Source organism: Cydia pomonella, chromosome 12 (genome assembly GCF_033807575.1).
Source record: "Cydia pomonella isolate Wapato2018A chromosome 12, ilCydPomo1, whole genome shotgun sequence".
NCBI classification, from domain to species: domain Eukaryota; kingdom Metazoa; phylum Arthropoda; class Insecta; order Lepidoptera; family Tortricidae; genus Cydia; species Cydia pomonella.
The window spans coordinates 17,630,387-17,702,475 of NC_084714.1; the positions used below are offsets into that span (position 1 = coordinate 17,630,387).

Below are 72,089 nucleotides of genomic sequence, written 5' to 3' on the forward strand. Positions count from 1 at the left end.
GTAAATAAGATATAAAACCTCCCTACTAATACAAACAGCAACACTATTAACTGTGCATCGGTGGATGTTATGCCTTTTGTAATAAGGTCCACCGATGGACAGTTAACAGTGTGGGCAATGGTTCAGTCCAAAATCTCCCAAGTATGGTCCAAAACTTACAGACCAATTACAACAATATAATGTAATACTGATCTAACATGAATCTGACATCATTCCAATATATGAGATGGTTCCAATCTCCTTTAGAGGACCTGCTGAATTGCGCATTATGTCAACCTTTAACAAAAAACGTCACTTTTGATACTAACAGATCAGTATCAGACCAGTATCATATTGGAATGAGATCTAATTACTAAAATTCAAAACCAAAAACATCATTTTTGATAATGACAGATCAGTATCAGGTGAGTATCATATCAGTATCAGTATAATAACTAAAAGTCCAATTGGCCTGTAGCTCGAATGTCTTCGTAGGTGTGATTATTATTTGAATAACGCAGATTTGGTGCAACATAATTTCATAAATGGTAAAAAAAACCGATAAAAGTAAACAGAACATTGGTATACCTACTAAATTACATATTGAAGATGTGGACATTCGTTGTAGTAACGGACTAGTGTTAGGTGATTTTACGATTCATCCTTTATCGTTCAAAAGGTTGCCGTGACAATCATTAAAACTGAGTCTCGCTGCAAAATTAACTTACTTACTGAAGTTACTTATACTTAATATCGACCTAGGTAGCATATTGAGTCTCCAAACAGGACCTCCTTTTATATTAACCGAAAATTTTAATTTTAAATTTCATCTCATTAAGTGTTACCTCTCATCAAAATGCGCATATTTTTTGAAAGTACAGTCTGTTGCAAAAAGAAAAACTAATATGACGAATAATTATCAAATAATATATATATATACATATATGTTAACATACATACTAACATATTTTTCATGTAATATTCAATAGCGCGTGCTACTAAGCAATGTATTCGAGTTTAATCTGAAGTAAAATGTTTGGATAATATTTTGTTAGATCAACTTAGTATTTTAATATTGTATATTATTGTCTACTTGCGGAGGTATAATACTTTTTAGTTAATTAAAAAATGTTGTATCTTTTGGACTAAAATTTAGAAACTAGTTTGTGAAATTCCTTTGGTACCGATATATTTCCTCAGACTTTACAGTTAGCCAAGAAAGTGGTTTACCACTTTTCGACTCTATTTGTAAAGTAATAGAGTCGAAAAGCGGTAAACCACTTTCTTGGCTGACTGTACCTGTTTTTAGGCATTTTCAATTAAGGAACATCCTTATTCTTATATTTAAAGTTAATTTAGGCAAATTGTCCGGTAGGTGTTGCAAATTTCTCACTGTCGGTGCGAGGTGTCGGTATGGAAATAATAAATAATTAGCAAAATTATGAACTCGCTTGAGGTGGCGAAAAAGGTTTAACCGCTTTAAAAATAGGTGGGCGGTGAATCAATCATTTTAAGAAGAATATGCAATATGAAGTTCGTTATGAAACGGTCAGGGATGTCATTTTACATTATTTTTTCACAGGTCGGTATATTGCAAAATTTGGTTGCACTGTGTCGCAATAACTACCTACGAAATTATGTCACCTGTTTAATTAGATACATTGTAACAGGATTTTATTTCAATAATATTGGAGATATCGGACTTATCTTAAAATATCAGATTTTTAGATCATATCATTTATATCTCTAAGGTTCTAAAAGGCCAGGTCAAGAGCACCTTAAACTAGGGAGCGAGTGATGAGGAATGTTATGAAAATGAAGGAAGCGAAAGAGGTATGTCAGGATCGGAGCAAGTCGAAATCCGTGGTATCGGCCTCCGGGAAATACTCGTAGGCGTGATTATATGTATGTATGTATTTTAAAGGTGACCTTGTATACTTATAAATCTTAAATTAAGCAGTTAAGAAAAAAACACAGTCACTTCAAATGACTTGGTATGATATTAAGGGCATATCTTCCAAAAACGTAACCACATAAATTACATTCAGTCAAAATTATACGTTTCTGATTGCACTATAACGAAATCTTTAAATTGATCACTTATCATGATTTATACAAAACATCAATATAAATAGCACTTACTATTAAGTTTATCATACAACATGGCAGTTGGTGCCATATCCTGCATGACAGATGACTTGCACCTATGGAATTAATAAAAACACTCGTTGAAAGAACAGACAGTTTTAAAATGCAGCCAATTTTAATTACGAATAAAGTAGGTGGCATTCAGTATTGATTAACAAGGAAAATGGTCTTATTTTAATAACCCTTAACTCTTGAATGGTAAGGTTGTAATTTCCCTGTCAAAACGCTATGTCGTCAATTTTAGATGACTATCAGCACTTTTATTTTTAAAGATGGCTCCCGAAATGCCGAGCGTATGACGGATTGCTACAAGATCGCAGATTGTTAACATTAATTTTAATTCATCAAGAGATTCCATAAAGTAGGGTAACGGCGGCTATTAACGCGGGTATCAAAATCGACGTCTAACACCGCGGTGTTTACAAATACGCATTTTGCAAGCAAACAGATCTATTCCCTAAGAAATAAAGCATACACAAAACAAGCTCATTCATTGGTCTATCGTGCCCATTAGTGTGCATTTGTGTGAGTGTAAAAAAAAACTCGCGATTCGTCAGTTTGTGCGACGGCGGCGCAAGAACCGGTTGTTCCATACAGACGCGTGACACCACAGGTAAGTGCACTCCAATCTTACTTAGTGTTTTACGTAATAGTTATGGCAAATAAACTAGTGCAATGCCTTTTAAGAGGTTGTGTATTGTTTTCTACACGATTTTGAATTACTTTTAACTTAGTTTTTGACCCGGAAATACGTTTAAAATTGTAAATAAAATACAGCGGTGATAGGCGCCAATTACTTCTGTGGTAAGTAATTCCGTGGTATGCCACGGTAATAGAAAAAGTGGTAGTTTTGTTATTTACTCTTTAGTTTTGGTACAAATTATCAATTTTATAATTTCTTTTATTTATTCCAATCTTGATCTATTCACGCTATTAAAGAGCTATTTCCGTGGTATGGAAAGTATTTAACTAACCCTTAATTTTTAACAAAAACTTCAGCACCGATTTCCTTGTTTCTATGGGAACCCTTAATCTGTCAACTTTTTTTTATTTTGAGTTAAAACCTAAAATTTACTTGCCAGTTATGTGATTTTGTCTTTACAAGAAGCTTGTAATATACGTGTTTGATTTGATTTGAAAAACCATCTGTGTTTTATTCTTTTTATGGGTCGGAATTAGGTTTAATTAAACTCCAAATTAAGCCTATTACCGATGGTATGATCAGATTACCCTCGGTAATAGAATGTATAGAAATCTATTACCGACCCAGAGAAATATCGAATGGGTCGGTAATAGGCTCTTAAAGAGTTATCTATTACCGAGTGACTATTTGGTATTGTATTGAAATATCGCATTTAGGGTACCGCAAGTACAGATTTCGTTGATAAAATTTAGACTTCAGTTATCATTATCAGATTTAAATTCTTCTGTTTTCTGATTCAGTTATTACTCTGACAAGGAAGGGTACCCAACTGCCGGACATTTCCGATTAGATTTTTTTTTTATATAATTTTATTTATACAGTAGTCCAAAATCTCAGACATGATTTTTTTTAGCTATAAGAATCAGCAATAAGAAAAGTACTGTGATTTGTTAATTATAAACGGGTAAATTATAACACATAATATGTGAGAGACTTTATTTAACTTAATTACCTTACCAAAAATATTAGAATTAAAAATTTTCATGTTTTTATATATAGTCGAAATTTTATAAGGTGGACGTTTACCATTTCACTGTGGTAAACTTTCACTCAGGTGGTAAACGTCCAGCTTATAAAATTTCGACTATAATTTACGCTGTGCCTTATGAGTAAATGTTACTTACTTGTTTTTTTTTGTGCAGCTAATTATGTCAGTAAGACAAATTCTTATCAATCTTTATAGCATTTAAAAATTACTTTATTTAATAACAGGAAGGCCTATTTGTCATATACGTCCGTAGTAAAACTTTACTAATAGTAATTTTTGTTGTTTTACATGTAAAACATTCAACTTATAACTTGTTATACAGGTACTGGTGGGTACTAACCAAAGCCTAACGTGGGAGAACCACATCGAATCCCTGTGCGGAAAACTAGGAAGAGCATGTTTCGCCTTAGGCAGGCTGACAACTGTTCTACCACGTCAGGCAGTCCGCAGCTGCTATTATGCCAGCATACAGTCCATTATACAATATGGACTTGAGCTATGGGGACGCGCGGCCGATTGGCAACGTGTTTTTCGGCTCCAAAAACGAGCCGTAAGATCCATGGCTCGAGTACCATGGCATGAGTCGGCCAAGCCACATTTCATCGCCTTAGGTATTGTCACATTGCCGGGTCTCTTAATACTGCAGACAGCCGTGTACACACGAGAGAACCTGGATAATTATCACAAACGGGGTGAAAAAAGCCACCCTTTGACTCGCTTTGGACACAAATTAGCGGCAGTGCCACGCAGTCTAGCCAAAACGGCTAAATCTATACACGCCATGGGCCCCGCTGTGTACAATAACTTACCAGCGTCCATAACTGATGCGCCTAGCCTGGCGAGTTTCAAGGCTAAACTCAAAAATTGGCTTATTGAGCGGCCGTTTTATAGTGTCGAGGAATACTTGACGTCAAAATATTGTAGTTAAATAAATAATAATAATAATGTCGTAATAATCAACTTGTTAATTGAATTTATTTCTGAAATTTATGAATGTTGTATAATTATCTACCTGTAATTTATACTAGTCATGTAAGCCTGACCTGTAATTTACATTATCAATAAACTATGAGTATGAGTATGAGTACTTGGTAAGTTAACTATTTAATAGTATTTGATTGTGCCAAAGTGTAATTATAATCTCTTCGAATATATCTCTTATTTTTAAACATACTCCTATAGTTTTATTTTTATTTTTGTGTCATTATTAAAGTTAATGACACAAAAATAATATACAGAACCCACGTCGTTATTATTGTTTTAACCCTCGGTATTAGGTTTCGAATTTTGAGTTTGATTTCTATTAACGAGTGCAGAAAAATCATGCCAATAGTACCCTCGGTAATGAAAGCTCAGTTCGCGATAATAGAATCACAGCCTGTCCCTTGCCACGGTAATAGAAGATTTGGTCATTTTGGCTTCAAAAAATATTTTAATACATATAATAACCCAAAATGAATCCAAAAACGTGTGAAACGGAAAGTTCATTAAATGCTCTGATGAAAAAAAAATATTCCTGGCTGTTAGACAGCATTGATACCTTTAATTTTTGGATCTCTTTTGAAAAGTTCCTTAACTACCACGGTAATAGGTGCCTTTACCCTATTCGTGTTATCCTTCAATTGCGAATGATTGAGCTTAAATGGACTATGTTTTATGAAGAATCCTTCGAAAAATAACTGTATCACTATGGTTATTAAGTACAAAATATAGTTTTAATCGTTACCTCCTTAAAGATTCATGATATGACTCATGAAGAAATCGAAGAATAGGAGCAGTAGTTTGTACTCCCTATAGCTGTTTTGGTAGTAAGCTATATTCGGTCCAACTTTACCTACTGTCATTGTACAACCGGCTATATGATACAAACCTTTATGATGATGTTTTCTTTTTTCCCCTAAGAGATAAAAATTTAGTTCAAACTGACAACAAACAGTACTGTTAATTTCACATAGACTATATCACGTATGAGTTCTAAAGTCAGATAGCAGTAGACCAGGATCTCTATAAGAGTGTCGTGTGCGTAATTATTAGACCGCAGTTTGGCTTCTTATCCTTGTAGTAGGTCTCCTAGACTTCAAGAAACCTGACGTTGCCGGGCTAAAAAGTGGTGACGTTTGCCCTACCACCCCCATGAAAATCTTCTATAAAATGTTCATATAGTCTTCAAAGTTGTAATGGTTTTAATATTATTGTTATTATTAATTCATACATATCTACGATCAAAATAAAGAACTATAACATAGACCGTAACATATAGAGTAGTTTGATGGAGCTTTTTTAGATGGCCGAAGTTTAGCGAGGTCGTCAAGTAATAAGTTTGTGGAGCTGTTCATACCAGATGGCCAGGTCAAACATGTGGCCAATTTTAATGGGATTAGTTGTTAATTATTGTAAAATATAGCTACACGTGAGAAACCACTAAGAGAATGACAATAAGGTCTTGTAAATATATTTTCACCACACCAGCTGGTAAAGGTTCTGTTGATTGTTCGAAAACTGATGAGAAAGTTGCATTTCATCCACATATGGGGCAAAGTTATCAGATTCAAATTTTGAATTGTTTCTTTATGCTAGCTGGTAGAATTGACTTTTATATGATTATTTTAAATGACAAATAATTAATGACGTTAATTTGGATTTCCTTTGAATTGATTTTGTTTGATATCTTACAGTTAATATTTTTTTCGGGTTGGTGTGCGAAAACCGTTGTGTTTCACCTGAGAGCGAAATTTGTTTAAACATCGTGCTTTGGAATCCTCACAACGCTCAAGATTCCATTTTCCAAACCACTCGCTCGTGGTTCGATTTTGGAATCTTTCGCTAGCTCGGGTATCAATATTAGCACGAGCAGCGGTTAAACAACAACGTTGCCCCCTTGTAAAACAAATACCCATTTTGGAACGTTGACTTGTATAGTTCCTGTCATCCACGATGACGCGCAGATTAGTCCAATCTAACCTTTAATAATATGACAATATGAGTCAAAGCACGTGTCGTCGTGAATGACACGGTCTATAAAGATGTTGGTAAACTCGACTTCGTACTACCTATTGTAGATACAATGCCTAGAGGTTTCCTAGTACCTAATACATATGATAGGTAATAACAAAATTATTCATCTTTTCGGTCTGATATAAATAGTGTTTAAGAGCAAAGATATTTTTCAGACGACTGTTTTATAATAAATGGATCTCATTATATTTTTTGCATTTCGGTATTTGAAGACACGCGATCCGTGCAATGAACCTGAAAAATCAATTACCTAAAGAAAGGCGGTCGACCCAAATTTGTACCAACCATTCATCTTCGGACCATATCGAGACGAGAAAAAAGGGCCTAAGAGACCATATCCAAATTTAGTGTACATGAAAGAATGATGAGCGTTGATAAACTTTTTCTTTTCGCAAATTTCAAACACGCCTTCGTGAACAATATGAAAAACAATAATGTGTAAGTATTTAAATATGATAATAATCAAAGCTATCATAGTAATAATAAATAACTACATTAGAATCTCGTGAAAGCCGAGAAGAACAAGTCCAGTAAGCACCTAGACTTGGCTTATGAGATAACCGCCATGTGGGATGTTGATTCGACGATCATTGTCCCGATAGTCGTTTAAACGAACGGTCTTATAGCGAAGAGTCTTGACCAACATCTTGAGAGACTCTCGCTTGGCGGTTGGAACAAGGGTCAGATGCAGAAGGTCGGTGGTCTTGGACACCGGTGCCGGTAGTCCGGCAGGTCTTCTCTCTGCGGCCCTGGCCACCGGCAGCTTGAGCCCTGCCCCGCTCCTGGCGGCAATCTAGGTTATGTTTTTTAAATGTGTTTTTATATTTTACTTTTATATCCATATTGTAAAAAAAACCTCACCTATGAAGAAAGATGAATAAAGAGATAATAACTATATTATATGGCCAATAGTATTTATATGAATTGAAATCAGTACCTAATAAAGGAAAATCTAAAGTACATTTATTAAGTACTACCTTTTATTTTTTACCCCAACCTTTTCAGCGTGTAGTTTCCGAAGAACACATCAATTAACTAGGTGTTCGCTATTTTGCACTGGTTAGGATGAAGTTGTAGCGTCGCAGGCTACTTGTTGCGCGCGCGCATCCTGCACCCAATTAATTCCTGCGCGTACGACGACTTCGTAACGCACGCGATGGCGCCGGCTCACAGGGGTTGGTTTTTAGCAGATTTGATTCATTATTTAGGCAGCGACCGATCTCATGGTCACAATAAATAATCGGACAGACAGACGGACATGACGAATCTATAAGGGTTCCGTTTTTTGCCATTTGGCTACGGAACCCAAAAAAGGATTTCAACAAAAGCCCCATTCTGATTTCAGAAATTGTTTTGACTTTGGGTATGAAATGCACTGTCCGTTGTGTTATTGGGTACTGCGTTTGCACTTGTGTGTGCAAGTCATATCCGCCGGCCTAGCCAAGGTGACAATCGCTGTCGCTACGACAACGAAACGCTTTGTGTCTCTCTATAAGGATAAAAAGCGCTCGCAATCCACACTAGAAATAAAACAAAAGTGGCAAAAAAAAAAACGAAACTCTCATATATGTTTTAATTATTTTCTCTTGTTAGAGGACAAACCCGGTATAACTATATTATTATAGTTATTCGCAAAGTCGTTCCGATACATATAAATATATTAGTTACTCGCTAGACTTGAATTCAGCCTCGTGTGAGTCAGCTCGCGTTAGACTAAAATCTAGAACTAAACTAGGCTATCTGCGGATCGCCTACTGCACCTCATTAATTAGACGCTTCTTACAGTTTTATCACGCGCTTTGTTAGCTTAACGAGGTATTCAACGTTTATTATTATTATATGTTAACATCTTTAAAGTTTGGATAATGTATGATACATTTTAATTTTTATTTGCATTTTGTTTTCAAATCGTAATTTTTAACATCATAATGCCGCGTCCTAATTCTACAAGGGAAACCTTGTTGAGATTGTACCGAAAGGCTAGTATTCTTGTTAGGAAATGGTTATGGATCTGATCTGTCATCTATCAACAACAGTGACATTTCTGGTTGAGGAATTATCACCGTTGACAGATGACAGGTTATATCCATAACCGTTTCATAACAAGATTATAAAGTTCGAATCGCCTTCCCGATAATCTTACAATTAGTTTTCTTTACTGAACATTTGGCTCAGGATTATTTCCACCATTGTAGACGTGACCTATTTCGTCACCTTTTTAAATTGTCCACAGTGTCATGTCGTCAGCATACAATTCCTAAATCGCCACCTTCCAAACTCGCCCACTTGTATCGTCCATATTCATATGGTCCACAGTGCTAACTCGTCACCTTTTGTGTGCTTCGAATATGACAGAGCTATTTAATGCAAATAGCATTGGCCACTGCATAATATCCAGTGGCCACTGCACATTATTCTCCGATTGTCAAAAGTTGATGTTTGACAAAAAAGTTACCACAAAACACATGGCGCCGAATAGTGCTATCTTAGTTTCTACAGCTGTAAATGAAGTAGATATGATTTTCCCTTAGACATTAGGTACACAAATATTAGCAACGTTGAAAATAACTTATACCTACGATAAATATACCCTAGTTACACTCTCTCAAACCTTAATCGGCCAATATTCGACAAAATTATGCTTCAGCTTTATCGTAGCAAAACTAATGTCATTATTACTGCCAACTGTCAACCCACCACTTTTCAAGAAAATCCAGTCGCAATCTCAAAAATGCCCTCTTTATACTAAAAGTAGTTATCATATTTTCAACATATGAGCACTTACAACCTCTTGTATTGTGCTACTCGGTTAAAAAGAGTATTTGTAAATAGGATTATCTAATAGGGAATTTAAAGGCGCTTACCACTTTTTGGATTGAACAGTTGAGGTAAAAAACACCGGTTGCTGCGCGTGAGCCGCAATTAGTACTTTCTGTCGATCGGCCATCTTCGGACCTTATTTGGGATGTGGGAGAGATTGGGGTCTCGGGACTCGTCTTGGAATTTTTAAATGAAATTTGCACTAGCTAGACTAGAAGAATTATTTGAATTAAAATAAGTTCATTAAAACATCATTGATAATGTCATGAAATTTGATATTTCACCCAGCTTACTCCTAAGCTACCAGAGCTATTAGGTGCAAGCTATTTATTTTTAGTAATTTCAGGAAAGATTTATAAACATTGAGTCGTTTACAAAAAATGTTTTTTTTTTCAACCTATATTTTTAAATAAAAGAAATCCTAAAGTTTATTAAATCGAATGGAAATCATAGCTTGAAAAAAAAAATATGACAGTCCTAAGATAAATCTTAAGATTTCAATATCCTGTATATCAGCACAAGTACAATAAATCAATGTGGGAGCGGCGTCTGACGCAACGAAGAAAGCGCAGCGTTTTTATTGTGACACTAGCGGTATTAACCGTGGACGCGCGTATTTCAGACATTTTAGGGTTCCGTTACTTTGCTATAGGAATATATAAAAACCAAACTCATTTTTGACTTCTAAAAACGATCCACATGACTTCTCTAACACATATCACTGACAGTTATCCTTTCTTCGTGAATATAGCGACTGTGTAAATCCAATAAGGGCAATAAATCAAAGCAGACAAAGAATTTACCTGTGTTATCATCAATTAATAAGTTTTTTTATGTAGCAATTAACAAGTTTCAACAAGCGTTGACAGTTACTATAAAAAGCTGGTGTCTCGTAACTTGTTGTGCTATATTAAAGGTTTGCCCGTACTGAATTTGCACACTGTATACCGGTCCGCCTGCGGCTTTGAACATTACCTACCCAATATATACTACTATAAAAAAGTGGTAATGATCACTAAAAGTTTTGATTAGCTAAAATATAATTTCTATATGTCATACATCTTGCGCGTTATTAAAATATTCGACATTGTCTAGCTGCGCGCAGTACAGTTGAGTCGCTCGCGGCACAATACACGTGGGATCATTTTTGAGCTTTTATAGTTATTCCAATGCGTTGGTTATTTACAGTCACGGACTTTAATTGATGAGCCATTTACTTTCATTGGACAGTTCATATCCGTATTATGACATCCGACTTTCAATCGGGAGGGTTTAAATCCTGGCTCGTACCAATGAGTTTTTCGGAACTTATGTATGAAAGATATTTAAATTATTTTATTGACAATAACAATATACATAATGGATATATACAGATGATTACTATAACTAGCTTATATCTAAAATAGGCCCTTGAGGCATTGTACCAAGGATGCTGGCGGCATTTCCTCGTTGTATCGCAATACTGATACGTTGTGCGAGGAAGCCGCCAGCTCTTCGGTCACCAGTTACGTCAACCAGACGTTTCGCGATTTCTCCAAAAAACTTGTGCGCGCTGGGATCCCATGGACCTAGGGTTTCAACGCCATGGTGGTCAATATTATTTCAATGTATGAAATAATATTGACCACTTGCTTTTCGGTGAAAGAAAAAATCGTGAGGAAACATCTGCGAAGAAATTCAAAGGTGAATGTAAAGTCCCCAATCCGCATTGTACTAGCATGGAGACTTCCCTCTCGCGCATGGGAGGAGGCGTGACCCCGCAGTGGGACGGTATATTTTAGACTGATTTTTTTTTCTTTTTCATACCGCTTACGGTATACTAATATTGACAACCAAATTAGCTTAACTAAGCGTTCATATGAAATAAATATTATAACTCTACGGAATTCTACACGTGCCAATCTCTTTCTTAACTAGTATTAACACTTTGTCACTGATATTAATCTGACACAGTCGCAATATAGCAGAAGATACGATTATGTATTCGATGTTTGTTTAACAGAGGCCTCATCAACTGTGTCAAAGATTAGCCAACACTATTTAAGGTCTGTTCGAGTAGTCAAATGGGTTTGTGTGACATGACGATGGTATGCTACACAAAAGTCATAATATTTATTCATTTTCTGCTCTGAAAGTGGGTCATTGTGCAAAAATTGATGTTTCTGATCTAGTGCGTGTTACTGCCCAAGTACATTTTCTCTCTTTTTAAGATAGGCAATTAAATTTTGGCGTTAAAAATGGATTTATTGTCCCCATTCCATGAATAACGATAATTTTACCTAAATTGTTAATCAGGTGAAAGGCACCATTTTAGTCTCGGACTATTGGACTCGGACTAACTACCTCGACAGGAATGCGTACCTTTTATTCCTTGGTTAACAATTAGTAACAATTATTTGTTTGAATAATTTGTAGTCTCACTAATCAAAAATGTTCCGCTGTCTACTGAGAAATTACATTATTGTTATATTGACGACCAGTCCATTGATATTTCCGTGACGTCATTCAACACAATGTGTTCTCAAAAAGTGTATGTTAGAAGCGACTTATTTTGTAGTTGGAAAAAATACTTCTACAGATGTATCTTGATCGCGACAACAATAGATGCTGAACTTTTTTGTTAGGTACATATATGGATATATAAATTGACGACCGGTCTGGCTTAGTGGGTAAGTGACCCTGCCTATGAAGCCGATGGTCCCGGGTTCAACTCTTGGTAAGGGCATTTAATCGTGTGATGATCACGAATATTTTTTGCTGAGTCATGGGTATTTTCTATGTATCAAAAAAAGAGTAATAGTATCCTATAATATTTATTTGTTTCATTATAAAATTTATTGGAAGTGGGTATTCGTTACTTAGTAAATGTCTTCAGTGATTTGTGAGGCAGGTACTCTAGGTACTTAGTGTATGGTCGGTTGCCAACCAGAGACACAGGCATAAGTTTAAAGCTTAAAAATTAAGTGTTAATAAAATAAAAAGGGCAAACTCAGATTAACCCTATCTCTTCCGTGTTAAATTAGTCACTTTAAAATTTAAATTTAACTTTGTTATCTTTGCTACATTTTTTAATCGGGCTTGTTAAGCGGGCCCTCGTTAAGTTGGTTATGGTCTTATCTTAATGTGGACGCTTTATTTGTAAACCCGTAAACTCAGGCAATAAAGTAAGCAAGACGTAATTTGCATGCTCTTAAGAGGCAGTTGTTTAATTTGATTATGATTTAATTTAAAGATCAAAGAAAAATATATATTTAACAGTTGTGTAATGCAGCGGCAGCATCGTGTTTCGTACAATATTACTGAATATTTTTTTCTTTTTGTTTTCTGACAATACCAGTTGTAATTCTACAGATTTGAATCAGAATCAGAATGCTTTATTTGTAAAGCATAGGTAAAAATAGGTCTTATTTGTATAATTTTAAATTTCATTTCTCATAACAGTTTTATAACAGTAATAAATAAATTTTAGAGCCCTATTTCTAGTTAAAATTAAACGCACAATAAAACACTACTGAACGTGGCCTCCCCGCGCAACCCCGGCTCAAAGATGCCCAACCCAACAGGACAAGCGAGGCTGAATTTTTGTATTTTTAAGGTACAGTCAGCATCAATAATCGCGAATGAAACAACGCGCCAAAATTATCTGATATTCCGGATAACTTTTCCAAATAAAGATAATTCTCTAAAATTTACTTTCAAGAGTATATCTTTTACAGTCTAAATTGTTCTACATATAGAACCATCAACTTTTGTTAAGCTGTTACAGAATGGCAGATACTTTTGAAACCTTGTTTGATCCGCTACTTTTTATGCTGACTGTACATCAAATATTACGATACGATATGGATTGGATATGTCAGTGTCATATGTGACATTTTCTTTGAAGAAACGTCACTTTTGAGACTGACATATCAAATCCATATCGTATCTAGACCTTTCCACCAATGGAAACTTGTCTCACTATTTCTATGTCGTTACGTTTCTCGTTACTCTAGCTGACTGAGCGTAGGTGTTCCTATGAACTAAAATAAAGAAATAAAGTATTGAAGTTATAAAAAAACCGCACCTTAAACGCCGTCGCCTCATGATCTGAGAGCGATACGCGAAACTTACAACGCCGTAAAGCCTTCCCTGATTTTGATAATGAAGTGTAAATATGCATTTACACGTGCGTATTGTAAACAGGGGTATATAAAAACGATGTAAAATGTCGTAAACCCGGTGCTTACTTTGACGTGAGCTTTGATCAAATCTGCTGCTTGAGATTGTGGGATTGTAAGTTTTAGCGTTTCCTGGCCCGATTCGAAGAATGAAATAGGATAACGATAAGTTTTGCTTTAGATAAGTTCTCATTTAGATATCGGTTTTATGTCGTATAATTGAGAGAAGCAGCTCGATTCGGGCAACCAATGTCACTTTAACGTTAGAAATATCGTAGATAGATCTTATTGGGATCGCAGCGGAATCGAAATAAACGCCCATTTTGACATGTCGTTTAGTTATCGATATTTTAAAGGTCTTAAACGTGTCTTAATCATTCTTCGAATCGGGCCATCCTTCTTATTTTACAATGAAGTTGACGTTGATATTTTTATTGATGCTGAATGAGGTCTTGAGGAGTATTCTGATTGTAATAATGATGTATAAGTCGATGACGATGTGATTCTGATGTATAAGTGTTTAACAAAGTGTTTTTAGGACTAATAAAGAGAATCAATGTTTTTAACATGAAATAAAACTATGTACTTAAACAGATTAAGTATATCACTTATAATATTATAGGACATTATTACACAAATTGACTAAGTCCCACAGTAAGCTCAATAAGGCTTGTGTTGAGGTTACTTAGACAACAATATATGTATATAAATATTTATAAATACTTAAATACATAGAAAACACCCATGACTCAGGAACAAATATCCATGCTCATCACACGAATAAATGCCCTTACCAGGATTTGAACCCGGGACCATCAGCTTCGTAGGCAGGGTCACTACCCACTGTGGGTGTATTAGGAATTGGTATATGTGGGTATGCCTATATATGAATAAAGCAGTCTTTGTCTCGAACTTGTGTTTGACTTACGTGTCCCAATGTATAACATGGCGCAGCCGAAGGATTTCTAAATAAAACTCTGTAAACGAATTAGTAGTATCGGAATATTAATTGCGATTCGGACTTAAGGAGTGATTTGTTTATGTGTCGCGAGTTTACGCCGGGCGTAGATAGTGTGTTACCGTTGAATAATGGAATCGTTGTTGCCTCCACCGCCGCCATTTACTTTTTTGAACAATGAACAGAATGTAACGTCTGGAAATGTTTCAAAAGACTGGGAGAAGTGGAAAAAATCATTTGAAATTTATTCAGTCGCGTGTGAACTAGGGAAAAAGGATCCAAAAGTGCAAATAAACATTTTGTTACATGTCATTGGTGAGCAAGGACGTGAAGTGTATGAACAATTTAGTGACACGTTTGCAGATTTAAATAGCTTGCTTAGCAAGTTTGATTCTTTCTTCTTGTTGCGGAAAAATATCACTGTACAAAGACATTCATTTTTTACACGCGATCAGAAAGATGATGAATCAATTGAACAATACTCGTTTGAACTGAAAAAATTAGCTAACAAATGTGAGTTTAAGGATTTGTGCGACGATTTGGTACGAGACAGGTTAATTTGTGGCATTAAAGACAGTGCAATAAGGGAACGGCTCCTTCGGGAACCTACTTTGACGCTTCAGAAAGCAATTGATATCTCAAATATAGTACAGATGTCACGAGTGCAAGCAGGCACAATAAAAAAGGAGTCGGCAGAACAACACGCTTATTACATCGGTAGTGGAATAGCACAGGAGGAAGTTGCAGATGTACATTTTCTATATCGACGTGGAGGAGCGGCTAGCAGAGGTCGAGGTCGGGGTGGCTGGAGAAGCGGGCGCTTCGCTCGACCACCGCTTGCGCGCCCCCCGCCTGCCGCTCGCCCCGCCGTCACCGGATCAGCTGTACGGCGACCATATGACCAACGAGATAACGGAATAAATTATGGAATGCGCGCTGCCTGTGAGATGTGTGGAGTGTCCCATGATAGTCAGAGATGTCCTGCTTATGGGAAAAGGTGCTTGCGGTGCAATCGGTTAAACCACTTTTCACGTGTTTGTCGCGTATATGAATTGAGCGCCGAAGATAACACCGATCAGGTAATATACTATTTTAATAATAAAAATAGTAGTGATTGGTCAGTGACAGTAAGCATAAATAATATTGAAATATCGTTTAAAATTGATACAGGTGCAGACACTAATGTTTTGCCTTACAGTTACTTTGAAAAAATAGGCTATAAAAAGCAAGATCTTTTGCCTACGCTAGCTAGGTTGTGTGGGTATTCTGGCGGCGAGATCAAATTATTAGGTAGATGTAACTTAAAATTGAGGCACAGGGGTAATGATTATATTTTAAAATTTGTAATAGCCGATACAGATTCACCTCCGATTTTAGGTCGAGATTCTAGCCAGGAGTTGAATCTGGTAAAGTTAATACTTTCAGTAGATACGTGCAAAGACTTTAAAACAATATTTTTAGAAGAATACGCGGACGTGTTTGAAGGTATTGGTTGTATGCCGGGTGAGTACAGGATAGCGATAGACGAGAGTGTACGTCCTGTAGTACATGCACCGCGCAAACTGCCCGTAGCTCTTAGAGAACAAATAAAGCTTAAATTAGATGAAATGGAGAAACAACAAATTATTGCGAAAGTTGAAGGGCCAACTGATTGGGTAAACAGTATGACCGTGGTTAGGAAACCTAATGGGGACTTGCGTATTTGTCTGGATCCGAAAGATCTAAACAAAGCGATCAAGCGGGAACATTATCGATTACCTACAATAGATGAGATAACGGCCAACTTGACAGGTGCGAGATTCTTTAGCACGCTAGATGCAAAAAATGGGTTTTGGCAGTTAAAACTTTGTCAGGAAAGTACTAACTTATGCACATTTAATACAGCCTTTGGTAGGTATAAGTTCCTAAGGCTACCTTATGGTATTACGTCAGCGTCTGAAGTATTTCATAAAAAACTTTTTGAATGTTTTGATGATTTAGGATGTGGAATCTGTTTGTTTATAGATGACTTGTTGATATTCGGGCGCACTAGAGAGGAACACGATACACGGCTTAGAAAGGTACTTGACAGGTGTAGGCAGATTAATCTAAAATTGAACATAAACAAGTGTAAATTTGCATTGTCTGAAATAAAATACCTTGGACATAAAATTACTCAAAGTGGGATTTACCCAGATGAGTCGCACACATCAGCGATAATAAATATGCCGAAACGCGAAAATCACAAAGATCTAGAACGTTTTTTAGGCCTCGTTAACTACATAGGAAAATTTGTAAAAAATATGTCTGAAAAAACGCATCATTTAAGGCAATTATTGAAAAAAGATATTGAATGGCATTGGGACAACTCTCATCAGCAGGCCTTCGATAAAATCAAGAAATGCCTGACAGAGGTACCGGTGTTACAGTACTTTGATGTAGGTAAACCCGTTGTTATATCGGTAGACTCGAGTAAAAACGGACTTGGAGCTTGTCTTCTTCAAAATAATCTTCCCGTAAGCTATACGTCAAGGTCATTGACCAAGGCGGAGCAAAATTACGCGCAAATAGAAAAAGAATTATTGGCATGCGTGTATGCGTGTGAGAAATATTATCCTTATATATATGGTAAACATGATGTGACTATTGAAACGGATCACAAGCCTTTGGTAAACATAATAAGCAAACCAATTGCAGATGCTCCCGCAAGACTCCAAAGAATGTTACTACGATTGCAGTTGTACACATTTAAATTGGTATATAAACCCGGCCGATTCTTGTATATAGCAGATACGTTATCACGAGCTGTGGAACCCGCGAGCGCAAGTATCGAGCCTGCCGCCTCCGCTGCCGATTTCAGCACGCAGGCGCAAGTGTGCGCTGTACTCTCCTGTAATCCGCTCACAGACACTCACTTTTTACAGCTGCAAAGACATACTCAGTGCGACAATGAATTAAAATGTATAATAAAATATATTAAAGAAGGTTGGCCAAACAACAAAAATAATTGTGATGACTGTGTTAAACCCTATTGGTGTTACAAAGATGAGTTGTCAGTTTCGTACGACATTGTGTGGAGAGGTAACCGTGTCGTAGTTCCAAAGGCAATGCGTAGTGAGATACTTCAGAGAGTGCATGTAGGTCATTTAGGACTCGAAAAGTGCAAATTACGAATGCGCGAAACTGTGTTTTGGCCGAATATCAACAGTCAGCTAGAAGATTACATCACCAAGTGTGCAGTTTGCTTGAATTATAAAAATGAGAACAGAAAAGAAACAATGATTCCACATGACATACCTAACCGTGCTTGGTCTAAAGTTGGCACGGATTGTTTTCACTTTGGTAACGACAAATATGTACTAGTGGTCGATTATTATAGCAAGTACATTGAGATCAGTAAATTAAATAATCTTACGTCAGATGAGGTAGTAGATCATTTAAAAACAATTTTTAGCCATCATGGTATACCTGACATTGTCGTTTCTGACAATGGTCCGGAGTTCAGTTCATTCGTGTTTGAGCGTTTTGCCAGCGAGTGGCATTTTAGTCACGTGACTTCTTCACCGAGGTATGCCCAGTCCAACGGTCAGTCCGAAAGGGCTATACAGACAATCAAAAACATGTTAAAGAAAACGAAATTAGCGCAAACGGATTTTAGACTAGCCTTGTTAGAATACCTAAACACACCCGTTAGTAATACATTAGCATCTCCGTCGGAACTGCTTAACAGTAGGAAATTACGTAGCATAGTGCCTTGTGCTCCGCGTTTACTTAAACCTAAAATACCTACCAATGTCCGTAACGAAATCAATAAACGTCAACAAATACAGAAAAAAATCTATGATAAAGGCGCTAAGGATATGGCCACGCTGTTCGTCGGGCAGCGGGTTAAGGTGCGCGTGGATAAACGTTGGGTCAGCGCGAGAGTGAAAAGTTTGGTAGGTATACGATCTTACTCGGTACAGATTGACGGAGGAGGTGTTATAATTAGGAACCGTCGACATTTGATTATTGACCATTCTGAAGATGTAGGCAATGATAGTAACTATCCCTCTAGATACCTTTACGATGATATCGCCGTCCCGAATGCTCCCACTGTAAATCATGCCATTAATACACGCTCGCTGCCAGTAAGATCTGACCCTTATGTTACTTCTTCCGGCAGGGTGGTGATTAGACCTGATCGGTGGGGCTTCGATTCTTCGTGATTGCAATACAATATATAGTAGTAAGTCAATGCATGTTAAATTAAAATTTAAGCATGAAATGTATTTATAATAGTGTCTATAAATGTACTGACTCAAAGATTAAATTATAAAATGCACAAGTGTAATACACTTTCAAATTTATTACTTGTAAATCATTCTCTTATTATGAAATGAACTGTAAATTCATATAAGTGAAATTACATAATTAAATAATTATAATACTTAAGTTCTATAAATGTGAAATCCATAGGTACTTATGCATACATTTAGGTAACTAAATTAGGTACCTACTTTACTTTCTGTTAACAAAACTTTGAATTTGTTACTAAACTTAGTGAATAAGCGAAATAAAAATAAAAAAAAACAAAAATGTAACCATAATATATAAAGCTTGGTTCCTATTAAATAAATAAGTAATAGGTCATTACCATGAGAATGTCAACAAATATAAAATAAAACTATAATTTTGCATGTACCATAGGCATATAACATATGGTAACTTATTGTTTAGATAAAAATCTTATTTTTTTTTAAAAAAAAAAAGGGGAATTGTGGGTGTATTAGGAATTGGTATATGTGGGTATGCCTATATATGAATAAAGCAGTCTTTGTCTCGAACTTGTGTTTGACTTACGTGTCCCAATGTATAACACCCACTAGGCCAAACCGGTCGTCAAAAATAAATATATAAATAATAAATTTAAAGCACATCTCGAAGCTATATTTTTCCGCCTAAATGGATAGGATAGACAATTTAAGGTAGAATATAGAAAACGTCCTATCCTTTTTGTGTTTGATTAACAACAATTGAGCGATCACTAGACATTTTTACCACAGCTAAATGTAGAAACATAATTAGTAAGTAGTAACCTACAGGTTGGCCCAAAAATACTTCACAAACCTTTTAGTGGATTTTTCTCATATTTACACGCCTTTAAAAAAATCTTATTATAAATTAAATCTACAATCATTTAACTCAAACAAAACATATTATTTTCAAAATATTCTCCTTTAGCACATGAATACACACAACACACGCAAATATTCTTTACAATTATCAAAAATAAACAGCAGTAAAAAAATTACAACATATTTTTGGACCCCTGTATTATTACCAACATGTTCGGCTCGCTGTTTATGGCTAGACGTCAATTTACATGTGTGCTTATTTGCTACCATACTATGACAGTCCCTACTTAACTACTTGTTTAAAAATAGTTTTCCATTAAGATAACTCAATAATTGGACCAATCATTTATGTATTATAGTAGTCCTAATGGGCTGTTACCTACTATTAACATTCAAAATTATTAGTCTATTCATTTTTATGTGTTAAGTAGCGTCGGGAAACTGCTGATAAAATTGAGATATCTAAATTGCTTAAATGGGCTGCCCATAACTTAGCACATAGATTATTAAAAATACAGATTAAAAGTGACTTTCAAATGAAGTATATACCCCATTTCATTTAGCATGACGGGATTCCACTTGAGACGGTCATTAGGCGTTAACATTACGAGTAGTTACGACAAAAGATACCCGGCAAACTTTTTTAGTGGCGTCTTGTGAATCGCAGCCAAATAACTCTAGACCCTACTCATAGTGTTGTCTTCCTGCCGGTGAGTAAGGTTGCCAGAGCTCAACGAGGGTGGGAGGCGTACATAGGCTACGGATACTGCTTACCATCAGGCAGGCCGTGTGCTTGTTTGCCACCGACGTAGTATATAAAAAAAAAACATGTAACTGTCCAGTCTTAATCGTTTTGTGTTATTATTTGATCACATGGCTGGCTGGCTGTGGAGAGCAGAGCTCGTAAAGCAATTGTTAAACAATAGATCAACATTATGGTTCTCTTTTTGCAGTTTCAAGTAGAATCCCTCCATGGTAAATTAAATGAGGTATACCATCTTATATAACTTATGAAAGCAATTAATATATAATTTTAAAAAAATAAGCTGACGGTAAAGCCCTTGAGATATTATCGTGTGAACAAGTTCTACAATGTTTAAGGTTAATAATAATATATAATAATTCAGCCTATATACGTCCCACTGCTGGGATGTTTAAGGTTACCGCTAATAATCAATAATAACAAGTAACAAAAAATGCATACATATAGCTACTATCTTCTCTAATTCACAACATAAAGTTGAAATTTCAATATCATAGCACACTTGATAATGACACTTTGTTATTGAAAGCAGTTCTCAGGTACGACATTAAAACAATGTCATTGTTCATAAGATACGACCCAATTCGAACTTTAGGTTACGTCAAAAATTACATAAAGATACGGTATGGATTGGATATGTCCCTGCAGTCGGCAACGAAACAGTTAAAGTAACACTTAAAGGAAGAATTTCATAGCTCAGATATATTTTTTATTAAATTAGGTCTTGGACAGTACAATCATTTTTATCGACAAGTAATTTCAAAAACTTTTAAAATTTCGTTAAATTTGGTAACACACATAGATCGACCGAGCCCCAAACTAATGCTCGTATTAGGTACATAGAAGACATTCAAATCTTAATGATAAACACACAGATAAATAAATACCCTAGCCGGGATTCGAACCTAGGACCTCCACTATCTCCAGCTTCGTAGACACCTTACCGTTTAGGCGGGATGCCGTTATTATACCCTTTAATGTACATGACACAATAAGCTTTCAAATTATTTATATACGCATAGTTTATAACTAAGTACCTACTACTAATACTACTTCACTGGCTCAGTGACCCAAACTCTGTCCTATCCTGCGCCACTTCACGCCAGTTAGGTATTCCGAGGGCGGACAGGTCTTTTATGGCGAGGAGTTGAGTTGGTTTCGGTGCCCAATATTATATCAAAGCCACACGACTCCGCTGGCTCGGTCACCTGGAGAGGATGGAAGAGGATCGTGCTGTGAGAAGAGCGTATGTGGGGCACCCGGGTGGAAAACGTCCGTCTGGGCGTCCCAGATACCGCTGGAGTGACGAAGCCCTAAAAGATCTATAACTAAGTATCTACATCAATAAAAATATTTCCTATAAATAAAATTAACGAAACTAATACATCATGTCCCGGCAAAAATCACAGTATGAGTGACACGTTTGATAGATCAGTCACTGTCTGCGGGTGTCCACAAAAAAGGTAATTTCTAAGACATTTCACCTGATAATTGTGACGCATTAAGGCTTATTAGCTGGACTGCTGTGTTAAAATGCCTCCGCCCCGTTCTCAGTAATCCGAGTCAATCAGAGCGAGGGATTATTCTGGATTTGGTATGATGTATAAAGTTTTATTTCACTTTGAGACACAAGTGAGTAGTTCATACGAAATGATAGTCAACAGTTGCTTAAAGTTTAGCTGAAAGAGATCCCTTAAGGGGATAAGATCGCCTTTGTAGACACTTACTGTATTCTTTCTGTGTTACGTACTTGTTTGGTGCAATAAAGTGTTTACTACTACTACTAAAAGTAAATTATAAGTATAACTAACAATAGTTTCTTGTGGCCTCACAGGTAGCTTGCTCTATTCCTTTGAGCAGCCCCATAATTATAAGAGCAACGAAACGACAACGACATTTAAGGGCATATCGTGTTCTAATTAGGAAATAGTAGCAGAAAAAAATTTGAGGCGAAAAAAAATCTTTTTTATGGGGTAGGTCGTCCAAGTCGGCCAACTTTAAAAATTCTTTCGCGTCAATAAATTTTTTCCTCTACTTTTTCCTAATTAGAACATGACACCGAATATGCCTTTAAAAGGATCCCCCCCATTTATGTTACACCTTGTATACCATGCTTATTACTATAAAGTAGTTTCCTTTTCGTTTATCGGCAACTATCAGTCTATCGCTGGAAGCCATTGTGACTAGGAAAGGGTTGACAATATATACTAACTCTTATCAATGTCTGAATGTATGCTGGTCATTATCACGCTGTCATGTGTCTGTGCGATATACTGTCACAATTGTCTAATTGTGACTATCCATCCATTAATGTACCGCATTGGAACCTTATGTTGCTACGTCCTCCAAATTGCGGACGCATTTCAGAACCTTTTTGCCCCAACAGCCAATGAGTAATGCATCCGGCCTACTTAAACTTAGTCTGTTAAATCTGATCTATGTCAACGCACATGGTTCTCTAGCGTACATATATCTTCATTCACAATTCGATCTCGAAGAAAATCACTTCATAAATAGCATTTAAAACAAATAGCAATTAACTTTGATCGATACATTTGCTCATCAAACTTTCCCTCACAGAATAAGTCGCCCCAACACAATTGGACGACATTGCGCTCCGCGCATCACGTACGATCATAAATAACAAATTTATCGCGAGAACATCGTGCCAGCGTACGCGCAGACCATCTATTCTATTAGTTACGCGAGAAAATGTGGATTGAACCCTCGGGAACCAGTGTAACATGAGCTTGACGAAGTCAGAAAGCAATGATATGATTCACTGGTTTATATCAGCCTTCGAATTATTGGGGTTCGGTATGCGAGTGAAATGTCACCCCCTGCATTTAACGGTCCTACTTCTGATGTCTACAAACGCCCGCGACTCCTCAAGGAGCCAATTCTGTACATTTGTTCCACAGTGGGCATTTACAGGCAGTAATTAAGGACACTTTTGCGGAATCGACTCCTGTTGTTTAAATTCCGATCGCGTGTATAGTTGTTCTGTTAATTTGTGTTAATGTTTGTACATGTTATGCGTGTGGGATAAAAAGGTTGCATAAATGGTCTAGAGTGAAATTCGGTTTCATTTACAATGACAAAAAATAATTTAAATTATTGAATTTCCTTGAACAGGAAGTCAGGATTTTCTGCTCACACATATTTTGTAATAAAGCTATTTTAATTTTTACAGACATATTTCATTTTAAAAACTTAATATATCACACGAACGACACTGTTTTCGTAGTTTCTTTATTTTATTGATAGAAAACCGAAACAACTACAAATATTTAACCTAAATCACGTAAACCAAAGCCAGTTTAAACTTGTTTATTTAAATGACTTTAATAAATAACAAAAGATTAGAATCTGCTCCGGTGTTAATCTGCAATGAAGACATTATAAAATCAAAACAACGATCAAGATATTGCGTCGAATTTCTCATTTAAGCAAAACCAGATACAACAAGAACACATACTGTTCAAATGTCGAATCTCATTTCTATCGGAAAAACAAAGACTGTCAATAAAAAGCATGTTGGACTTGTTAAGATTCTCCATGATAACGGGCGTTTATCTATGAGCGCGCACCACTGTGCGGTCCAAGGAGTTAATTAACAAAATTCTCTTTGTCCGAGACACATAAAATTTTACGAGGATCAAGATCTGTGCACAGTGGTTCGACCGCCACAGATTGTGGATGTAGAGAGCTGGAAGGTGCGAGATCTTGGGACTGGTTTTTGGATAATTTACCACATAAATGAGTGAAAAATGCAAAATGTGTGACGTCAAAGTGATTCGAGACCCGTGCTGATCTAATTTTATGAATATGCGGCTAATTAGCATATGATATCAATCTGAGTTCATGTTTTGCAAATATTTTTATTGTTTCCCATTTGGAAAATATGCAAATTACTGTTACAGTTAAATAATGGCCAACTTATGCATTAATTAATAGATACAAATTATTTCGCATAAAGAGAATGCTTCATGCAGCATTTATTAACATATTGAAATGAATGTTGTTGTCCTAAATAGCAATAACTAATAAATAAATAAATGAATGTCCAGTTTATAAGAAAACCTAAACTGCTACTCTGAAATATGAAAGCAGGAATACAAATGAGTTAAATGATTTACAACTGAGGCCAAAGATAATTGACGACTTGATTATTAAAAATATATATTAAAACACTATAATAATAGTATGTATATACTGTTTCCTATTGTATGTGTATACTGTTTTAATATATATTTTCAGTATGACTCACGATGGTTTTGATTAATATTTGATTGGTATTTTGTATTCAAACCTAAAATATAAGAAATAAACCATAATTACCTTCGTCTACGCAGCAAGATATACTAGTAGGTTCTTCAAAAAAGGATTTTTAAAGGATCGGCAACGCGCATGTATCACCTTTGGAGTTGCAGGCGTCCATAGGCTACGGTGAATGCTTACCATCAGGCTGCCCGTACGCTTGTTTGCCACCGTCGTGGTATAAAATATAAAAAAAAAACAAATGTTTATAAAAATGAACGTAAAATACATCAAGAACTAGGTTAATATGCGCCCACACTGCTTCAACTTCAGGAGTAATCAACATACAAAAAGGTCCCTTCTAGTATCCTATAGCTTTTCCCCGAAACGTACTTTCTTACGTACGAAGACACAAAAAATTGGAGCAAGGCAGGTATGGAAAAGAACCATAAAATTTAATAGGGTTTCCTCCAAAAAGCACTTACGTGAGGCGGTTGCTGATAGCGGCGGGCGCAGGGTTCAGTAAGATATGGTGACAATGGCTGTTGGCAACAAGCGTTGATAGGTTATCAGTTTTATTGTGGCCCATACTGGTGAGAGTGGGTTTGAAAGAAACGGACGTTTTCTGTATTTCTTCTTCTTCCTCGCATTTTGCCACGGCTCATGGGAGCCTGGGGTCCGCTTGACAACTAATCCCAATATTTGGCGTTACGTTACGAAAGCGACTGCCATCTGACCTTCCAACCCAGAGGGTATACTAGGCCTTGTTGGGAGTAGTCCGGTTTCCTTCACCGAAAAGCGACACACACGCGCGGGTTTTAGCGGACGTTTCCTGTATTTAGTGAATGGTAACAATTTACGATGTCATGAGTTTTACGCGGCTTTAAACGCTAGCGACTGCGTCAACTCAAACGCAGTGCACCTCGCTTGTACCAACGCCAACTAGAGGGAGATGCATTGTAAGTTAGTTTAAGAAGTCCCTAGCGAGTATGTGTAAGGCAGTGTCTTACCTGAGCGAATAACTAGCGAACGCGAAGCGGCGCGGGTGAATTCAATCTTTTGATACCTATGGAAGTGTCCTACGTGGGCGATCTCCGAATGCCGTTGGGCCGCCGCGCCGCGCCGCGTCGCATTCGCGAGTCATCGCCCACGTAAGCCGCGCTGTTAGTGTCAAACTCGTGGTGGATATTGAACAATGTAATGGATTTGAAGGAATTTTGACAGACGGTTCATGGCCAGGAGTATATGATACTTTTCCTGGCTATAAACGGAAATATATGTCACATAAGATAAAAAAAGTAAATGATCATAGCCTCCAGTACCTATGTATACCCAAGGCTGGAATCGATTTCGACGAAATCGTGCGAAATGATAAATATTACTTTTTTAAATATAAAACATAACTCCGTACTAAAACGAATTTAATTTGTTTATTCTCTTAATGTATTAACGATATCAGGAATAAAGAAACAGTATTTAGCAGGATACTTAATATTATTTAATGTACGATAATATCCGAGAACGTGAAAACCTACCGAGTCAGTGTTTGTGCTATTCGGCCCGATTCGAAGAATGATGACACGTCTAAGATCTTGGAAAGATTTTTAAAAGATCGATAACTAAACGACATGTCTAAATTTACGTTTATTTCGATGCCGCTTTGGCCCCAATAAGATCTATCTACAATATTTCCAACGTCAAAGTTACACTGGTTGCCCGAATCGAGCTGCTTCTGTCAATTATACGATATACAAACGATAACTAAATGAGAACTCATCTAAACCAGAACTTATCGTTATCGTATCTCATTCTTCGAATCGGGCCGATTATGAACGACATAATTTCATAGATATTTGAAGAATATACTTCCTTTATCTTATCTCATTCTTCGAATCGGGCCGATTATGAACGACATAATTTCATAGACATTTGACGAATATACTTCCTCCTTCCACACTTTCTAAAGTTAAGCCTATGCAGATTTGGCGTGTTCCGAATCTGTCTGTATTTCTAGCTGTTTTTCTTTTGTCTGCAAATTGTAGCTTTTCGCTTCATCATGAACCAGCATCCCATCAAACCCTCTCGCACTTGGCTCACTTAATAACCGCGGTGTAAAATGGCGGATTGTTTCGGGAGCCGCCTGCGCATCGTAAATCATTTTACTTGTTCCGGTTTTTGCCGGTTTTCAATTGAGCACGCTCAACAGGAATTCAATTTGAGCTAAATAACGTGAATTTGCATTTTTTATTTTGCTTCGTATGTCGATCTCGAAAATGTGGGTAAAATCCCAGATTTTCATACGGGCACGTTCTTAAACTACGTCCAAACGAGAGGTATGGGCATTGTGAATGTCATCTCGCTTTGTGTGGTAGCGCACAGCGTAGCGGATGTCATTCCAGATCTAGAGCAGAGCCCAACTGGGTAAGTACTCTCCACCTTTCAGAAAACCGCAGCCAAATAGCACTACCCTGCTCATAGTCTTGTGTTCCTACCGATGAGGAAGGTTGCCAGAGCTCAACGAATGGGAGGGGGCAACGCGCATGTTACTTCTCTGGAGTTGCAAGCGTACGTCAGCTATGGAGTCTGCTTACCATCAGGCGGGGGGCCGTATGCTTGTCTGCCACCGACGTAGTATAAAAAAAGGACTCAAAAATGTTCACTGCAACTTAGCTGGCTTTTTAAAAACGAAACGATTTTTTTCCCATAACCCGCTTTTACAAAGCTAACGTCGCATTTATATTTATAGCAGAGCAGGGTGCGTAGCCAACATGTCAATCGTTTATGCTTCTTAGCGAACGAAACACTAATATGGAAGAGTGATAGAGATAGACTACCGTATCGTCATCATCATTGTCATCTTGGTTACGCACCCTGGCCGGATAGCTACAATCTGTTGACGTTAACTTGAACCGAAAAGTAAAATCATATTATGGAAATGAGACGATTTCATTTTGGTTCGTCTTTTTACTTAACAATTCATTGTCATCTTGGCTATGTCCCCACAACAAAAACTGTTATATCTCCTAACGTATTGGAAAATTCCCATTTTAACTGCCAATGTGTCAAAAATGTATTTCAAATTAACATATAAATCACAAAAAAATATGTAAACTTATTCTTATGCTATTTGATCTGAATAACGCTGGTCAATCTCAAAATGTGAAATTTCTATGCAAAAATGTTAGAGAAACTCGTACGACGAAAAACATAAATGATGAATGTAATTTGATACGGTCGAATAAACTTGAAAAATGTGTGCTCGCAAATATAATTATTATAGACAAAATGGAAAGGGCCCTGGCCCGGGACGCATCTTTTTCTATGACGGGTCATCGGTGATCACGTGGTGATTTCTATAGAAAATGAAGTGTCGGGCGCCCCAGCCTGCCCCGGGCCAGTCTAATGTGACTCATCCTTTAATAATGTGTAAAGCTTTAAGACACCAAAATTTAACCAATATTTGGTTATATTAACAACTCTTGACACGAAGGAAAAGAGTTTTCCGAAAAATGGTGATGTTTAATTGTACATTTCATTGATTCAAGTGTTACTAATTAATAGTATTTAACCGTAAAACACCATGAGCTGTAATTCGATATAATTACAATTTGATATTTGAATATTGATATTTTTCTTTTACACTACATAATAAATAAATTATCAAGATTGATACAAGTAATATTACAATACCTTATATAGGTTTCTTCACGGTCGTCAGTAGATAAATTCATCCAACTTATTTACAAATAAAGTATTAAAAAAACTCATCAAAACACCATGTAAATTAAAATATAACTTATTTTGAGAAATAAGACTGCATTCACACCTAGTCTCCCCCTTACCTTGCATAGAAATTTTTGTTCATATTCCACAACCTATTTTGAATTATTATTGTATAACTAAGGGTTCTAAATTCAAAAACAAAACATTTCCTTCGTGGTCTCAGGAGGCTATGCTAGTCATATTATGAAGTAGTCATAGAATGTTCTTATAGGTATTATGTCGTTATGTTTGTTAGTAGGAAGTGTTTACCTGTTTGGTGTTATATCGATACGACGATATGCAGACACCACCGCGCAAGGGTTACCTCTACAGCAGATGAGCCTACTTTCACTTTTATTTTCTTACAATTCTTTGTATTAAATTAAACCCTATCTTCACTAGATAAAATCTGAAACTGTTAATGGCCTCGATAATTATTTTCAATTATTGAAAACACCAGACACTTGACAGCAGTGATATTAGATATTACACTTTACTAGTACCATTAAGGTGATGTTCCGATGTCAACTACAGCTGCCATTTTCCTTCTTTAAATTAGTGACATTAGCCGCCACATTATTGCCTTTATATAAATAAATTGACAGATACCGCAGCAAGCGGACAACGACGCCGTAAAAGTTATGTAATATTTTGTAATTTAGGAGCAGTATCGATTTATATGTTGTTTTATTTTGCATACCTAATATTTAATATTTTACATAAATTCTAAACAATAAATATATTAATAATAAATCAATAGTTAATATACTGTTTTTCCAAAAAAAAAATTGGATTGTTTACAAGCCAAATATTAACAAGAAGTCTGTACTTTTTTCTTCTCTCTTCGTCTTTCAATATTATCTTGTATAAGGTAAATGTCCGAATGCTTGACATTGTCCAATTTATGCCCACTGAAAGCTTCATTAATTCCAAGAGAAGTAACAAACGGACTATCAATTATTAGAATTTGGATATCGAGTTACAATGTTGCCCGCCGCCACAGAATAGTACTAAAATACAGAAGGTTCTCTGAATACACTATAACGTAAATGGACAAGTTGATACTGTCCCATTATTTGCCACTTTTAAGTCTTATAACATAGCAATAGAAGTGACAAACGGGCTATCAATTATTAGAATTGGGATATCAATATAAATACAATGTTGCCTGCCGCCACAGAATATATACTCGTAATAGTACTATACAAGATACTCTCGCTTCATTTATATGAATAACCTTTATAGTTTAGCTACTAAAATTAGTTGTTTTCTACGCCATTATTGTTGATTATAGTGCCCATAATATTGTTTATACTGCCAATGGTTGACATGTGATGCGAAGGGATGAGTGGGAGAAAGGAATTGCGAATAAATGTGGAGGGAAGTAAGAGGTAAGGAAAATCGAAGAAATGGTGGATGGACTGTGTGAGAGATGATACGAAACGAACGCAAGTGAATGACGAGATGACGGGCGACAGAGAGGTGTGGAAGAAAAAGACATGCTGCGCCAACCCCAAGTGAATGGGATAAGGCCAAGCGAATAATTCCCTCTGTAAGCTCAAGATGGCTTGTGTTGTGGGAGTGCGTACTCAGAAAACGATATATATAATATACAAAAACTTAAATACATAGAAAACATCCATGACTCACGAACAAATATCTGTGCTCGTTACACAAATACATGCCCCTACCGGGATTCGAACCCAGGACCATCGGCTTCATAGGCAGGGCCACTACTCACTAGGTCAGACCGGTCCTCAAAACCGAACCACCGAAGACCGATTGTAATAGTTATAAAAAATAATATCTTCTCTCCCACTTTCGAGACTTTTTATTTCATACTTATTGTTAACTCTAAACGTTTGGGCCTAACTGCTAACGTAATAATTCACTAGGAAATATCGGCACTCGTGTGTAGTAGGAAAATTACTAGGACTATCAAAAATGTATAACAAACAGAAAACAATCCAAGTATTTAATCTTGTCGAATGTGATGGACTAATTTTTATTTACTCATTATATACATACTTAATACATGTATTTGGTTACTTCTTAGCCATAAGCATAAAAAATCCTTACATATTCCTACGCGCATAGCTAACCTTTTCCAAACTCATAAATAACAGAGCAGGCTTTGCAAATAGCTACTATATCGTTAAAAATAATTAATAATTATCCACCCGGCTGCGCAGTAGCACAAATATACGGGACAGCTAATCACTATTGTGTGAAAGCAATTTGAACTGGAATGCGCAATTTAATTTTAAAAGACACTAAGAAAGGAATTTTGCGGGAAAGCACTAAATAATCTACTTTTCCTTGGTTGCACTTCTAATAATTATTTCTTCGTATCCCAAATACTTAACTGAAATGGAAATATATCAACTTCAGTTCTGCGGTTACATTTTTCCATCAAATTACCTTTGGGTGCTGTAACTGTTATTCTAAAAAACGTTCTATCATTTTATATTCTAGGTCGAGTTTCCTATGGTAAATAAACGTTAATAAATCAACTTAGGCATGCCCGTGGTTACAATTTAGCAATTTTCTTGTCACCATGATCTAGCCCTATTAACGCGTGGGTATAATTTATAAGCAGTAGCGGTTATTCGTGATTTATTTCATGATTTATCAATGGCTGTATTCTTTCGAAGGGACAGATTTAAAACATAAAAAACAGGTGCGTCTGCTAGGGATTTAGACGTATGTAAATTGCTCGGTTCTAAAGATATTTTTGTTTCAGTATTGGTAATTACAGTAGTACCTCGATAGCATGTATCTAAAGAAAAACGCCTAAAAGTTCGTGTTAAACAGTTTTCGTCTTACAAAGCAGTATCAAATTAGACTGGTTCTTACTTGTAGATTTTTGTTTGTCTTTAAGAGGTTTTGAGTTACAGAGATAAAACTTATAAAATAGAGAATTTTTATAAAGTTTAAATTTCATATTTTGACTTATGTAGGTAAAAATTGTATTAAATAAGTAACAGGAAGATAATCATTGGTTACTTCGTCTTAACGAGGTTGAATATTTCGAGTTATAAGTTTTTGGCTTTGAAAGGAAGGGAATAGCATTATATTTCGTGTTAACGGGGACGTGTTCTCATTTTAGAGGATCTAGGTATCGTAGAGAACCATTGTAGCCGGCGTTTTGTCACCAAAATAGTTTAGTTTAATTTAGTTTTATGATAATCAAATTATGATTAGTTCCCTTATCTTCTTTCTTGTATCGCCTGAATTTTTCTGTTACAGAAAATCAAACAAAACTAAAGAAATATCGTGGCTTTACCTGTATCTATTAAATAATTACGCTGTTTCCTTCAAAATATTAATCGAACCGATTTCTAGGTAATTGTAGTAACGTCTTATTGTGCAGCAAATATAAAATAATAATTTATATAGATACTTATATTATAATAATAAAATACGAGTAACCACTCGCTTTCTTTACCTAACTGATTTTATTGCATATTAATATTTCCGACTAAACAATAATCCGACGAATCGGGAACTAATCACTATATGTATGTTTGTTTGTAAGTTATGTATCTATAGGTTTTTTGTTGCCTGATAATTCTATGTATAACTTTGATTTTGATTTTTGATAATCTTATCGTCTTTACATCTCGTCACTCGAACCCTCAACGAAATATCGTTTATTTTCTAGAAAAGTAAGTAATTTAATTACATATAAAAAGTGCACAATTTACTTTCTGAGTTTAAATAAGACTGGTTAATTGGGTAACTAAGTGCCAGGTGTTAGTAATGTCTTTGTATGGTAAATGAACATGATGAAGCCAATAATTCTGTTTACATTCCTAATTGAATTGTGTCTTTAATGTAATTATGTATAAAAAGGTTTTTTTTTATATGGTTTGCATTCCAAGATACAATGGAGACTTGGTATTGATCTTGGGGAGATTGGTTCCGTAAACTGGGGTTACATTGATTCGTGGTTTATATTAATCTTCGCTTTTTAAACTATAAGGGATTGTTTCTAAGCGCGTTCATGAAATTGCCATCCTTGTGTGCCGTCTGAAAGTTTCCAAAATTACTAAATTTTTCATTTCCTAAATGAAAGTTTCCTTTGCTCTCTGTGTTTGCATGAAATTTCAGAGAACTTTGCATTTTTTTAACATTCCAGAACTTGCACATCTGTACTCACAAACCAATTTTTATGCCTTAAAAATCGTTGATCAATGAACTTTAAGTAACAGCAAATCTACAAACCGTTTTATAAGTATCAGATAAATTTTTGGGACACCATTAATTTGTACCTAATAGATCTATCGTAGCTATATACCCCTACAGATAAAACGTATAAAGGCTGCTGAGGTGGTGGAGTATGTACACCAGAAGACCGGCTACACGCTGAGGGTGTTCGAGTGCGCCGACTTCTGGCTGAAGGGTGTCGTGTTTCGGAGGTTCCGGGGCAAACTGCCGAATCCGACACAAGAGCAGCCGATTCAACGGAGCCACGCCGTTTTGTTGCCTAAATAGTGTTTAGTTGTCATTTTATAAAATGTATATGTATGTTAGTCTGTAAGGTATTTGTAATATGGGCCTTGTTGCCTGAATCAAATTTTAAATAAATAAATAAATAAAGGGCCCACTGATTACCAGTTCGCCGGAAGATATCGGCCGGAAGTTTTTGCGAAAAACTGACTGACCGATATCGTAAGTAAAAGACTACATAATTCGTTTTATTATTGTAAGAAAAGTCTTTAAACTCTTAACGTAAGAAAGAGTATTAACTGTATCGAGTGTAAATTCTGCCACTAGATATATAGTGCTCAATATATGGCGGGTTTCTCAGATGAAAGTCTAACTCTGCCGTCTTTAGCACATAATAAGAAAAACCGTATATTTTTACAATTAAACACCAACACCACGACTCTCATAAATTTCATCACACCACGACTCCACGTGGTCATTACCTGAGTAAAACAAACCAGGGCCTTATACTTAAGTGCTAAGGTTTATAATCGATTGGCTAGCTTGGTACTTGAAGAGAAGTCCTAGTAAATTACCTTAAACCTAACGCTGACCAATTAATAACGTCGCCTGTAGACAGTAGCCCCTTAACGCGCGCACTTAATGATCAATAGAATTAATTTCTTGTACAACTCATTGAATTCAATAGACTGTTCACACTACCTACTTGATTCAAATGGGTAAGGAAAAAACTGCAAATGGACAAATTTAGATAAAAAGTACTTGGTCACTCAGAGATGGCGTTGGAGGCCAATATTTTATGGTAATTTTGTTCAAGCGAGGCTGTCTCTGATTTTAAAGCGAGGTACGAGTACAGACTGTTTTCTATCGGTTACTTTCATACATTTTATAAGAAGCTATTAGAAGTAGTTAAAAATAAAATCGGTCAAGTACATGTCAGGCCATGCTCAGTGTAGGGTTTCTTAGTTACCATTCTGTCAGAACAGGCCAAACGGGGACTATTATTAAGTATCATGTACAGTCAGATGCAGAGAGAGGTGACCCCCACCCCCTGCATAGATTGATTATATGATTCATTACAAGCATAAGGAACTAAGGGATTACCTACGCAGCGGTTTGTACGTCCTTTTACTAAGAAGAGAAGATTTTTTGCAATAAGTCAAAAACGGCTGTAGCGATCATGTTCTCTATAGTTTTCATTCAAAGTATTTATTAAGCTTTTGTTTCACGATTTTTTTTTTCACATTTTTTGGGCCCATGGTTCAAAAGTTAGAGTACCTATATTTTTCTTCTTTCGGAGCGATTATTTCCGAAAATATTAACTTTATCAAAAATGGTTTTTGGATACCTTTATTATTCATGTATCGCTGCCAAATTGCACTAACAATCACAGAGCAAAGCCGCGGACGGACGAACAAACGGACAAGGCGAAGTTATATAGTTAGGCTATAAGAGTTTCTAGGTAACTACGAAACCCCAAAAAATAGAACTTCTAATATAGTCAAAACTCCTTGAGGTTGATATTCAAAAAAATCCTTTCTTAGTTTAGCCCTAAGAGCAACATATATATCAAACTTTATGGTCGCAGTTTCAACGGTTTACGAGTATGCTACGAGTATCAGCCCGATTCGAACTTTAAGATACGTAAATATTTGATAAAAATACGATATGGATCGGATACATAATTATGTCAGTTTGTTTTACGAAACCTCGCTTTTGACACTAACCACTGATTAATCCGATCCATATTGTATCTGTAGCAATTTTTGGACGTATCTTAAAGTTCGAATTGGGCCGTATGTGTTGTTTGTCAATATCTTTATTAGCATTGTTTTATGATTTTTTTTACGGATACCTGCAACACCAGAGGGGTTGCCAGCCTTTAAGATGGGAGCACGCTCTTTTTTAACTGAATAATATTTAGATACAGATTATAACTAACTATACAATTTAACGTTCTATCTCTTTACAGCAAGCACATGTGTGAATATATAAAATACTTCTTAAACTAGTGCACAAATAGTAAATTGTAGCTTATCTCGACAACAGAAACATAACGTTATAAGCGCTTTTGCAATACATAGGCACTTAAGACTTTATTGTAAATTTTCCAGCCACATGCGATGCTAGCGAGGATCAGTTCAACCCATTCAGTGGTCACTCAACAGACGTCGTTGCTATATGTAGTAGTTTAGGTATAGCCTTGCAGGCATTAGTATCTAGAAATAACCTTAAATCGTTTTATATGTAAGTAGTATACCGTTTACTTTAATTTTTTTTTTATTATGACGATGTTAAAAACCTATTTTACAGAATTCGTAGTTTACGTCTCATTATTGATGCAACGGAAGATAATAATATATTTGAATTGTAATTTTGAATGTAATGGTATGATACCTTAATAAAAAACATTTTTATTGATTTATTCATACAAAAGTTAAGTACAGATAAAAAAAATATCTTGTAGTTTGCCTTTAGTTACTCTTTTAGACAAATAACTAACGTAATAAATTAGTTAGTCACTTTTAAAAGTCATCACTAAACAATACTATTACAACAAATTAAAATGTTTATATTTATAGAAATATTTAGATGCACCTGCCGCGATAGTAGAGGACGCTGGTTCGATTCTAGCCCTGGGTCCTGGAGGCCTTGTTCACTTTTTCTTAGTATGTGACATTAATTTCGGTTTACATCACTTCAACCAAGCATGCGTTTTTGTTAAAACGGCAGGTAATGTAAAAACTCTTGAAATTGTTTATTTAGGCCATATGAATAAATCTGTTAACCAACAGTTTAACAACTCTTTATTACCTTTCCTTAACGCGACACCAACATTCCGCAGACAATACATCGTTGGCAACTTAATCAATCGGTTAAAATTAACGACCGAACAATTACTTACGAGACAATTAAGAAATTCAACAAATTACGCATCAGGTCAGCAATAAAGCAAGCAGGCACGCGGAGCATCCTCGTGTCTCCGGGGTTATGCCGGTGTGATAGTTATCTTCAATGGGAGATGTCTTAAGGAAACGTCCACTGAGTAAAGATCGGTATGCCGCCATTCGAACGCACCGCCGTATTCGGATGTGGCGATGTGAATGTGATATCTTTTAATCTTGTAGCTCTATTCTATTTTGCACGGTTAGAACAAAGGAAAGACTGAGCATGGGCTTACTGAGTTTAACTAAATTTTGTGGTGCGAATGTCCATGCACTTCGTCTCTCCAGCGGTACCTAGGGCGTCCAGACGGTCTTCGGCTATTTGGAACTCCAAAGTACGCTCTCCAAACTGCACGATCTTCACCCACTCTCTCCTTTGGAGAGACGAAGTGCAAAAAGACCTTAGCGAAGTTGGCGCCGTCGACTGGACAGAAACGCTTTAAAACAGAGAAGCATGGCGGTCTTTGGTGTCGGAGGCCAAGATCCACTTCGGGTTGCTGCGCCACAGTAGTAAATAAGTATGTAAGTTAATGTCCATGGGGTTTGAATTAAGTATTTAGAGCTGCTAGGATTGAAAATTCTGAGGCTTATTATGGAACGTAACGACATTAGGTTTTTTTTGACGATATCTGTAGCTGTATCTTCATCATGAATATGAATTCATTAAAAGATGTGAAATGGACAATGGTTCATTAAAAGACAAATGTTTTTCTGTATATTCTGGACAGTCTGGACGAAATATACGTTGTGCATTGAGTGCATGGATTGTTTTAGATGCATATAATGTATGTTACAAATGACACTATCAAACAGCCCGCACGGGAAATATGTATAGGAATAGTCTGTGTTTGTCGTCCCAATACTATGTATAGTTTGTCATCACGATGATGCGCAGATTTGTCAAATCTAACCTTTAATAACATGACAATACGAGTCAAGGCACGCGTCGTCGTGAATGACACGATCTATATACAAGACCGTAACGAGCTATTGATATCTATATGAATTTGGAATTAACCCGTACCCCGCCATTTGCTATGTCTATTGCACGCGCATAATGATATTGCTGTCCCACTCGCACCGTGGTATTGACCGCCGGAATCATGGGCGGGACAGCATTAGGTATAACTTCGCGCGTGCGATAGAGATAGGAAATAGCGGGTCAATGTTGGAAATTATTCGTGCTTTGTGTCCTCACTTTAGACTATTAGTATATCACCAACGGCTTTTACGGCTGTTATGCGCATTACTTGTGAAGTGGTTGACGTGTTGTGAAGTGCGACAGAGAGGCAACACGTCGAACGTGGTTCGCGGTAGGCCCTCAGAATACCGGCGCGGCCGAGTGATATGTCGGTGCGTCACAGCCCGGGATTTAAGGGACGTGTAAGGATGCTATCGGCGCCCGCGGCGGACGGTATTTAGCGGGGAGATCCGGGTTCGATTGCTGGACCCTGCTCGATATGGGCATGGCCTTTTGAAACCTTTACCCCCTTAAAGCCTTAATCCTACAATATACACGTACAGTGCCCTACTTCTAACCAACAAAATCTTTATGGAATATTTTCTGTATTACTTAACTTCACGTTTCTAAATAATGTGACCTGTATGGAGTTTTTATGAGTGCATTTGGTACCAGCATACTCGACTTATATAAGTTAAAAAAAAAACTATTTTTTTAAACAAATTGAAATAAACACTCATAATATATAAAGTTAAATGTGGTAAGACAAACATTAGGGAAAACCAGAGTTTTACTCGAAAGAGTGAAGAGCATCACTGAGCCGTGACCCATTTGTCCTGCTGCAACGCATACAGTATGTAGGTAGGTACATCTATTTTTTTTTTTATTATTAATTATTCCATTTTGTGTGTGCTTATCTATTTTGTTGTCTCAATTTTCTTTTTTGCCATTATTATTTTGTTACTGTCATAATTTGTCTTTTTGTTATGATTATTTAAACTTTATATTGTGTGTTTTTGCAGCTGCCAAATAAATGATTTATCTATCTATCTATCTGGGGTAAGAAAAACACTGGAATGGAATCCTTATATTGTTTTTCTTACCCCGAGCGAAATAAAATATGCCTTAAACCAGGGATCGGAACCGGTTTTTTGGAAAAAATTCGAAATATTTTATATTTCGGTTTATTTTATACTCCAAATGTAGGACTCAGTTGTGTTTTCAGATAAGGACTTCGTATTATTAGATTGCCTAATTAGAAATGAAGTAATTAACGAAGAACGAAAAAATACCGTTTTCGTTCCCATACAAAAAATACCGGTTTCCTATCCCTGCCTTAAACTATATTTTTTAGTGTAGTTTGGTCAAAACGGTCCCAATAAAATGTAGCAAATTAAAAATACGAACAAAGCTAGAAAGCATACTGGAAAACATCACATATTAACCGGAAAACCAAAAATATTTTACTATATCAAGTGTAAACTTAATTTTACTCAATGAGATTTCAACTCATTAAATAAGTAACATGTCGATATTTAATTTATACAAAATACCTTGAGAACATTCAGAAAACATGAACGTGATTCAAATATCTTTGCGTCTCAAATACTTGTGCATTTATGTGCGAGCGAAATACACTGATATCAATATCAAATTCGTATTTCGATATGAATACTCGTATTTTACGTTTCTGGTTATAAGATGTGTGTCTAAAGCTAGAGGCGTATTCTGATTGTAATAACAGGTTACATGTATGATCTGTAAATGTCAAGTGAGGTTTTTGGTTGAAGAAATGTCTTTTGACACTGACGTCACTGATAAATAATATAGCAAAATCTAGATCAAATTCATTGTTATTACATTCAGAATACGCTTCCTAATTCTGTTCTAACAATTTGATATGGTTTCCATCTCATTTTGATACGACCTTGAGTCGTGTCACCAGACATCTCAAGCGCATGAATATGTGGGAGAGATATGCCTTATGAAACGACTCCCGATTGCATTTCATATATCTATGGTCAGGACTGATTGGTGCTGACGGCGAGAAACTACCCTCGTTTTCGGCATTATCCTTTGACGATGGGTTGCACACAATATTTACCACGTTATTCGCTAAGGGTCCATCCACACAGACCACCGACGTCGGTCAGCGGGTTGCTAGTCTGAAATGGGCCTGGGCCGGGCCAAACGTGGAGCAAACGTGTCCTAGCGTGGAGGCCTCGTTCAAAAAGACCAGATCACAGACCTGCAACTAGATGGGAGGATGATATTACAAAGATTGTGGGCCCACTCTGAAGGAGACAAGCACCAAATCGGGCTGCTTGGAAGATATTTGGAGAGGCGTTTGGGCATACGCGCAGTGGGCGCATACTTACTGAGGAAGAATAAAAAAAAGAATACCATCGTCGTAGTACGCAAAACAGTTTTTCAGCTAGGAGGCGCTGACCAACCACAATTATAGGACATTATTACACAAATTGACTAAGTCCCACAGTAAGCTCAATAAGGCTTGTGTTGTAGGTAGAAAAATCAAGGTTAAAATACTTTAGTGACCCGTTTTTAATGTATTCAATATGACCATATCAAATTGTTAAAACAGAATTGGCCCGCGTGTTTAACTAAACTTATTTGTATGTAACGATGCAACCGTTCATAAACGTGTTATTCATGATCACAGAACCGATTTAATTAATCTAATGGCATGATATTGACATAAGTTTTGTAAATAATGGCTAATTGAATATTCAGTCGAAAGGTGAAATCATTAAACAGCGTGGAAATTACTTAAAAAACTAATATAATTAAAGCTTCTAGGGTCAATAACATTTAGGCCGCTCTTAAAAGGAAACATGAGCTAAGTGAAATTGGTTCATAATATGTATATAAAACATTAATTTACCTAAAAAGTATAGATATACTCAGTTAATATTTTTGATATTATGAGACGCACCGGCAACGCCTGGAAGAGCTATTAGTACATGAAACACCTGATGAAGGGAGACCTACCTTTGTTACTGAAACATAGGCTCATGGATATGTGCGTATTCCAGTTCTCGCCTACGGTGCTCAGACCTGGTCTTTGACGCAAGCTCAGAAGTCCGAACTCGCGGTTTGCCAGAGAGCTATGGATCGCAGCATATTAGGTGTTAAATTAAGGGATCGAGTCCGAAACACCACGCTGCGCTCCAAGACTCAAATAATAGACGTAGCACCGAAAGCGGCTAAGTCGAAATGGGACTGGGCCTGGTCATGTCTGCCGAATACCGGACGACTTGTGGGCCAAGATAACCACTGAGTGGGAGCCTCACGAGTCTAACCGAGGAGCCGGTAGACTTCGTCGGCGATAGCGGGATAACTTGGACTCTTTTTTGAGATGCTGGCCTGCAGATATAACACAAACAGAGATGAATGGAAAAAGAGAAGGGAGGCCTTTGCCCAGCAGTGGGACAGAGTGGGCTCTGATTATTAAATAATAATAGTTAGTAAAGTCTATGAAAGTATATTTTTTAAACGTTGTAATTAAATGTATTCATTATATGCATAGTATGTTCTGACTAATAGGACTCGTGTTGTCACACTGGAGGCCTACACAAGATGACAATCGCACAAAACCCAAACGAAAACGACAAACGCTAAACGAAAAGAAAAAAAATTACCGATTTTTCCATGCATTACGCAGTGTGGAAAAAATTAATGGCCCCAGGTGCCTTATTAAGTTAATTCATTTCACTTAAAAGAAAATTATTTTATTTTTAGAAAGAAACACAAATTAATTTGTGTTAATTCGCTTGCCCGTGTTGCTCGAGAATTAAACGGACTAAAACTTCCAAATAAAAAAAATTGCTATTTTACTCTTCTATTCGATTTAGTTAATGTTAATGTTGTCGTCTGTCATAAAAAATATCTATAAAATAGAATAAGAATATTTTTAGCCATTGAGTTTTTTTTTCATGCAGTTTTGTTTTTTTTTAAATATGTAAGATTGTTTCCTTTAAGTAATATAAGGTTTTAATAAGGCACTTTCCCTGCAGGGGCCATTAATTGTTTCCAGCCTGTATATGTTACGATTGGTGTTTTCATCAATGATTGACATCTTGGTTAGGTACCCTGAGGTTTGACTAGATAAACCAAGAAATTGCGGCGCTTCAGGATTGGATTTCAATATACAGACAGACACCGACCATTATCATAAACAGCCTACATAAAAACTAAATACTGAGCACAGGTCTTCTTTAGAGCTTTCGAGCTATAGTTAAGTTACCGCGCTAAATAATCCGATGCAAGTTATACATTTATCACATTTTTAAATTCTACTACTAGTTTTCCTTTCTGGAAATAAACTGATAAATAACTGGACGATATATTATTTTCGTACATAATTCCCGAGAGACTCACTGGTAGATACTACAAACCGAGGTATACTACGAACTGTATTATTGATATTAAAAATATAATATAATTCAAAAACTCTTATTGCTCACCTTAATTATCAATTTCAATAGGCACAATGAATACAGCAACTTAAGTAAACAACAGGCGATCTCATCGCTAAAAGCGATCACTTCCAGACAACCTTAGCTTACGTAGCAGAAATAACAAGTATTAAGTTGATATGATAATATACATTTTTATTCCTCAAGAAAATAAATACAGAAAAGTACTTATACAATGGTCAAAAACATCATAACAGTTAAATGTCATAATCCTCACTTTAAATGCATTAACTTTTAAATAAACATCAGTTCGAAATCTCATTATAACCACACAATGAAGATTTTTTCTTTATGTGGAATGACATTTTCACAATTGCCAACTACTAAAAATCATTATTGATTGCTTATTTCATAGCAATAATTTATAATTATTAAAATAATTGTAAATGATTCTTCAACCACAACAATTTCAATTTATTTTTATGATATTTGCTGGTGAGTATTCAATTCTGTTGCTGTCATGTTTAACACTTTAAATATGTTATTAAATCCGCGAAGTAGCTTTATTGCGTTTTCCGCACGTTATATCCCTTTATACCTGAGTACATATTAGGTACCTATATAATATTGAATAATCTAAGTACATACTTATGGCTATGAATTTATGACTTTTAAACTTATAGTTTACGATGTAACATCAATGTTAGTACGTGATTTAGAATGTATAAGTGCTTTAATAAATAAATCTATAACATGCTTGCTATACTTTGCATTCTTAACTTATCTTTAACATTATATTTGCAGACCAATAAAAGAACATAGGGAAATCGAATATTACCACCAGTTAAGAACCACTGATTTAAATAGTTGATTTTCAATGAAACTAAGGCAGTGTTTCAATCGGTACTGGGTATTGGTCATAACTTACACGCTTAACATCCTCCAAGAATAAAATATCGCATGAATTAGATACTTAAAACTTCCATACTAGTTCAGCATTCTAAAGAAAGCCGACAAAGACCCTCATTATACGAAACCGAAAGATCAGCTAAAACAAATCATTGCAGCATTATCTCCATTCACCGCATTAAAGGAATCGAAAACAATGTTCATTAAACGAATACCAAAGCGAGCCACCAATAATTGCTAGGTCCATTTAGACATAGCATAAACCATTGAATGGGAACAATTTGTCGCTACTCCTAAAGGGGTTCTGCGGAGAAGTAGACATTTCCAAGGGCCCGCTTAGACCGTTCTGATACCTCGTTAGTTATCTTGCGTTGCTACTAAATAATTGTAGCAAAATAACTGAGCCCACCGACCAAGCAAAAATGAACTTTGGATCCCATAAATTAAAATCTAAATTAGAATAAAGAATGTCTTGCTTGGAGAGAGTACGGTTAAAAAGATTTCTAGCTTAGCAGTTGGAAATAGAATCGAATATGAATCGTGGGACTGGATGTTTGATTTAAAATACGAGTTTAATAAAAACAAACTTAATATTTAAGTATATATGGTTGAAAATTAAATGGAAGTTCAAGAAGAAGCACCTTCTGATGATATTCCGCGTGGTACGGAAGCGAGAGCAATTTAGCTGTCCATGGACTTTATTTACTAGTGTTGAGTGATATATTTACAGACAAATGTGATGCTTCGAACTGCAATTCAGCTGTGTTGGACGATTTTCACGATCGATTCTGTGACAAGGGGCAAACGCAGTGAGAATTCATCTGGAAGAAGGAAATAAATGTTGGTAGATTTAATAATTGGTATTTGATTAATCGTTTAGTGTGGTTTTAAAGTAATGGGATTTATGTCTATAGAAGTTAGATTCGTTTTTTTTAATATTATCTCAATGAAACACAGTTACTAAATTTTATTTAATGAAGCTTCAGATTAAATGACTTTAAAAGTTAATAAATATTTATGCTTGAGGATTAAGTAAAATAATGATTAACGCATTAATATAAAGATTGTTTACTTTTTTTTATAAGTTTATGTAGATCCCATAAATGTATGTATTAAAATGTAAAACGAGATCGAGAGAGAGATTGATTTAAATCCTATAACCAACTTTCAATATTTTCTCAAATTGATATTTTGAATAATTCGAATATCTCTATACAAATCTAGAGTGGTTTATCCAAACTAAAGGAATGAAGGTAACTTATACAACGCAATTTACTATGTCGCGTGCGACATATTTATCGCGCCGTATAAATAAAACATATTTGTCCCTTGATATGTTGAAACGGTAGATAAATGCGACGATCCCAGGCTCTTAATACTATGTCGGATTACGAACGAATTATGAGATCATGTATTTACATTAATTCATATTGATGTGAGAATACATTTGGAGAAAAAGTGCCCTTATAAAGTAAAGTATCTGTAATTTACGAAACAGCTTAAAGCATATTTAATGAATGATCATGATAATAAGCAGTTGAGATTTCAACATATTCCATTCCCATGGGTAATGTGTTTTTTTTTTGTAATTTCTGAAAAAAAAAACATTAAAATAAAAACTTGCCAGCTAGAAATCCACTTATATGTCTAGACATATTATGTTTACGCTAAATGAAGAGCTTTATTTAAGTATGTGTAAATGAAGCATTGTTACCTTCATTCCTCAATTTGGACTTAATCTGTGGCAGTCAATGACAGATGACAGTTGACAGGTTAAACGTCAGAATGTCAGACGAAGTTCATAAAAAGTGCATTGTAACGATCGCATATAAGAATTTTAATTTAATAGAAAATTGGAAATAAATACTTGGTGGAATAATAGCTTTAATGTTGTTTCTCTTTTCAGGTGAGTACCTAAGATATTTAGTTAAGTTCCACTGTAATCAATGTGTTAAGCTAGGTATAAGTGATTGTTAATATAAAAACCTATTCTCTTTTCAGAGCAACACAATTTTGTTTTTATTTCGCCTCCACATATCAAAAACTGTGTGTAACGCACATTATATATGTATAATTATTAGTCAGGCTAATTATTAAAAACAAAATAAAAAAATCTAGGTAAGGCTGAATTGCTTGACATAATCCATTGATATAATCCATTCGTCAGCAAAACATTACATTATGAGCGTGCGACTGGTTTAGTTTAGATCCTCAAACAGAAAACGTTTGAAGTGGAATTAAATTACAAAATTGGCCAATAGCATGTAGCAACATGCTCAGTGTAGGGTTCCGTAGCTACCGTTCTATCAGAAAAGGCTAAACGGGGCCATCAGTATCATGTAGTTGTATTAGAAGCATAAGGGCATCGCAGGGTTTTGTACTTAGGTGTTTTTTTACTAAGGGTGTTTTTTTGTTTTGTTGGAGCTGCAGGCGTACATACTTAGGCTACGGAGACTGCTTACCATTAGGCGGGACCATCAGGATGCTTGTTTACCACCAATGTAATATAAAAAAGAAGAATTTTTGCAATAATCTCTCTGCTTTACCTTGAGGTTGACTGGTAAAGAATGCCTTTTGGCATTAAGTCCGCCTTTTGTACGATTTTTCTTTTGTGCAATAAAGTTTAAATAAATAAATAAGTCAAAAATGGCTGAACCAATCATATTCGCCATAATTTTCATTGAAAGTATTTATGAAGCTTTTGTTTTACATTTTTTTCATATTTTTGGACCCATGGTTCAAGGGAACGGAAACATATTTTTTTTCTTTGGGAGCGATTATTTCTAAAAATATTCACTTTATCAAAATATTGTTGGGGACCCTTATTCGGTTTGAAAGCCCTATCCACCGATACCCTACACCATAGGGTTAAAGTGAAAATTTTATTTTAAACGTCTTTTTAAACTTTCTGGCATAACGATCACGGAGCAAAGCCGCGGACGGCCCGACAGACGGAAATGGCGAAACCATAAGGTATCCTAGATGACTAAAAAACCCTAAAAAGGCTCCTCGAAAGTGTGAGTCGCGATTTATACGTCGAAATGTCATGGGTTCAGATTGAAAGTCGGACACCTGACCGCTTAACGAACCTGCAAACTGTCAACAAAATTAAAATGAAGCAACGCCAGAACCACAAGAGATAGTTGTTCATACAATGTAGCAAAAAAGCCATAATGTGTGGTCTTAAAACAATATTTACGCCTTGCGTTCTGAATTGAAAAAGCACCTCTAACAAATTGGAATTTCTCTCTGCCCTTGTCTAGCCATATAAACCTTAGGTGCGAAAGAGCGAGATAAGCAATAAAACATTGGTAAATCAATAGCCTGGTTTATACGTGAGATATGAATTAAATGATAAAAGATAAACTTTAGATCTCGTAATGGGACAGTATATCTTTTTAATTGGATGGGTTTTTGCGCGCGCGAGTAGTTTCTACGCGTGATGTGAGAAAAAGGCATTCTTGAATGTCTGTCGCCCATTGCAGCTCATAAATTTAATGTTAATTTATGAGAGTCAGCGGAAAAGAGAACTAGATGAAAAAAGGATTTCTTTCAATAAATTTCATTGCTGACTTTTTCATTTTGACTATGATAGGGTGTGTGATAAATGTCTGAGGTTCAGCGAAAAGATGGATAATCGTCTCTTTTCTGCGTGACGCGTGTAAATTGTATTTATAAGGTATATATTAGTAGATCTTTAGAAATCTGTAATTTCAAAGTGCTTTAATTTTACTTGTAATGCTGGCAATAAATTGAAATTAAAATAAAGTAAATAAATAAATGCCACCTCACTTCCACTAGGTTCGGGAAAATAGTTGTAATCAATCAATATAAAATGAGAACATAATTGCAAATTAGGAAACAGTTATAACCGTTAATAGTTCATCTTACAACGTTTAGTATTACGTTTATAGATAGGTATGTAGTGAATAGTGCTAAATAGAGTGACCAACGTACAGGTAAATATAAAAAAAAATCTTAGGCCATCATCCGACCAATAGGACAATGTCGAAGTAATTTTATAAAACAAATTACTCGTACAGAATCGTTGTATATTTTGTATGGCCTTGATACTAATTAGATACCTGCAATAGTGGACTGAGGAGAATTAAAAGATGGTTGTGTTGGGGATCGGATGTGAGGATGTCACCTAAACTGCATGGGACCAATGCCAGTGGGATAAAAAAATGGTAATAGCACGAATAGAAGAAGAAGACTAATGTGAACGTCTCAACGGCTAATGTTAATATTGCTTCTTTTTCAGTAATTCCCTCAATGCTGAGGAACGTAACATCTTATTCTTATGTTGAAGACTAGGTTCCTCCATAGGCTTTTGTTCCTCGCCAAGCGCATGGTCTCATGCATAGGTGAAGTAATTTGAGGACATCATCTAGCAGGGGGTGAGCCCTGAGGTCTCGTGCCTTCAACTATGCACGCCATCATAACTCTCTCCAGGCTATGTGAGTATTTGGCCATGACGGCGCCAACACCACATCTCAAATGTGTTGGTTCGCTTGCTCAATTTTATTTGTCGGTATTCGCTATTTTCTTATATCATACCCCACACTCCAACACTGTGGTAAATTAGTACATCCGATGAGACAATGTTTCCGCTGATACAAAGCGGTGTGAGATGCCTTGCCATGATCTTACGCAGAAATTAGTCGCTGCCTTCTTTAGATGCCAGAAAACTCTGCCTTTCAAAAGCAAAACGACGTATCTTTATACTAAGATCATAGTTATATACAGTTTTCTGGTTTAAGAGTGTAAAACGGGTTGGTAACGATTTTATAGATTCACCGAAGATAGGTAAAAAAAGAGTGGCGGTAAAAACCAATTACTAATGAATGTTTGGTAATTAAGTGTTTGTGCTATGAGCTTCAATAGCAAGTAATTGCGCTTTAACTTCGCCTGTCATCAAATCATCACTACCCTATTTATGTGTACGTAGCCCACTTTTGGGCACATATCTCTCATATTACAAAAATGACTCAGGACGAATTAGGACCTCTACATTACCTACACTACTTAGTAGACGTCCTTCATGAAAGAGAAGCTGATATTTCGTATCTAAGTTGGAAAATTAGAGTGGCGAATTAGAGTGAATATTTTTGTGATGGAAACGATTATTGTATTAATTATTTTATTTAAATTCAAACATAAATTGTTAACTTTAATACCACACATTAAACAATTATGGGGATCTGATGTAAATTCACAGGCACTTATGACTGTGAGACTGACTTTTTCTAAAGTCTGTTAAAAAAACATCCCTAACATCATTTAGCTGTACGTCTCAAACATATTGCCCTTCCATACGTACAAATTACCCCCACAAATGGTTTTTGTGCTGACATCCGCCTGGGAGGTGCCAATTTATTCCTCTCTAATTGGCCCTATAACCGCGGGAGTCCGCGTTCGATTCCTGGCACCAGTAATTAGGAACTAGGGGCCGCGTTCAGAAACACACATTTAATATCAATGTAATATCTATTGAACATACTATATAGCTAAACAGTACTTTAAGTAATTATGTATTTGTTTTACAAGCTTTTATTTAGTTTCACCTGTCCCGTTTTCTGTAATCAAATCTTGCAAGTTAAATTTGACCAACTTCCCGGTTTCCAATGAAGTTGAAAATTTGCATACATATGTAAGTCGGGTGACAATGGAATATTATGGTACCATCGAGCTGATCTGATAATGGAGACAAGAGGTGGTAGCCACAGGAACTCTGTGATAAAACAACACAACCTAATTGTGTTTGGGGTTTTTAGAAGTTACCTGTGGAAAGAAAGGTACAGTCAGCGATAAAAACTTGTATCAAAAATGAAATTTTTGACAAAAACTTATTTATCTAATACTAAATTATTTATTTTACAGAACAGATATTAAAATATGAATACCGACAGTAATCAAACTAGGCTGAGCCTGTATCTTAGCCTTCTTCGAGTACGCTTTACGATTGACAATCAGTAGGAGAAAGAAACAGTCGCTAGAAGAATAACAGAAGTGGAATGACAAGACAAGACAATTTTACAATAAGAAGAGTATTGGGAGTTCCGCACGTTCATGACGTACGAACAAATCCTAAATCGTTTTTCTTTTATGAGCTTCTTGAATTCTTGCATATAGGTAGACGAATGGATAACGTATTTACTATAAGCGCGAAAATTACGCCGTCTGACATATGCGTGCCGCATTAATTACGTATTAGGGCGTCCGCTATCTGGTGCGGATGCACGGAGCGGGTGATCGGGTTAACGAAGAATAGTATGAGTAACGCTAACTAGCGTGGAAGCATGCGACGGATTTTAGCCCAGGTAGCGAACACCCTAGTCTATATTGACGCTAAGCTTTGACATTGCGTTATATGTGATCTCAAATATTATACAAGTTTCGGTACCTACATGAAAACTGAAATTATCAGGAAGTAAAATTTGATACCGAATTTACATATGTTTTAATTCATAGCCCATATTTATAATTTCAGTTTAAAAATTAATGATAATTATTGAAATGGAATCATATTTCATATTTCCGAATGCACCTAGAGACGCTAGGGTTATTTATGCTCTTAGGACGTAAGGGTCTAAAATTCCCTATTAAAATACAGTCATTGGTAAATAGGTAAGCAAGGTTATTATGATTATAAATTGAACATGTCATTTCAGCATCCAAGACTTGATTGTAAAGCGAGAATTCAGAAATAAATTCACGTATACGTACAGCGGCTTTCAATTGTAAATCGGGGCGGCTTTTGTACTTTCTTATATCTTTCTTTAGGAAATAATACATTTTACTTTCATTTGTATGATTGCGCTTTTTTATCGATAATGAAATTACAAGATAAGTCGGAAAGTGTGTTAGGTGTTTTATTTTGATGCTATCAAAGCAACAAGCGTTACTGTCTAATTTGGATGGTCTTCAGTCACAGAGGGATATGTAAAACATGTAGTTACTTATAATTTAAAAAAATTCAAAAAAAAATTTGGAGCTATTTTTTTTTGTATCGTTTTCAAACTTGGCATGTTAGATATTGATGCTTTTAAGGTACCTAATGTATAGTGTATTCATTCTCACTTGTCCTTTCATATAAATAAACACTTTTCGAAAACATTATCACACTTTTCTCTAGAATTACACAATGATCATCACTTAAAATGTTGTTAAGTATTAAAATGAACCAAATAACCATTGAAAAATATATTTAATAAGATTTTTATCAATAATCGCAAAGATCAATAAGGAAAGATCATCTGACATTACGAAGTCTAGATTGTCTATGGAATCGTATTCACTGTATAATGTTATCATTTTGAAATATTTTCATCCCATAATATAATCAAATCAGCGATTCAAGCAAATGATACCCAAATGTACATATAAAAGTAGTTTCTGAAAATATTAACCATATACAAGTTAGTGCTTACAAGAAAATACTCGTAATAATCGTAATATGTATAGTTATTGTTTATAAAAAATCGTGTCTCCGTGCTTTTGGACAAATAGCTACGTAAGCTCCAATACATTTGATACAATGTTTGTTAAGAAGATAGTGGAGGAAGGCTTTTCTATACCTACTAACGTATTCCCCATTTCCTCTGAGGATATTGATATTATGGAAAATCATTTAAATAATTTGATGTTAACAACTACAGCTGCCCTTTCGTTTGACTTTTCTTGGTTATCTGACTATTATATGATTTAGGACCAAAAATCAAATTCCGTAAAAAATTATAAAAGTCTTACATTCATTTAAAAATTTAATGAAAATTTAACAAAGGGAAGCATCGCTTAATATAAATAGAGTAAGCTGCAGAGATAAGTGACCCCCCCTGCATATAAACTTATTTGCATTGTCCATGTACGTCAACGGCGGTATTATGATCGCATTTTTAACACTTGTCATGTCATGCGTCACTTTCTCACTTAGGTACATACTTTTTAAAACGTGCGATGGCGCCATAACCTTTGGCCTATGCTCTAGTAGATGGCGTCATTTTAGGTATTTAGCAAATTTAACACATATCAGTGAAAGAATAACGATCAAAGACAAATGGTGTTCTAAAAGTTTTAATCATGTCACATAGTACCAAATATCATGACTCAGGAACTAATATCTGTACTCATCATACAAATAAATGCTCTAACCGGGATTCAAACCCAGGACGATCGGCTTCATAAGCAGGGTACTACCCACTAGGCTCGACAGGACATAGATGTATCTCGTTATCCAGATATTCATTTAGCAAATCATATCAAGCTTAGATATCTCGATAGCACAACCAGTAGCTGCGCAAAAAACGAGCCATGAACACGCGCACGCCATAAATTGAAATCGGATATTCATAATAAATATGGAGGATCCATACGTGTCGACATGCGATGTCGTATACGATATCGTGAAATGTCGTCCGGTTTGTGGTAGGGGTTTATGTGAGCGCTGCTTTGAGATATGGGACGGTTTTTGAAGAGTTCCGCAGGCAAAGGGTATGAGGACACATAGCTAACATCGCCATGTTTGTACTCGGTGCGATTGATATGACTGCATGTTTGCCAACTCTTAGCATGCACCACGTATGAAAATCAAAGGACAAGGTGTCTAGCCAAGGAGACAAGGTGACGCTTTATATCTCTCTAATACTACTCTTCCATATTAGCGCGACAGTAACAGTTGCGTTTCGTTCGCCACGGAGCGTTAACGATTCGCATGTTGGCTTACGCGCGTTGATCGGAATCTACATAAAGACATTGGTAAATTTATACTTAAGTATAAGTCACCTAGAGACGCTAGGGTTATCTATGCTCTTAGGACGTAAGGGTCTAAAATTCCCTATTAAAATACAATCATTGGTAAATAGGTAAGCAAGGTTATTATGATTATAAATTGAACATGTCATTTCAGCATCCAAGACTCGATTGTAGATCGAGAATTCAGAAATAAAATCACGTATAGTACGTACAGCGGCTTCAAATTGTAAATCGGGGCCGCTTTTGTACTTTCTTGTATCTTTCTTTAGAAAATAATACATTTAACACGGATAGGTGACTTGAACAATATCTGCATAAACATTATATGATTGTGCTTTTTTATCGATAATGAAATGACAAGATAGAAAGTCATTACATCCATACGTGTAGACATGCGATGTCGTATACGATATGAGCCATTTAGGGTTTACTTTACATTGGACATTTCGTACCGTTAATATTACAACCAAATTAGCTTGAACCCTAAATGGATCAACAATTAAAGTCTATACCCTTAACAATTTTTTGTAAAAAAATTTTTATATTGTCAGGTAAATCACATTTTAAGTTGTATCCCTATTCACCCCAGCCGTCCTCGGATGACGGTAATTTTTATAAATAATAATTACTTTAGGATAAATTTTAACTCATAAAACCCATGGCAATTTCTGCATTTTTGAAATTGGAACTTTCTTTTATTTCTATTAAAAGTTCACAACTCGAATTTATGTTTAGCACTTGACTTACGAGGGCATATATTACTTTCAAAATTATTTATTAAGAACATATGTTCAGCGATTCTGTATGGAACCCTTAGCCTGACTCGCACTTAACCCACCATATTATGCAGTCTCAAGGTGTTTGATCAAAGTAAAGACAGGCAAGATTGTATTTATTACGTTCGTTATACATATTACGTTTGCGTTTTGTTACTGCTATGTTGAAATGAAAAAGTACATCACATTTCATTTCTTTAACCCTGACTGAAATAGAAATTAATATACAAAAAATATTACGGAATTTATAGAAATAAATTAAAAGAAAAATTGTCATTTAGTTATCGTGCATTTCACTCGTATTATTACATGTCTGTTCATGTATTGGCGTAAACGAGACGCCCGATAGCTAAATGACATTAGCCTGATTAACATGTTTTGTTTCTTATCTTAATGATTGAAGATTTTCTTTAAGTTTGTCAAACAACTTTGTTAGTAGAGAAAGGCGCGAAATTCAAATTTTCTATGGATCAGTAACCCTTAGCGCCTAATTTTTTTTTAATTTGCCGCTTTTTTCGACTGGCGTAAGTGGCTTGATAGACTATAGATATCATCGTACGTTCGCATTGGTCTGTCCTCTGAACGCTTGTAAAGGTAAATTGCAATTTTATATGAATCCCCGGTAAGCTCGGCCGAATTTCATCTTCCCACACAAACGGAGTTTCGTTCTCATTTTAAAACTACATGTTGGATTGTAATGAAACTTTGCACATACAATGATGAATATCTGAGGTATATCTAGTCCTGTAATATAGTTTATACAGTTCCAGTTTGTAAAACAAACGAAATAGAGAAAAAGCAAGTTTTGTATGAAAAACCTTTATTCGCTTTATTTTTTTAACTAGAGTATCTGAAGCTACATAAACGAATTACAGGACAAGATAGTAGACATACCTTATCATATTAGAAGTACAAAGTTTCAAAGCAATATAGCTAGTCGTTTTAAATTAGAGAGCATAACTACTGTTGTATGGCGAACCGAGCTTGCTGGAGACCCATATGGAAAATCATTTAAAAACTTCAATAATTATCCTACGTGCTCGTTATGCAATAAACATTTAAAACGTGTCCTATGTCCGTCAATAAAGTCGTATTTTAATCATTAGAATTACTTACCTGATTTATGAACCAGTTAGGAAGCCCCGGACTGGTTACAACCATGGTTTACCGAGCTACCAACTATGATAAACCAAAATATAGTGCTACGAGAAATTCTAGAAATTGTATAAAATGGAACTGCAGGCGAATCATATGTATGAAAAATACAGGTTGTTCAGCATAATACACTTATTAACAAAATAAGGTAATGTCCCGTTGAAATATAAAATAAATGTTTTTTTGAAGCACCCTAATATGTAGATCAAACACGAAATCTTGAAAATGAATTAGCTGTTCCATAGATAACATTGACATGTGATTCACCAAAATGTACGACAGTTTTTTTTTCGTGATTTCGGGGTTGGCCCCTATAGTAGGTAAAAGTTGTTCAGTATGACCTACATATCCACCCCTTAGAGTATGGTCAGACATAACAAAATCACCGTATAATATCAACTGTCACATTTTTGTGAACATGTTTTTTTTACACATTTAAAGTTGGCGGATTATGGTCTGATTTATAGATGTTTATAAATAATCTGCTCAAATGACGAGAAATTATATGGCAATGTTTTTTTTTTCGCCAAGATGTAAAAATGATGTTGTTCCGTATGACCTTAGGAATGCGTGGTTAAAATCTGTCAGTTTATATGGGCCCATGGTGTATATAATACCTAAAAAAAAACTAGTTTTCACAATAGTTGTAGATAATTACTGAAAATATTTTATAGTAGATAACTTCACAAAACAAACAAAAAACTTCGTACGTTACAGCACCATCAGCTAAAAATGAGCAAATTTGAAATTTTAATCACAAATTTTATACATTAATCGGAAGGTAAAGGTTTAGGGGCAATGTTTAGGTATGCGTTAAGAATAACAGCCGCTATACCATGTTCGAACATGGATGGAGCAGCTTTGCATGTAGCCAACTTTTTGTAATGACAAATTACGTGTCCTTTGACAGCAGTATTAGTCTTGTCAACTAGGTACTTGGTTACAAAACAGAACAGGCGTATTCTGATTGTAATAACAGGTTATAGATTTGTTATGGTTATTTTTTTTATACTACGTCGGTGGCAAACAAGCATACGGTCTGCATGATGGCAAGCAGTCTCCGTAGCCTATACACTGCCTGTAGGTACATAACACTGGCAGGAACACAATGCTATGAGTAGGGTCTAATATTATTTGGCTGCAGTTTTCTGTAAGGCGGAGGTACTTCCCCAGCCTCTGCTCTAGATCTGGAATGACATCCGCTGAGCTGTGCCTACCACACAAAGCAATATGACATACACAGTGCCCATACCTCTCTTCTGGACGTAGTTTAAGGACATACCCGTGTCCGACGTAGTTTATATCAAACGTCATTTTGACGCTGACAGATCATATCCATTACAAACCCAGCATGAATAGCATGGTCGCATTTATATCACCTGTCGTGTCATGCGTCACTTTGTTAGAACGAGACAGGCATGGTGACAGACAATAAAAAAGCGACCATCTTAGCCCTACGGAGTCCAATAAACTTACAACATTGTAACATCAAAATGATAAATAATGTCAGTCGCCAGCAGTGTGTCTCGCTCGCGCCAATACATGCACGGACAAGAATGAGCCTACGAGTACGAGTACGAGGGTTTGTCCAAATTGTGAGATTTTTGTACAATATTCTTAGCCTAATAATAATCGTTGATAGACAACGCCAATCGAAAGTGAAACAAAGTAAGGAAATACATGACTTTTCGTGACTGCAGAGCGAACCAACCAAGACCGAGGGATGCTCGTTTGCCACCGACGTGGTATAAAAAATAATATTTTTGCATAATTACACGTTTATTAACCATAGCCCTTCCTTTGACTTAATTCTTTCATATTAATCAACCAAAGTACCAACAAAAGTAAGTAAGTTCAAGGTATTAACCTATAAGGATTAGGAGCCAAAAACTATTTCCATATAAATTTTTAAATGCTCCTAACTCTTATAATAATTGAAAATTCCAAGTAAACGAAGGGCATAGCTGTAGTTAATATACATCAAATTGTGACAAAATATTATCAATAATGTTAATATCTAGAGAGTAAAATGGGAAATACGTTTGTATGAAAAGGCTATTTCACGCGGATGTCCACTATTTTCTTAATCATTTAACACAGCAGCTTTGAAAAGTGTCAGAGTTATTTAATTTGCAGCCATTGGCGTAGATCTTTAAGCTAAAATCTTCCGACTCTTGACTTCTTGTGTGGCCTAATACTAAATATTCAACTAAAATAAAAATAGTCATGCGCCTATAGATACAGTTTTTATAAACCATACAAAATTAATATTGGCCATAGTGTCCGACCAAAACTTTTTTTTTTTGCTGAAACGGAAACCGAAACCGAAGTTTCGGCCTCTACTCTAGTTTTGGCCGAAACCGCAACTTTTGTAGACATGTTAAAGTCGTTGAAAAATATTCATAAAACCGCTTTTATACACAATAGTCATATTAAGACTACGTCAACCTTCCAGTGGCGCCCTCATTAGGGGAATTTTGTTTTCCAATAAATCAATTAATTTCTGTATATTAATTCTGTATGTTGTCCTACTTATACTTGTTCCCCAACTTTTGATCTTTGTCACATAGTTTAGTTTCTAAGAAGTACCATATCGTAATTTATGGCTCGGCCGAAAGGTTCGACCGCATTTGGCCGAAAATGAAACTACTTACGACCTAAAAATGTTTTTTGGCCGAAACTGGCCGAAACTGAAACCGAATCTTCGGTCAGACACTAATTGGGCGTTGCACATAAACCTTATTCCAGCAACAAAGCGCACTATCCCCGTTAAGTTGCCGATTGCCTCGCACATTAACATTTGTCACTCGCCGCCTCAACAATGACCAGTTAACTTAACTGGTTAACTGTTTGCACGTAAACTAACTTTAAGGCTTAGAGCTCACCAATGAGCTAAGATATTGTAAGCTTGTAGGGTCGGCAACGCGCGTCTAACTATAATAAAGTTGCAAGCCTCCGTAGCGTAGGCTGCTTAAGTGTGCCGTAATGGACCAAAAAAAATCACTTAATTTAGATAAAAGTGTGTTTAATTTTCCGTGTATGACAACAGACAATATATACAAATTCGTTGCCATAGTAAACAACCAGTAAATACTGTAGTTTACATATATTCCAACAGGCCGCACGTTTGTTTGTTACATCGTGGTATAAAAACCAATCGTTTCGCCCCTTAAGTGGAACTCCTATATTTTTAATTAAACTGTAAAGTCATATAATGTCAGAGACCTAATATGATAGAGTTGACGTCTGGAAAGTATTCATTCCATTCCATGTAGCTATTGGGATATAGTATTACCTATATCAATATCACTCTGATACGCATTATTTATCACTGGTCATTGTTGACCAGTTAACCAGTTAAGTTAAAGTGCATGATTGAGAAACTGCAATGATATTATATATAGATGGACGTGGCAAAAATGTAAACTTTATTAATTAAATTATCATGAATTTTGACATCTATCAATTGTCAAATTATAATGTTTCTCATAGTATACGTAAACTAAGTTTAAGGACTACTACCGAGGAATCAATATTATCTTTAGAGTACTCGCATCGCTTAACTATCGCATGTTTTGTATACTTCTGAAAACGTTAGTAATCAGATTTTTTATCTAATGATATTTCACAGAGTCTGTGCGGAAGGAGAAGAGTCGTGGAATGTATGGGGCATAATACATTCCACGACTCTTCTCTTTCCGAACAGACTAACTGCTTTAAACATAAAACTTTGCTTTTTATCCTCCTGAGACCCAGAAGTTGTTTTGTTTTTTTAATTTGGAACCCTTAGTTTAGTTACTCAATACAAGTTCAAAATATATTATGGAATGTACGCAGAGACTTAAAAAGTTATTATTTCCAGCAAAATTAGTAAAAAGTAACGTAATATACAGTGTGTATTTTTGATATAACCTCAAACTTAAACTAGACGTAGGTTTTAGTAAAATAAAACAATTCTGAAAGATTTTTTTTAGTTTAGTTTTCACTACCAGAGCATGATTAATTTTTTATTTTTTTTCGAGCGGCAATGTAAGTAAGTAAGTAAGTAAATATTCTTTATTGTGCACCATACATTTAAAAATAGACAGCAATGCATTTCGTGCATCATGATCACTTGTGTCAGTTATGACGTCGCGTCATTAATGAGACGTTTTGAGTTTAAACAGTGTAGTGATACATTGATTGCTGAATTATTTTGTATGAAAAAATTAAAGTCGTCCATTTTTTTAAAACCTATGAAAATGTGTTAATTATAGCTTAAACTAACTGCCTTTTGATTATGTGTTCGTATCAAAAATACACTCTGTATAATATAGATAGGCTACAGGCCTGCATGTCGCTTATCTCTAAACAGAAAATAGCTTTCTATGAACACACACCTACATATCACTCCGGTGTGCGGTCGCACGGTCTGCTTTCCTTGGCGGTCGGTTTTGATTCATGCACAATTGCACACGAACCAACAGACTGTGCCAATATTGTCTTTTCCACGATATTTAGCACATAATAATATGCTTAAGAGGGAAATAAACGACATGATCGTCCATACAAAAAGAGAAAACGTTTTTTTCCACTTCTTAATATTTTCCATTCTCAAAAATTTTTTTTAAAGCATAACCTATAAATATATATATTATGCTCCACCGCAGGCCGCATAATCACTTACTATCAGGTGAGATCGTGGTCAAACACCTGCCTATCCTCAATTTAAAAAAATGCTGAAGTGATAGACATCAAAATCAAAGTAAATTGTTAACATTTACTTAGTAGAAAACGTTTTCTCCCGAAATGGAATTTCATAGAAAAAAATACCGTTATTTCGCTAGGACCGCAAAGATATTATTCTCTCTTAAGCTGTGAGATCATAATTTTCTCAGTGTGTTAGCCATTAGAACAGAACTTGTTTATCGCTTTGGAGTATATCTAGGTTTCGGACCGTTTTAAAAATCCTTAAAATAAGTACATATTAAAGAAGTCAGTCATTTTTGAATAAAGAATTAATTAGAACAAGAAAAATGGACTTAACAAACGAATCAAACGAAATATACTTTCTGGGCTTAGTACTCAGCAAGGGGTATAAATTCCATCCCCAGCTTGCTCGCCTAGTTATTTGTCCTCAAAATTAATAACCGATAAATAATAAATTCGATCGCGCACGCGCAATCAAAGATGCGCCGGCGGTGCCTTATGTGGGTAATTGTAGGCAAATGCGGAGGTGCCGCCGGGAGGCCGTTTTTTACTCCGACTACTCATGACCGCCTCTCACACCGAACTGCAACAAGACTAGGTAATGAAGAACTATGACAACGTACCACAAAGAATCTGTAGACTGACCTTCCCTTGAAAAAAAAAACCTTTAAAATTTTCAAAAGTAATATAGGGAATTTTTATTTTGTAAAAATATTTTATTACCTAGTTTATTCATCATTATATCGTCCAACGTTCCAATACAAAAATAATTATATAAAGAGTTTGCGTAATTTTTACCATGTTCCAAATTTTCGTCAATTTAAATAAAGTCCACCGGCACATCAGAAAGCTTTTGTGACAGTAGTTAGCAATAAAAATTAAATAAGATTGTGGCTATACTATGACTCATTAAAAAAAGCAGCACCAGCAGAATTTTGGGTTTTTTCTACGACTGACATTCACTACGTACTGCTACGAAATTTCCAATTTGAAACAGAACAAAAAAACTGTGAAACTATAGACAGTAAAAATTAAGTTCTATAAATTGCCTAGTCAAAAAATTAAGTGATGGTACCTAACAAAATATTCTTGTTAAAACACCACGACTTGACATTCGGTGTGACAGCCAGCCATTTTAAATTAAACTTTTGCATTTTTTGAAGTGTAAAATATTTAAAATATGTCCATCCTCGTTATTGCGTTAAATGTGCTTATTAACTTGAGGTCTATATAATTATGTTGTGATGTGTGCGATTGCGAAATAGCCATTTATTCAAAAATGGCAGCCAACATCGGCCCAGAAGCTAAGATTGATTGTGATCGATTAACGGTTAATTCAATAAGTAGGCACAGATTTTTTTTAAAACGATTTATCACTATATTACTCAGTCATTCGGCCAATGGGGTATTTATAAAATTATATAATTAGTTGAACGACAAATCTATGGATTGTTCAAAAAGGGACATTTCTAAAACATCCGAGTGGGTCGCACCGGTAAGGAACATAATGACATTAAAAATGATATGAAGTCTGGGTATATTATGTGTCGATAAAACGATTTTCAATATTTTAAAATGGAACACAATAAAGAAATAAACGGGTTAACGGTAAAAAGGAATAATGCAGTTATATCAAGCATTAACGTACAAATTAAACAGATGTACTAAGGACATAATATTATATCCATGTTACATATATATTGGAAACGATGACATTTTCGGAATATCTAAGAGAATCACGTAACAACATACCACCAACAGGCAACTCTTTAACCACGACTACTTTGAGTGGCACGTTCGAATAAGAAGAAGAAAAAACCGGGCAAGTGCGAGTCGGACTCGCGCACGAAGGGTTCCGTACCATTATTTATAAAAACGGCAAAAAAATTATGTTTGTTGTATGGGAGCCCCCTTAAATATTTATTTTATTCTGTTTTTAGTATTTGTTGTTATAGCGGCAACAGAAATACATCATCTGTGAAAATTTCAACTGTCTAGCTATCACGGTTCATGAGATACAGCCTGGTGATAGACGGACGGACGGACGGACGGACAGCGAAGTCTCAGTCGAAGGTCCCGTTTGACCCTTTGGGTACGGAACCCTAAAAAGACTTATTACCATTATTTGCTAGTTGCCCTTTCAGGTGGCATACTTCACTTTTTAGGTACCTATTTTATGAAGTATATTTAACTATATAAGTAGTTAAATGGATGTCAATCGACTTAATACGAGTAGATTATATTTTTCCAGCTGTCTGCCACTCGAAGGGAGATTTTTTTAGAAAAGGATGCAAAACTAAGCTTACGACTTGCAAGAACAAGACAAGGACAATACTCACAACTAATCAGGTGGCCTGTGTTATTTGCTTACTTGAAAAAAAAAAAAAACAGAATTTCACACTACGAAAACAAGGCTCGTTACTAGCAAATCACTCGAATTATCATTCGAAATTTCATCAAGCCCGTACTTAGCGTAATGAACGACCACGAAACTGTGATGCGGCGTAAGTTTCCAGAAATCGCCCGCCATTATTATGACACTTAATTGAAATTCGGTTATCGAGATTCTTTTAAGTACTTTCGTAGAAAAGTGCGGTGCAGGGCTGTCGCTTGAGAGAAAATGATTAAGCAAATTACTTTTTATTTATAGTATTTGCGTTGCGCTAAAACTTTTTAACAGAAAAATACAGGTGTCAGAAAGGGCATGGAAAATTATTGTGATGTTTGGTAATGGAATTTTAAATATCTACTCCACAGAAAACTATTTTGACATTTTATTCAAATAAAGTTTATTTGAAAAGTATTAACGTTATTTCTCATTAACTTCTAAATTTAATTTATTTTTTAAATTATTATTTTATGGCAGGGTTAAAGTAGGTATATATCGATAATATATATGCCAATTTAAAGCAGACCATCACAACTATCATGTTATAATACTTAAATGAGATTGTGATATAGATTTCATATACATATATAAAACTGTTGGAGCGGAATTACACAATGGGGAGCAAAGTAGGCCCATTTTATTACTGTATTTACTTTACATCTTTTTAATTGTGATAACATTAATTTTCTTTCTAGGTCTATGTTACATAAATATCAAATGTATGTATTCTTTGTACTGTTTTCTTTCATCGAGGTCGATGGTTATTTGTTTTACAAGGGAGCAAAGTTGTTTAACCGCTCGTGCTAATATTGATACCCGAGCAAGCGATAGATTCTAAAATTGTGAGTGGAATCGAATCGAAATCGGAAGTCGAAAGGGGTTAAACGAACTTTGCCTCCGAGTGGTATATTATTGTGTAATAACAAATAACAATACACAAATAACAAAAAAAAAACCAAATCAAAACCAAATGAACGTAATAAAATAATTATCATTCAAAATTATAATTTAAAAGTCAATTCTACATAAGGAAACAACTCAAAATTTGGATAAAATGATTAGATTACATTTAATTCATTTATAAAGAATAATTATCTAAAAATAAAAATAATGAGACAACTTAATTAATAATAAAATGCAACTTTCTCCTTAGTTTTTGAACAATCGAGAGGTATTTTACCAGTTGATGTGGTGAAAAGAATATTAACTTCTCGCGTGAATTAAGGTTGTATTTTTATGCCAACCCTAAACCTCTTGGTCTAAGTAATGGGTGCCAAATACCAGCTTTTAGTGGTCAGTGTAAACATGAAAATTGATTCTGAAGGAATAAGTTATGGGGCAAAGATTGTACGCTCGTAAGTTCATGGAAATGTATTACCGGGCACTTGAAACCAACGGTTAAAAAATATGGCGGGAGTAGTCGGAAAGCACTAGCAAAGATAATTTACTCGTAGTATAGAGGCGTATCGTCAAAGTAAATTTTGTAGTCAACTAAATTTGCTGCCATCTTTCGACACAGGACTAAAACTCTTGGAATGACATAATTATGGCCACTTGAGCCATGTTCTTTCACTGATATGTGTTAAATATCAAACGGCTTCGCTATCTACTCGAGTATAAGCCAAAGTTACATCGCCATCTATTCGAGCATAGTTTTTCTTAATTTTTCAGGCACGTTGTTTTCTTAGACTTCATTTATCTTATACGGGCTTATATATATCTTTGGGACTAGGTATTTAAATATTATGCTATTATTCCTGAACGAACGTAGAAAGTAAAAAAATTGTTATTTTATAGGTTCTATTTCATTCCTTTGTATTTAGTTCTATATTTTAATGCAGGTGTCTCTAGGAAAAATACCTAGTATGTATTCAAAAATAAAGCCTGCTTACTGTGTAGTATACAAGTAGGTGTTAGTCTGCGGTAGTGCTTTGAGCTTCATTTTTAATGTAAGTTGATGTAAACCTTATTGGAGTGGCTGATCATAAAACTGTCTTGGTCTCATAAATACCTTTCGCAAGTGTTTTTGTTCATTGACCGAACTGAAGCGTTAGCCAAGGTCTCCTTTTTGAACCGGGCAATCTGCTTTCGTATGTTCTTCTCTACAGGTCGCAATTCAACCGATTCTCGTGAAATTTTGTGAGCAAATTCAGTAGTTCCATATAATTTTACTGTCATTACGTTTTTATTTAAAAATTCAAAATGGTAGAAATTAGCAAAAAGGACTTAAGTGACATTAGCGTCTATGGCACTGTGAGTACACTGTGATAATGACTCAAAGAAGTGAGTATTTTTTTTGTTTTTACATGTTTTAAGCATATCAATCTTATCGCGAGGTCTACAGCTCACAGAACCACTAGTAAACAGTGTTCTAACTTCTAAGATGTCGTCTTCGTTGGTGGGTGAGCCAACAAGCGCCATAGGTAGAAACTTTCATATTAGCATGGATATCTACCCAAAATACATCAAGTTATATTTACAGTGTGCGGTCGATATAAGTTTATCGCAATTGCAGGGTAGCTAGCATGGCATTACTCAGTATGTTATTATAAAAAACAAACGAAAGTTATTAGGAACGTGAAACCGACCCAGCTTGACAGTTATTGCCACTAATACTGATTGATTCTGCGGATTAAATGTATTTCTTTGTGGCTACATGCATACATATTTTGAATCAAAGCTGTTTTAACTACAGAAACGTAAACGTGGCTGCGTCGGCAATTATCAAGAATATCGAAATAACTAGTGTAAGTAACTAAATATCATCGTAAATATTTTAACTGATGTAGGCTACTTGCACTCCAATATACTTAATATTAAACTGGGATGGAAATATTTGTTTTTATTTTTATTTAATAAAAAGTTGGGATATATTATGTGATGACAACAACTTATTGTATCTTAAGGGCCTGTTTAACAATGTCCAAGTAAAGTCCCGAATAAGCTACTTACCACTTATCTGACGAATAAAGTCATGGTTGGCGTTTCATAATATTTAAATAAGCTTAGCTGGTAAATACTTTTCCAACTTAAGGTAGTTTTATGTGGAAGTTAATTTATTTATTAATTAGCTATCCAATACTTTACTTCAACGTTGTGAAACAGGACCAAAGTATCTACACTTTAAAACCTATACAGACCTTTCTTGAAGTTGAGTCCTTTGGGTTAAGAAAACTTCGGCAAGTATATTATCTTTTCCACAAACGAAGGGTTGTGAGGCGGCACTGGTGTCATATCTCTAAACATTACATACGTTAATTTACGTTGTCAACCGAAGGACTATGTTTAAAAATAATGCAAACAAAACCTAACCTCAATTTCACATCACCATCGCCGCTAACAAATGACCGCAACGGATTCGTAATTCAAAATCGGAATTACGTAACGTTGCAGCCAGTGCGTCGATATTCGAATCGATTATTCATTCGATATTTGTTGGCCACCGCGGTGGTCCCCGCGTGAATATGGGGCGGGCTCGATCGGTATCGATCGGTAATTTTGAGGTACGAAAATTTTCTATATTAATCGGTTGTCGGTGGTGGTGCAGATTGGGGTACCAACTTGTTGGTTGACTTAAAATAGATATCAAGAATAAGGACTGTATCTACAAATAAAGTAATTATTCCGAGCGTTGATTGAGCTGAGCGTGAATTGCGAAGACACGTTTATAAGTAGGGGATCTCATTACTCATTTTAGTTCGTTATAATCGTTGGGGTATTTTACTAGGTTACTATTAGCTACATATGTAATCCTAACGGATATCACTCGCTTTAGTTACCTCTCAAATTTTAACAAAAAAAAAGCCTGAATGACTTTTAGCGTATGGAATAAATTTACTGTGATAAATGCATAAGTCGAAATACATGTTGGTAGATAAAACTACTTAATATTTTTCCATACATATTAAATACTAATGTCTGCCCGCGACTTTGTCTACGTGGGATGATGATGATGATTGATAAAATTTTATGTCCATCTTTGGGCCTTAAACTTTCTCCATGCCAAATTTCATCTAAAATGGTTCAGTGGTTTAAGCGTTAATCGGTAACAAGATTGCAGACAAACAGACAGAATTACTTTCGCATTTATAATACTCATATTAGTAGGAATAGCAAAATGGGTCACTAAAGTATAAATAAAATATAAAAAAAGAACCGCAACTCCCGCTGCGATAAACCTTGCCGCGAAGAACTGTAGTAGTAGGGGTAAGTCGAAGATAGCTCGATTCTTTTTCAACGAGAAGGAGGCTATGTAATAATTAAGAGCTTTCATGGCAGCAAGCGTTGGCAGACCGACGCAGACTCGTATATGAAGAAATCTATGTATCTTATTTTACCTTCATGTTTTGGTGGCCCTTGCGAATACACTTCGACTCATGAGACCCATATCCATGTGTCCACCTTCGGTTCCAAAAAGCTTGTACACAAACAGTTATAATTTAAACATTTTAAATACTGAATACTGGTACTTATTAAGTCCCATAATCAGGACACGCTCAACAAACCAGCCCACATTTTAAAATAGGCTCATTTATAAAATCGCCCGTCGAGTCTTGCCCGAATAAAAATGATATCCATTTGCGTTATTGATACCAGATTGTACGGAGTGACCCAATATCGGTACCTGTTATGAATATGGAGCATAGGAAAAAAGATAACATTCCATTCCAGTGATCAACTAAACATAGGGGTAGGTATATTGCCATAGCCAGCAAAATATCACAAGGTAGAAAAATATCGACATTATTGGCATTATTAATGAATAACCTACTACTGAATCGATGAGCTCCATCTTAGGCCTTGTCTTCACTTTCCATCAGGTATGACTAGAGCCAATCGCCGATCAGTTTTTTTTAATAAAATAAAAAAATCTTCGTAAGTATGTAATACACTAGTATTACTCATATATACTTATAGTTTCGACTTCTAGACTTTCGTGCAAATCTAAGCAAATTGAGACAGATGCATACTGGAATGTGACTTAAATAAAATTTATACAAAAAAGCTTTTCTTACTGTTTAAGAATAACCTCAAATTTTCAATTTCAGGTTATCCTAAAACAGTAAATTTTGTATAAAGTTTATTTACTTAAGTAATTTTCCAGCATTTGTCTGTCTCAATTTGCATAGATATACCGAAAGTTTAGGTAAGTAAGTATACGTTATTTGTCATGAAACCATTAAGTATTCTTTTATCAATTCTGTCTGTGTACTCGTATCTTCTCTTTTGTATTTTTTTTTTTTTATTTTCCTCGCCTTATTTCCAATCACATTTAAAAACATGTAGTTTAATTGTTTTACAATATTTTTAATTGTAGTGGATTTTTATTATTTTTATTTTCTCCTTTATTTTCATTTATTATTTTTATTATTACTAGTCTTAATTTGTCATTACCGGTTGTGTAATAAAATATCTTTAGCAAATAAACGATTGACTGATTGAATCCTCATAAAATTCAAATCGTTTCTGTCCTCAATCTTCAATCATCAGACCTAACAGATCGATACCTCATAATTATCTCAAAACTACCGTTCGCTCATTAAAATCGATTCGAATGGCAACAATCGATCGTGACCGCCAGCGATCGATTTCTCGCGGTCTATGAATAAATCCGCAGTTTGGCCGTCGTTCGTCATCGCCCGACTCGATAATATCTGGGAGCGTATTTAGAAGTTCCACGTTTCGCGATTTTCTCACGACTGGTATGGTTGTGTTTATATTGTGTTTGATTCAACTTAGGGAAGAAATCAAATTATTTTATATTATATTTTTATTTGTGTTTTTTTTAAGAAGCCATTAATGTCTGTCAATAGGTATGTCTATACCGAATCACATCATAGTCCCAGCCAAAATCGCGTTTTTCACTGAGTTATTATAAAACCAAATTTTCACAATTATTACCATTAAGTATCTCTAAAACAAAACCGATTTCAGAAAACTCTGTATAACATTTTAGTCTAGTCTCGTAAAGTATAAAATTTAATAAGCCGTCCAGTGGCCGGGAGCCTAAAGGTACAGGGCATTATCCGCGTATGCTGAAGATGCCCCGGTTCGAATCCGATCTCAGCCACTGGCTTAGTCACTTGTTGTTTGAGTATATATTTATTTCAGTTTATAATTTTTTGTTTGATTGTTAGGGAACCCTTGAGAAAAATTGCATGGACACATTACGAGTATGAATGGAACTCATTCATAATCATAAGTTGGCATCTCAAAAACTATACAAGATGTTGAAAAACTTCACGTACTCCTTCCAAATTTAATCAACTTTCATTTTGTATAAGTGGCCATGTCGCTAAGGCTAGTTTCCCAAAAATCATCAAAAAACTGAAAAATTGGACCTTCAAAGTCTAAGCTAGTCAGACTAAGAAAAGTTGGCATAGTCGCTGCCAATCGCTGTCGTTTAAAAGCGATTTTAAACGTCAAACTTCTATGAAATTATGACTTTAACTTAACACTTGCACAGACTGGACTATCAAAATCGTTGCCAACTTAGCTTGGTCTGACTCTATACCCCTTCGTATATTTTTAAAGTTTATAAAAGTTCAATTATAAGAATTTTAAATATGTTGCCTAAGAGTTTAATTTTTTTTATTGTAAATTCGTTTTTCACTCACGAGGGAGGAAAATGAGGACTATGTTTTTATGGAGAAACGGTCATTCACTATTCAAGAAAATAGTGACGAGTTACGATGCCGCTGATCATCGTTTGTCCCTTTCCGATGTATTAGTATGATGGAAAGGGACAAACGATGATCAGCGGCATCGTAACTTTAGTACACGTTTATGAATAAGGGGGTAAGTTAAGAAACTAAACTGAGCAATCTTCAGTCTTATCTTATGGCTTATGACCTACAAATTCAAGCATAACCATAAAATCATTGCCTTTCTTGACCACCTACCAAGCTCAAACATCATTGACAAGAACACTATACACTATAACTTAAAGCTTTTTTTGTATCTCTTAAATCTCTACTTAGATACAATCACCGTATCCAATAACTATTAAGCAGGAACCTTAAGTGTAAGTAAATGATGATATTATGCGACCTTACCACCTTATCGAAGTATCTTCCAACCTGTGAAACATATAAATACCCTGTTAAGGCATTTAACGTATAATCGGTAAATGGAGGTTTCACTGTTTTTCAATCGTTACAAAGTTACCTGAAGGCAAATTCTACTTGTTTTAATATTATCTTGTACTTTTGACATTACAGGGTGGCTTAAAAATATGTTGACAAATAATTTTTAGGATTTTATTTCTTACTTAAACGTCTTTTAAAAATGGCATTAAAAATAAAACATTCAATTACTATACAAAAAAAGAATTACCTTCAAACTGTCCTATTTTAATGTAGCTGATGGTCGTCTACAGGAGCATCTACGATAGCTCGTTCGATCGGAAAGTTTAAATAAAAAAGGATCTAACTTACAAACTTAAGGGTACTAGATTCAACAGTGGAGTCTAGTTTAGGATCAAACTTGCCATTTTTAAAAAACGTTTAAGTAAGAAATAAAATCCTATAAATTATTTGTCAACATATTTTTGGCCGTCTGACTCGTATATATCATTAAAAGTATACAATTTCAATATGCGGCGAACTGCAAGGTTCTTTATCTAAGTATATGCGACCAACTATTTTCTCGTCCAATAAATTTTCGAGTCGTTCCAGTAGTGATCGACTATTCTTATTAAATTTACTACGTCATTGGCATTACTTTGATTTAAAAGTAAAATTATTAAGACACTTACTGTGAAAACGTTCTATGGTGGCTCACAAATTAGTTTATTCGATTGATATACTTATAAAAGACATATGCTACACATTTAATCGTTGAGCGCTGACTTTTAACTTCTAAAATAGGAAACTTACCCACAAAAAAGTACTCGCTCATCGCTTCTAGCAACTCTCTGATCGTTCTCAATTATTGTTAAGGCAACCATCGAAAAGGCAGCGATCAGAGAGATGCTAGAAGCGATGAGCGAGTAGTTTTTTGAAATGCCTATAAATCGACATGCGTGTCGGTATGTGGTGCGCCGGCGATATGGCCTATCAGTCTAAATCTGCCGCCGCGCAACACAATGCATAATTGTGCATTAATCAGCCTACCCTCAGAAGAAAGATGGTACCCATTGTATCTATACAAGTTAATTTATTTATTAATCGGAGTTTTGGTAGAAAAACAAAGGGAAATAAAAATGGTGTAGTACAGTTACTGTCAACATTTGCAAAAAAAAAAATCTATTTAATTTAAACTCAGAAGAAAATACCTACTACCAATTTTAATTGCAGATGAAATAATTTTGCCTTATGTCTTTATTATTTTTTTGCACTTTTTGAATTTATTTGGTTCCATTTTCATTTTCGAAAAATTTCAAAAAAATGGAACGAAATAAATTCGTAACGTATTTGTAATTTGTAACAGTACCCCTAGTGTAAATAAATTCGATTTCGAAACGTGACGTACGCGTTTGCGTTTAGTCTCATTTTGTATTGGATTTAGAAAGAGCGCGCCAAGCGGGACGTTTTGGAAACTGAAAATCCTATACAAAATGAGACATAACGCAAACGCCTTCGTCACGTTATGATGTCGATCAAATTTACACTAGGGGTACAGATCGAGCTTTAGCGAAGGTCTCCGTTTCAGCTTGGTATGTCGTATTTCTCAGCCGATTTTCGTAAAATTTTGTGAGCAAGTTAGTAAGATAGAACTTATTTTTCGTTTTCTTTCTTGGAATATGGTTATAATGGCGGAAATTGGCATAAAAGACTTAAGCGCCAGTAGGGTCTATGGCGCCTAAGACCTTTGCGAGTTTGCTATGATTATGACTTAACGAAGCATTCTTTATTTTTACATGTTTTAAGCTTATCGCAAGGTCTAAAGCTCACAGAGCCACTAATAAGATGCTAAATGAGATGGAGAATTTAATTTAATTTTAATTTAGATTTATGTAAGATAATTGGTACTAACGACGTAGGGTGTAAGTAAGAAATATTTTTTACTGTTACTTATTATGGATCTTATCGGTCTGAAATAAATGTTTTTTTTTTGCTTTTTTTTAATGCTGGTATTGCAAGCTGCCATAAGCTGCCTCTACTGCTAACTAATTGACGGATCCATTACTATTTTTCAACTATTGTAGTATAAAAAATATTTTAAATAAGTACATAGTTTTTTTAAGAAATCGCATTATTTCATTCTCTACGGCTATATCGGCAACTTTATGGGTAGGTAGGTAATATGTATATTTTTTCTATCCTCGCTGTTTGTCCATAATTTCTGTCAGTCCCTTGTCATAATCAATATAGCAAAGCAAATATCTACTATCGTATTCCGTCCACCCCTTCCATTCATCCAATCTCATTACTCCCCGTTACACAAATCAGCAGCCCAGCTCCATAATTCCAATGGACTTATGATGGTGCCCACCAATTATATCGAACAATCATACCATTAAGAGGACGTGTCGTAAACTACGCACAATGGTACCGCGATCAGATTTGTTTAATGTAAGAACATGGGTTGTTTTGATACTGTGGTTTGGATCAATCAAACGATCAAACGCAACGAAGGGACACCGATATGGTGACAATTTGACAAGGCTCAGCTACGACTTCCCGATGACGGTAAGCGGCAACGGCCAGTGGCTATGCGTCGGGGCTATGCGTCGAGACATGCAGAGAGGTCGGATTGGATCAACTCAGGTACTTGCTGCTTCCGCCGCGCAATGTGGTGGGCTAGCCGCGTTTTCAAGCTTTTTTGTACAATTCAGCGTAGAAAAACCAATAAGGTGGACTGACAATTGCGAAGTATGGTGATTGGTGATAGATGAGCGCAGCATACGTCATTAGGCATACCACACACCAATCCTACTGGTTTGCTTATTTAAGTTCTATTATCAATTAATTATCTAATTACCTATACTTTTAGCGTTGTCTAAATAATGATTCTTAGATAAATTCCTTGAACAAAGATGAATGGATAAAAATAAACAAGCTATAATTTATAACATTAGGTGTAACTAACTAGTCAGTAGTAGTAGGAAGTTAATAACTAGTCAGTTTAAAAGTAAAAAGAAAACATAGCTTTATACGAATTTAAAAATGTTTAAAAATTTAAATACTCAATTGAAACATAACATTCAAAAACTGTAGTTGTTTGCAAAAACAGCCCATCAAAGACACTTCATTCTGACTTAACTTCACAGAATGACCTAAAAGAAGCGCACCGAAGCTCAATAATTAAGCTCAGGCACAAAGCTCAGGTCCAGAGCTTTAATAGCCCCATTAAGTCTGGAAAAGGCAATTATTGCCTCAGAAACAATTAGTTGGGCCCTCGTCGGTCACACGGAGTGGACATGCGGGGAAAATACCTATAGTTTAAGGAGAAGGCGGCAAAAAGTGGAATAAATTTGTTCGGAGCGCAAAATGAGGTTTTCGTACCATAGATAGGGTGGATACCTAATGCATTCTGCGAAATGGCCTTCTATGTGATGGGATTTGTATTTGTTAGCCGACTTTAAAAAAGGGAGAGATTATAAATTCGACGGTTTTTGATATGAAATAGTTATTTACGATACAAGTGCGAAAATTTACCTATTCGCACATGCATCGTATAACGTTTTACAGTACATATGACCCTTTAACCCTTTCTGTACGGGGACTTGGAACGCCTAGCAACGCCTCAATACGGGCATGTCTTTGCGAGAGTCGGCGGTTAGACATATTTTCACTTACGTGTATTTTCTGAAATATAACAGCTGTGCGGTTGAAATTTTGTACACACATTAAAAACATTATGCACTTTTGATAACTACTCACTTATTGCACTTATAATCACTAGTACTTTATATTTCACGCGTAATATCTCTCACTAATAAAAGTATAAATGTAAGTTACTACAAGCGAGTTTAACTATTGTTAGTTTTGTAAATATTAGTTTATGATATTTTGAATAGAACAAGGCCTTGAAATGATAATAATTATTAACAAAATGCAAAAATATCAACCGTTTTAACGCAACATAAAAACACGACTGCAATATGAATAAAATAGTGATGTGCACCTATCGATACAGTTGTCGATATTTATCTATACTGCTCAAGGGTAAAAATAAAAAAGTGTAGCAGAGATCATTACTATTTTAATCTTAAGAACATATTATTATTATTTATTACCATATACTGTAATATAATCCAATTTTATAACTTTTTTTTATAATTATTCTGTAAATCACGAAATTTACAACTATAACACTTGCAACTAGCCTAACTACTAAAACTCGATGAAATATAAAACAACACTATTTGCCGCCATATTGAGTTACTTTTTCTGCACTCGTGGAGTACGGGTGTCAACCCCAGTTGACAGAAAAAATGCGGGATTTTTAAATAAATATTTGTTTTAACGCCATCTACCAGAATGTTTTGCCATTTTTTTCTTTGAATCTATACTAATGCTACTACTAAATATCATCGTTATTACCAACATATAAGGTCTAAGTTGGTTGAAAAAAATTTCAAACTTCGTACTTGTTTCGATCAACTATAGTTGACACCCGTACTACAGTGATGATGCCTAATTGGCAACTCTGGTTGTCACCCGTACAGAAAGGGTTAAATTTTCGACATGTTACATAATGTGCTAATTTACGCACTAGTGCGGAAAAGTAGCATCATATGTACTGTAATAGTACATTACGATACATGTGCGAAAAATAGGAAATTCGTAACGAGTGGCGATAAATTAAAACACGACCGAAGGGAGTGTTTTAAATCGACACGAGTTAAATTTTTGCCATAGTCACGTAATGTGCTAATTATCGAACTAGTGCGGTAAAGTAACGCCATATGTACTGTAAACTACTTTACGTGTGTTGGGAATTTTTTAAGATAGGAAAAAACCATTAAACTCGCGACACAGCTCCCGTTACCGTAACCGACATCTATGTATATAAGTATGTACAT

The 72,089-nt window shown here is 35.5% G+C and overlaps 1 protein-coding gene across 1 annotated transcript; it reads left to right on the forward strand.

The window, feature by feature from the left end:
• Positions 1 to 14,653: 14,653 nt before the first annotated feature.
• LOC133523890 (uncharacterized) lies at positions 14,654 to 40,308 on the forward strand. Its single transcript, XM_061859643.1, has 2 exons — positions 14,654 to 16,562; positions 40,064 to 40,308. The coding sequence occupies exons 1-2, from the start codon at positions 14,903 to 14,905 to the stop codon at positions 40,306 to 40,308; spliced, it is 1,905 nt and encodes a 634-aa protein (XP_061715627.1). The 5' UTR covers positions 14,654 to 14,902.
• The last annotated feature ends 31,781 nt before the right edge of the window (positions 40,309 to 72,089 follow it).

What these genes read in the sequence shown, in the direction of transcription:
- LOC133523890 (XM_061859643.1), top strand. Translation starts at nt 14,903, where the DNA reads ATGGAATCGTTGTTGCCTCCACCGCCGCCATTTACTTTTTTGAACAAT. An exon ending in GATAACGGCCAACTTGACAG is followed by an intron (nt 16,563 to 40,063) that starts GTGCGAGATTCT and finishes TGCGTATTCCAG; the next exon opens with TTCTCGCCTACGGTGCTCAG.